Source organism: Rhinopithecus roxellana, chromosome 15 (genome assembly GCF_007565055.1).
Source record: "Rhinopithecus roxellana isolate Shanxi Qingling chromosome 15, ASM756505v1, whole genome shotgun sequence".
NCBI lineage: Eukaryota > Metazoa > Chordata > Mammalia > Primates > Cercopithecidae > Rhinopithecus > Rhinopithecus roxellana.
The window spans coordinates 68,942,943-69,015,031 of record NC_044563.1 but is presented as its reverse complement, the minus strand read 5'-3'; the positions used below and the strand labels follow the sequence as shown (position 1 = coordinate 69,015,031).

General features: G+C 39.5%; 1 long non-coding RNA gene across 1 annotated transcript; it reads left to right on the top strand.

Annotated features, from left to right (window-relative positions):
* Window positions 1–38,254: 38,254 nt before the first annotated feature.
* Window positions 38,255–67,907, top strand: LOC115893476. The gene is made up of 4 exons (XR_004053472.1): window positions 38,255–38,432; window positions 41,142–41,223; window positions 44,311–44,425; window positions 67,747–67,907. It is a non-coding gene; the product is annotated as an uncharacterized LOC115893476 (long non-coding RNA).
* Window positions 67,908–72,089: the final 4,182 nt, after the last annotated feature.

Here is a 72,089-nt window from a genome sequence, read left to right as displayed (position 1 = left end):
AGTAAAACCCCATCTCTACTAAAAATAGAAAAAATTAGCCGGGCATAGTGGCAGGTGCCTGTAATCCCAGCTACTCAGAAGTCTGAGGCAGGAGAATCACTTGAATCCGGGAGGCGGAGGTTGCAGTGAGCTGAGACTGCGCCACTGCACTCCAGCCTGGCACCCAAGGGAGACTCCGTCTCAAAAAAAAATTTTTTTTTTAAATCGAGATTAGCATGTCTATTTCTAACTTCTCTTCACTATTTCCTTCTTAGAAGTCAGAATGAAAGAAGTGCTCTAACAATGTCAATCTCGATTAAGCCTCAATCAAGTCAAAATTTGTGCTTGAAAACCTAAAGAAGAGAACTACCACCGTTTCTTTTTATTACATGACAGCAAACAATATGAGTCATGTTTCCATGGAATTGACTAGCTGTAGGGGCCGGTAGAAACTCACCCAAAAGAATTGAATTAGAATTCTAAGGCTTTGGCATGCACTGAACCTGACTGTAGATAATTCAGTTAATTTTTCCTTCAAGGTTTCCAACCATAAACCCCTAGGCATAAAGCACTATCTGATTGTCTCTAACCATTTTAAAGGTTGGTCTAGATGGGTTTATTTTATTTTGAAACTAAGCCCAAGTGCAGTTTGAGTTAATGCCAAAAACATAGCCCAAATCGTCAGTCAGTCTATTATCAGAGCTTGTCCCATCTCTAAATAATTAATTGTAGCCCATTTTACACTGTGGATAAATAAAGTGTTTCTATTGCTCTCTTGGTATTGTTTCTGAAAAGCCATTGTTGTCACCTGTTATATATGGCCATAAGCAAGCTCTCAACAGCGTAACTGAAAGGCCAGAGAAAGAAATTAACTGAGCCATCCTGCATTATAGTAAGGAAGGTGCTGATGGATAACAGCAAAATCAAACCAGTCAGGAGTGGACCAGACAAGAGGGCCTTCTCTTTCAGTTACGAATGCATCTGGCCTGTGTCCATGGCTAGATCATATATCTGACAATATCCTCCCTTTTAATGCTTTGCAGATCCAAGGTATATTATCATACCCTAAGACTGAACTCTCCAGGGAAATTATGTCAAGCTATAGCCAAGAAAGTAGGATTGTAAAAATCACCCTAGGAAACAGCTGCCTGGATTTCACCTTCACAAAACAAGGGAGAACATGGGCCAAACGGTGGCGCTGTGAGACTGAGAATAATGCCCGATGCTGCACTTGAGTCTCAAGTCTGAAAATATTATGCTCAGCACTTACCCAGGGAGAAAAAAAAATAGACGTTAGCTTTATTTTTATAATTTATCTCTGTGCACTCAGGATGGACTTAAGATTCCCATAAACTAATTTTCCTGGTTGATTATGCATAGACAACAGATTCCCAGTGTGGGCAGGAAACAAAATAATTTTTATAAAGTCTCTGCGTCAAATGTGTTCATTATTTGGATCTTTTGACCTGAATGGCAGTATTATTTTATAAGAATGGAGAAAATCAATATGGCTTCTAAAAAAGGTAAGGTTTCTGCAAACTATTGGGAAAATGACTTGGCAGGCAGTTAGGAATATTGATCTGTGCTGATAAGAACATAAAACAAATAGTCCTGCCGCTTTCGCATAGGGTGTTGGAGACTGCACGTTTTACAAAGAGAGATCTCATTGCTCAGCACTGTTTGAAATATAAGTGGGCATTCTTTGACCACAGCTAAGCTCCCAACATTTTAAAAGGTCTGCAGAGAAACTGAAAAGCAAAAAAAGCCCCATTGTGTCTATGTGACTGAACTTCTTTCTCTGTGTATTTCTACCCAGGAGTTTCATGGAGTAAACATCAAAGCTCCTGCTTGTATTTATGGCAAAGAAGATCACATTCTCCAGCACACATTATTTCCTGAGCACCGAATGTGTACATCATATTGCATCAGGGACTGAAGTGAGGCAAGTACATCCCAAGTTCATTCTCCTTGAGCCACCCCTCAAGAAATACACTGAATAAGAGACCTGTGATACCTTCCTGATCATCAACGTGCTGGAATCTCATGCTATTAAGCTAAGACAAGTTCTATAAGCCCAAATTTCTGGTCTCTTCAAATCACCATTGTAGGGTTTTTCTGGTCAAAGTTCATTAAAATATATAACCTCAAATGATTGCTTACATAATTTCACTCTGGGTTTTGTGTCTGTAATGATGCCATGTACTTTACAAATCTTTTCAAATCTTTAAAACATGTATTGTCTTTGCACGTCTTTATAACAACCCACTGGGTTTGTCCCTAATTTACGAATAAAGAAATAGGCCGGGCACGGTGGCTCACACCTCTAGTCCCAGCACTTTGGGAGGCTGAGGTGGGTGGATCATGAGGTCAGGAGATGGAGACCATCCCGGATAACATGGTGAAACCCTGTCTCTACTAAAAATACAAAAAATTAGCCAGGTGTTGTGGCAGTCACCTGTAGTCCCAGCTACTTAGGAGGCTGAGGCAGGAGAATCACTTGAACCCGGGAGGCAGAGGTAGCAGTGAGCTGAGATCGCACCACTGCCACTATACTCTAGCCTAGGTGACAAAGTAAGACTCTGTTAAAAAAAAAAAAAAGCAGGTTAGAAAAATTTAGTGATTTGTTCAAAATTAATAAAAGGCAAAGCCATGGATTTTAATTCAATTATATATGATCCTAGAGTCTATGTTGTGCTAAACAGTTTTCAAGACCTGAAAAATCATGTCGTCGAGTCTAAACACCAAAAGAGATTGCATCAGCTCCCTAACATGCCCACTAAATATTCACTCAGTCTCCCAAACACAAGAAACAAACTCCTTTCTGAGGCGGGTCATTGCATTTTTGAGCAATTTTAGTTATTTTAAAACTCTGATGATCACAGTTTCAAAGAATGGCAAAACCTTGGTGTAGAAATGACAGAGATAATTGAAAAAATTCAGGAAATTCAGAAGCTGCAGCTCACAAATTCTTTTGCCCACTTTAATTTGAATGTGTTAGCTCCTGTGAACAATCCGTGAATCTGCTGACATTGCAACAGATGGCGCTTTGGAAAAGATTCCTTTCTGAACTGCCTGGCCCTCTTATGGAAATCCTGTGGAGGGTGATCTCTGGTGACCAGGCTTAGCAGGCAGAGGACTGTGCATCCTACCTTGTGCAGAAGGTGTCCCCCAGCCGTTTTTGCAAATACCTGATATGTCACAGTGGTGGCTCAGTCACAAAACCTAGAGTGGCTCATGGCTTCATAATCATATAAGTCTACTAACCTCCAAGAGAGACTTCAAGTCTCATTGCCAAAAGTACCTAATTGGTACCTCTACTGAGCCCAGCAGGTCCTATGATAAAATTCAGTGCATTACATACTGATCTAATTCTTGTATCTTCCTTTCCCTGCCCCTTTTTCCATCTTCTTGTGCCTTCAAAATCAGGAATAGGAGACTGTATCCCATACAGCATTGCCATGTAAACTACTGGATGCACAGACACATTTGAATTGCAGATCAACAACTCATTTTTTAGTATAAGCACCGGACATGCTCATACTGAAAAATACTTGTTGTTTACATGCAATTCAAATGTAACCGGGCATTCTATGTTTTTATTTGCTAAATCTGGTGGCCCTAACCCATACAACAGCAAATCTATATTTTATTAAAGTATAAATGAGTACACTATTGTATATCACAGCTGTATTCAACTATTTTTGAATAGAAAAAGTCAAACTATGTTCCAAGCATCTTTTGAAAGCTTTTTATAAGGCAAGGGATCCCTTTGTAATTAGTAAAAACGAAAGCACCCCTGGATGTGTATGAACTCAAGTTTCCATACCTCAGATCTGTTCGAAGTGAAGCACTCTCAAATTGCCTCAGTTAGTGATCATGGTGGTCCTTACAGGAAGCACCTTTGTTTCATTCCCTAACATTTGTTTCCCTCACCAAGGCATTACCATTAACTGTGAATGGCTCAAGTTCATGCTCCCCCAATGCTGCCTCTTTATTGACTTGTCCTGCTCTGTGTGGACAAGGAGGCTCCAGAGATCCTAAAGCTGTACTTTGGACATAGCTTAGTGGCAAGCACAGGGAAAAGTGTACAGAGGAAGACAATAGGCTGGAATCAGAGGCTTCCAAAAATAAAATGTTATTTCTTTAAGAATTCCCAACTTTATCTTAGGGACAAAGTTGCTGGATTTAGCAAATAAAAATACAAAGCACTCAGTGAAATTTGAATTTCAGATAAACAACAAGTAATGTTTTAATATAAATATCCCATGTATTGCATGAGATACCCTTATACTTAAACATTACTCACGGTTTATCTGAAGTTCAAATTTAACTGGCACCTTGTGTTTTATCTGGAAAGCCTACCTGGTAACATGGGGAGATGCTTGCTGTCCTCAGCACTGAGATGTAAAATATGTAGGAAGCCTGGAACAAAACAGGAAAAAATAATAGCAACAAATAAACAGTAACAACAGCAGCAGCAGCACTCAACAAACACCAGCCTGGATGGATTTCCTTTAAGGCCCAAGAAACGGTTTCCAAGTGCTCCTCTCAATCTGAGCTCTTCCTTTGTGTTGCCCCCTGCTATGGTTTCAGTGTGTCCCCTCCAAAACTCAGGTGTTGCCTATGTGATGGTTTCAAGAGGTGGGGCCTTAAAGAGGTAATTAGGTCAATGTCTCCTACTCAGTTTCTTCATCTGAAAAATGGAATTGATGAAGTCAGTAAAGCCTCCCAGCATTCATCCCAGGATGTTCATGAGGAGCTGTACAAGGGTCTTGTGTATGTAAATGACTATGCTACACTTATGTTTCAGGTCTGGTTTCCTCTAACCTCTAATAATAGAAACAATAAACTGTTTGATATTTCTTGGCATCATTACTAAATCAAAAGTAAGTTCTCCTTGTGTTCTATATTTTACAAAATAATGAGGGAAAGGAAGAACAGGGTTACTGAGCTCTTTGTTGGAATTTTCAGGGAGTTTTAGGGTAGAAATTAAAATCAATTAAAGCAGCAGTTCACTGACTGAATGATCGTCAGACTCACCTGCGGACCAGGTAGAACTCGAACACCCAGATCCAACACACATTCGCTGAATTAGGATGTTTTAGGGTATAACTTGGAATTGTGTCCTTTGTAAAAGTTCCATAGGTCGTTCTGATGATCAGCCAGGCTTGGGAATGACTGATCAAGATGGAGGATAAATATGGATTCCCTGGTCGACGTTGACGTCTTAATTAGTAGATACGTGTAACAATTGCTCCCTTTTCACCATTTCCGTATGCCTTCCTCTCCCATAAAGAAATGGCCACGACTCACCACCCACAACTCCAGATCTGTTTAGTTCCTTCATTCTTACCATGTTATAATCTGGCCAGCCAGAGGATTTAGGAATTGATTAATTTAGGAATCTAAATTGATGATTTAGAGAGATATCTAGGAGGTAAAAGTCAGTAGGATTTGATAGTAGATTGAAAGTGAAGAGGGAGACGAAAATGGTAAAAAGTCAATTGTTTTAGTGGATACGTGTGACAGTTGCTCCCTTTTCACCATTTCCCCATGCCTTCCTCTCCCAGAAAGAAATGGCCACAATTAAGAAATAAGAAACACGTTTGCAGATGCAGGCATAGTCTCCATTCATCCACTCATTCAACCATCCAATTATATCCTTCAGCACGAACAGAGAAAAACCTCTTCAGCACACTGGTGCTTTCCACACCTCTTCTCAGGGGTCAGTCTGGTAATGAGTTTGGAACTTCAAAACATGCCATGCAGCCAGCCAAACTGCTCCTCTCTAGTAGTCATGAGGACCTCCACGCTCCTGAACCCAACAGACATCTTTCAATTCTCATGGTACCTGACAACTGCATTGCATTTGATAGGGCTCTTTCCATTCTGCTGGTTTATTTTCATTTCTCCAGATATAGTTCTTTTTCCCTACCAGGTCCTCCACCAATTTGACTTCTTCAGTTGGAATTCCTCAAGCCTCAGTTTTGAGTCCCCTTTTCCTCTTACTCTGTGCTTTCTCTCAAAACAATTGACTCCACCCTCTTGTTTTAAATTCCATCTCTCTGAGAAGGATCCATGTGTTCACATACTCTGTTGCTCAAGAAAGAAAACAGGTTATTCTTCTTACCATTTTCGCCTCCCTCTTCACTTTCAATCTACTACCAAATCCTACTGATTTTTCTTCCTAGATAGCTCTCGAAACCATCAATTTCATTTTGCTTCTACCAGCATCATCCAAACCCAAGCCACAGCCAGTTCTCACCTGGCTCCCAATGGCTATCTTTGCTTCCATTCATGAAACTCCCATCTTGTCCCTGTTTTCCAAGGAGCAATTAAAACAAATGTTTAAAGATTTAAATCATGTTTTCTCTTCTACTTAAAATGCCTAATTTAGTGGCTTCCTTGCATACTTAAAGATATAACGCTCTTAATAGAAATCCCAAAGCCTCCATTTACCCAGCACTTAATTGACATTTCCAGAATCACCCTATACCACCTCCTTCCTCTCGTCAGGCTGTAGACACACCGGCCTTCCTAAAATTACTGACATTCACCAAGATCTTTTCTTTAATCTGCTATGGACTCTGTCTGAAATGCCTTTCCTCCTCTCTGGAGACCATCTCTACCCCTTCTTCAGGTCTCATATTTAACAGTTCTTCCTCAGGAAAACCTTCTCTGACAGTACTTCTCTGCCTGTACCATACTTTTCTCTTAACAGATACCACTCCCAGACTCATATATATATATATATGAATCTATATATATGAATATATGTGAATCTATATATATGAATATATATGAATCTATATATGAATGTATATATGAATGTATATATATGAATCTATCTACCTATCTATCTATATAGTTTTTTTGTTTTTTTTTTTGAGTGAGTCTGCCTCTGTTGGCCAGGCTGGAGTGCAGTAGCATGATCTCAGCTCACTGCAATCTCTTCCTTCTGGGTTCAAGTGATTCTTCTGCCTCAGCCTCTCGAGCAGCTGGGATTACAGATATGCACCACCACTCCTGGCAAGGCTGGTCTTGAACTCCTGACCTCAAGTGATCCATCAGCTTCGGCCTCCTACGGTGCTGGGATTACAGTCATGAGTCACTGTGCTCAGCCCCACACTCATATTTTTATATGTGTAGCTCTCTATTTAATATGTGCCTCCCTCACTTACTGTGTACTCCATAAAAGCATGGAACATATTTGTTGGCTTACTACTGTGAAATTAACAGAAAACTGGTACTTACTAAATGCTCAATGAATATTTGTTATATAAATGAACTGATATATGAATGAAAGGAGGAAAAAGAGCCACTCCCCATCTTTTACTCCTCACAGTATTGCATGTTTGGTTTGCATTTGGAGATTTTGCTTTCTTTCCACCTGGGGTGGTTCTCCCAGGTTCAATTATACCTGCGCTTCCCCTGCTTCTTTTGCAGTTCCGACCAAGCCAGTAGGTTCCTCTGAATGTTAATCAAGCCATCTGGAAAATAGGGCATGAAATTGTATGTCCCTGACTAGCAGCAGATGCAGCGGCTGAGCTGAGCTGTGTTTCCTTTTCAGTAACTAATTGCACACATGCTACAATACAGAGAAAAACATTATAAATCAATTAGGCTATTACAGCAACATTGTGCTCTGTAACTAGAGAACTAGGCCTTGTGTTGCATAGTGGGAGACAGGAGCACCTGATTCTCCTTGCAATGGCCTTGGATAATTACTTACATCTTTACATTTAATTGTCTCACCTCCAATGCAGGTTTCCAGGAAGATTAGTTTACTGATCTTTCTTAAGGGATTTGATTTCCTGGGTTGGCAGGTGTAATATTGCTGGAGGAAGACAGTGGCTTAAAAGTATTATTGAAATGAAACACTCATGTAAGTGTTTGATGGTCATGCTGTCTTCAGTAGTCAAGGTCAGAGCTTAGTTGGTGCTTTAGGCCAGAGTTACAGGAACAAGGGGGAAGTGAAACCATGAAGTAGCTGTGGAGTTGGCAATGTCCCCCGATGCCCAAGGCTTAGGAGACATTTATGTGGGCATAATAGAAATCAGATGAGCTGGAGTCTGGGGAGCTGGAGAGAGGGAGAGTGGAGAGAGGGGATTGTAAAAGGTACTTAGTATTCTCTATTTCTCCTCTTTGCTGTCTTTGTTTTAACTTTCATGGGAAGTGAACTTACAGAGAAAGTATTCGAATGTGCTTCTGGAGATAATATTTTCACATTTTTTACAGTCCACAGAGGAGGGGAGAGGCAAGAGAAAGAGGCCAAAGTTTTACTAAAGATAAAAGAAATTTTGTAAAACAGGTAAATATGGATTTTAGAAGAAGCCTCTAATGCAATTGTTGGATATTCAACGAGTTTGTAGGAAATTTGCAAAGCTCATCTGGATAATTTGGATGAGAATGTTGCCATCGGGACTAACGTTATTTGAAAGGGAATGCAGACATGTTGTGATCAACTTTTCTCTAATTATGCCACATGTTAATTTTGTCTTATCACACAGTTGTCCTCAATCCTGGCTGCACATTAAGTGATGTGGGAAGCTTCTAAAATGGAGCAATGTTCCTAGGATCTTTGGAGGTGGAACCTAGGCATTGGCATTCTTTAAAAGTTCTCCAGATCATTCTCTTATGCAGTAGTGTTAAGAGCAGAGAACTATAACCAAGCTCTTGAAATCAGGAACTTCAATATGTACATAAATTATCCCATTGAGCCCCTCGGTGTTGATACGTATTATCTCAGTTTAATATTCACAATTTGTCTCCATGAGGTCATACAGCTGCTTGAGGTTGCTCAGAGAGTAAGAAGCAGAATGAGAACTAGAACACAAGCTCACTTTGGCCTGAAGACTCATGTGCTCAGCATCTTCCCTTGTCTGTCTCCACCCCTAACCTGGTGCCCAGCACGTAGAAGACCGTCAGTAAGTACCAGGTTGCTGACTAAGTAACTGAGGAAATGACTCACAATTGGACCATTCCCGTGCTCAAATTCCACAAGAATCTTGTTATCGCCTGCACATTGCTTAGGCAAACATAATTCTAGACAAAAATGGAACCCCAAAAATCTCAGTCAACATCCCTCACTCAAAGCCTAGCACCTGGCTTCCTTCTAACAGTGCCCTCTGTTGAGTGTTCACCTGGGGTTTCCAGGACTGCAGCTGCTGTCTCTTCATAAATCCAGGCCTGGGTCACAGGGTGGGGAGGAAACAATGAGTGTTTTGGTTGTCTGGTGATATCCGGTGCCACTTTGTGCCGCTTGTTGCAAATTCAGTCCCATTTCCTGTGAACTGTCTCTTTGGGCTTGACTCCCCAGCACCATACAGGGGCTTCAGGGACGCTTGCAAAACAATCTGTGCTCTGACCTTGGTGTCCCTGGACCCATAAATCACCTAAGGCAGGGAGACGGCTCACACTTCAAGTAGTGGCCTGGGGACAAGATGCATCAGGGAGCAGAAAATAGAAAAGGATGGGGGTGAGAAGCCGGGGCAGGAGAGGAAGGTTATAAGGAGGAACAATGAGAGATGGACAGAGCTTTTTATTCTCTACAGAATGAGCTGTTTCCTAGACGTCACAAGATTATCATGTGGTGGAGATTGCAAGAGGCCAGTTTGGAGGTGAGGAGGGATTGCCGGGTACATATTTTATCACTGTGATGTGACTCAAGGGCGTCATTCCCTGTAAACAACTTTTGAGTAGGAGGGTTTTCTCTGGATAAGAAATTAACCAGTTAGCAGTCAAGAAATGGCAAAAGCTCAAGTAACAATTCTTTATACTTAACAAAATACTGTTAAGCTCATTCATTCATTCAGCAGAAGTGTGTCCAGATACATCTCTGTACAAGGCATTGGGCTGATGGTTAGATACATAGCAGCCTCCAAGAATAACATCATACTCGACCTGAGGAACTGCAGTCCAGTGGGAAACAGAGACATTGAACAAAAAGTACAGTGTGAAAAATATAGTAGGAGGAAAGAAACAAGAGCATGCATTATGTCATTTATTATTATTATTATATATATATATATATATTTTTTTTTTTTTTTTTGAGACGGAGTCTCGCTCTGTCGCCCAGGCTGGAGTGCAGTGGCCGGATCTCAGCTCACTGCAAGCTCCGCCTCCCGGGTTCACGCCATTCTCCTGCCTCAGCCTCCCGAGTAGCTGGGACTACAGGCACCCGCCACCTCGCCCGGCTAGTTTTTTGTATCTTTTAGTAGAGACGGGGTTTCACCGTGTTAGCCAGGATGGTCTCGATCTCCTGACCTCGTGATCCACCCGTCTCGGCCTCCCAAAGTGCTGGGATTACAGGCTTGAGCCACCGCGCCCGGCCCATTTATTATTTTTTTTGTTTGAGACAGAGTCTTGCTGTCAGCCAGGCTGCAGTACAGTGGTATGATCTCATCTCACTGCAACCTCCAACTCCCAGGCTCAAGCAGTTCTCCTGCCTCAGCCTCCAGAGTAGCTAGGATTACAGGCACCCACTACCACACCTGGCGAATTTTTGTATTTTTAGTAGAGATGGGATTTCACCATGTTGGCCAGGCTGGTCTCAAACTCCTGACCTCAGCTAATCCGCCCGCCTCAGCCTCCCAAAGTGCTGGGATTACAGGCATGAGCCACCACACTCGGCCTATTTTTTAAACACAACATTTTGATGATTAACCTCATTACAAACTTAATTTATGAATGCCACTTCATATTGAGGATCTGAGAGGTTAGGTGGTCAGGACTTTAATATGCATATTCCGCCTTTAGTTCCTCCTCTTCTGTTACTCTGTAATCAATACCATGAAACCTCCCCAGGTTAGCTGCTTTCCACCCTTCTGGCCTGAAGCCTGAGACTGCTTCCACCATACTGAATACCATTCTGTGGTGCTTCAGTGTTAACCCCTGTCATAAGCAACAGGCTTTGCAACAGTGTCCCCTGCTGGCTTCTCAGTCCAATGCCTAAGGTGACCCAAGCCCAATCAACAACACAATTATGCAGTGAAAACAGCTACCCACAGGGAAAACCACGAAAGTGGGTCAGGTCCAAACCATGTTTGTACCATGTGGCTTGCAGAAACCCAGATCTTGTTTGCTTGCTTGCCGATGCTAAATTTGGGGATATGCATGCCTTTTAAAATAAGAAAGTAGTTATTCTTAGATACTCTTAGAGTGTTTTGAAGCTAGAGCCATTGTAATTTTGCACACTTACTTCATAGAGGAATTGTACCTATAGTTTAAAAGTTGTTGTTTGGTAATTGTCATGTAATGATTATCTCCTTGTTCTCCTCGCCACTCTGATTGTATATAAATTGATTTCCCTGTTTCAGGAGGGGTTTTCTGATGCATATACTGTAGACAGTCTTCTCTATTTACACTTCGGTTTTAAAAAAACTAAGCTGTTTTGTTTTGTTTTGTTTTGTTTTGAGATGGAGTCTCGCTCTGTCGCCCAGGCTGGAGTGCAGTGGCGTGATCTCGGCTCACTGCAAGCTTTGCCTCCCGGGTTCATGCCATTCTCCTGCCTCAGCCTCCTGAGTAGCTGGGACTACAGGCGCCCGCCACCATGCCCAGCTATTTTTTGTTTTGTTTTGTTTTGTTTTTTTGTTTTTGTATTTTTAGTAGAGACAGGGTTTCACCATGTTAGCCAGGATGGTCTTGATCTCCTGACCTCGTGATACACCTGCCTCGGCCTCCCAAAGTGCTGGGATTACAGGTGTGAGCCACCGCACCCGGCCAAACTAAGCTTTTATTTATTTATTTATTTATTTATTTATTTATTTATTTATTTATTTTTATTTATTTTTTTTGAGACGGAGTCTCACTCTGTCACCTGGACTGGAGTGCAGTGGCCGGATCTCAGCTCACTGCAAGCTCTGCCTCCCAGGTTTACGCCATTCTCCTGCCTCAGCCTCCGGAGTAGCTGGGACTACAGGCGCCCGCCACCTCGCCCGGCTAGTTTTTTTGTATTTTTAGTAGAGACGGGCTTTCACTGTGTTAGCCAGGATGGTCTCGATCTCCTGACCTCGTGATCCGCCCGTCTCAGCCTCCCAAAGTGCTGGGATTACAGGCTTGAGCCACCGCACCCGGCCCCTATTTATTTATTTTTTAAATGAAAGTCATAATCTGTTTCTTTTCAAAGTCCTAGATGCAATGGATTAAAGTTGGACAAAATGGGATTAAACTTGGACAAACACGACCTAGTATGGATTGTGAGGATGGCTTTCAAACTTCTTAAAGCAATAAAGTATTTTTTCCAGAAGAAATCTTACACGAGAACCCTAGCACACTGAGTCAAGCATATGTAGGTGGAAGATACCTGGTTGAGACCAAGTAGAGATAAACCTGTAGATTCAACTGTGACACCACAGTGAATTCTAAGAATCCACTGATTGTGATCTGTAAGCTTCTACTCCACATGAGGTCAGGGCATACAGTTTGAAACTGGAAGGCAGAAGAGTGACAGGGAAGGATCATGGACTCTGAAATTAGAGCTATCTGTGTTTTAATACTAGTTCCAATAGGCACGTGGTCTTGGATAAATGGTTTAAATTATCTGAGTCTCAATTTCTTTCCCTGCAAAAAGGGATGATTAGTACATATGTAATAGGGTTCTTATAGAAAATTTTATAACTTGTTAAAAACACATGTACTGAGTGTTTGGTGCCCAGTATGCACCAAATAAATGCTAGCTCCTTGTCTTTCATCTCTATGACCCTTCCTAAATCTCCCAGCCCCATATTGCTTCATGCAGTGTCTGTGTATTTGAGAAAATTTATGTGCACGTTTACAGATGGGATTCTACTCTTCTATTGACAGACTGTCTTTTCAGTTGTGCCTTACTTTCATTGTATTGGTTTTTCAACTGAAAGTAAACACAAAGGTTTTAATCATATCCAGGTCTTATCTTTTTGGTCAAATATCGAATGCCCTCAATAACAGTTGTAAATGATTCTTTTGTAATTTGATCATTCATTTGTATAAAATAGTAAAACACAACTGCACCCTGTAAAAATAGACTTTGTTTGCTCTTTTCTTCCAGTGCAGCAAATGGCAGACACTTTAAGAACACACATTTCACTTCAGCAAACAAATCATGTATATTTTGGACGCAACTGTCAAGTATAGAACTGATGCCATCCAACTTACCAACCTATCACATAAGGATGCCCAGTAGCAGACATTAGGGTGGGGCAAAACTGAAAGAAGGATGGACTTCATGAAACCCTTGATGGCATACGAAATGGAAACCATTCAAGTTCAACCGAAGAAAAGGATATCCCACAAGATCTAGGGGTACAAAGCAGATGAAGTTTAGGAATGAATTTAAACTACTGACTTACTTGTTGTCAGTAGTCTATTTCTATTCCTCAATTTTACTTCGTTTTGTACAATTGTGTGCATTCCCTCTCTCTCTCTTTCTCCTTCCCAGCCATGCCCCCCCACCCCACCCTCTTCTTGTTGCTAGTTTTCTCTAATTCTTCAGACCAAAGGGTTGATCTCTTCCAAATGTACATACTACAGATCCACACTCTTAGAAAAACAACTGACTCTCTCTAATGCTTAATTTGTCCATCTAAAAGATATCACTTGGCCCAATTTGACCAAGCACCGTCTACTGGACCAAATAATGGTGGCCAGAGGAGCATGGTCATAATGGGGAATGGGAGTCACGCGGGGATCATATGGGGACTAAGAATGGGCAAGAACATCTTCCAGAGTGGCAAGAAAAACAATCTAATGGATATATATTCCCAGTGTCCTCCAATACTCCTCTATCCTAAATTGCTTCCTCTGCTCTTGGGCCTTTGAATGTGCTGGCCAGAGTAGTGGTAACAAGTTCAGAGTTGTGAGGAAAGGGCCATAAGTTTATATTTTAAGGGCAGAGAGTGGCATTTCTGAAGTGGAAACACATGGAAGATGACTAGTGATTGTGAAGGATAAACTTGGGAAATGAACAATGACCTGAAGAGTACTAACAAATGCAGAGATGGGTGACCAGAAAGAAAGGATAGATAGTAGGAAAATCTTAGAGTACAACTGGCAAAAGTTGGTAGCCAGTTTAGTTTATGGAATCGAGGACAGAGAAAATGCAATGATTAACTTCAGTGTTCTGGTTCTGATGACCAAGGAAGGTCATCATTGTGATTGATATTTTCTCTTATTTCATAACTGCTGCACTATGCTCTGTGTGATTCCTCTTCTTCCGTTCAACTTGCCTTGCATTTTCCTGAGCCTACTCCTTGGCTAAATAGATTCCTTCTTTCTCAGTAGCCCTTACTACCAAATTAAATCATGGTGCCAGGGCTCATTGTGCTTTGTTTCTGGAATCCTCAGACCTGCCAAGCATGCTCCTGCCTCGGTGGTTTGCATTGATTCTTTGCTCCATATTGAAATGTTATTTGCATGGTCACCTTTGGCCCTGATATGGTTTGGCTGTGTCCCCACCCAGATCTCAAATTGTAGCTCTCATAATTCCCATATGTCATGGGAGGGACCCAGTGGAAAGTAACTGAATCATGAGAGCAGGTGTTTCCCCCATACTGTTCTCCTGATAGTGGTATAAGCCTCACAAGATCTGATGGTTTTTATAAAGGGGAATTTCCCTGTGCATGCTCTCTCTCTCATCTGTTGCCATGTAAGATGCGCCTTTGCTCCTCTTTGCCTCCCACCATGATTGTGAGGCCTCTCCAGCCATGTGGTACTGTGAGTCCATTAAGCCTCTTTCCTTTATAAATTACCTGGTCTTGGGTATGTCTTTATTAGCAGCGTGAGAACAGACTAATACAGGCTCCTACCCACGTTTCCTCAAGCCTCTCTCAGAGACCCCTTGCCTTAACAGCCTATGTTATTCCCAGTAGCTATCTATCCCTCTATCTGGCTTTAGCTTATTCATGACCTGACATTTTACCATGAGGAAATAAATATAAATATCAACAATAGAAGTATAAATGAATGATCTCCCTTTTCTTGACCATCCCTACAGGACAGAATGCAAGTTCCATGACAGCAGGGCTATGTGTTGCTCACTGCAGTACTTTTACCTCCTAGAATTCTCCTATGCCAATGGCAGATGCTCAATTAATATTTGTAGGATGAATGAGTGAAAAAAGTTTTGACTAGAGTCAGTAGTGTTAATCTTGGTTCAAAATAAAACATGAGGTAAAAATAAACCAATAAGAAAACAAAAGTTTAACAGACGATGGCTTTTCCCGCTTTTATGTGATGTTGCTTAGGCTTTGCCATTTTATTGAACAGACAAACTTCTTTATGACATAACATTCCTCTCACTCTCTCCTCCTGATAGCATAAAATAATGTAAAAGTCAGGAGATCAAAATCAAGTAGACCCAGTTTCAGTTCAATATAATATTATAAAATTAACCATAAAAACCCTAGAAAAAACCTAGGCAATACCATTCAGGACATAGGCATGGGCAAAGATTTCATGACTAAAACACCAAAAGCAATTGCAATAAAAGCCAAAATTGACTAATGGGATCCAATTAAACTAAAGAGCCTCTGCACAGCAAAATAAACTATCATCAATTTATCAATCTATCCACCTGACAAAGGGCTAATATCCAGAATCTAAAAGGAACTTAAACAAATTTACAAGAAAAAAATGACCCCATCAAAAAGTGGGCAAAGGGTATGAACAGATGCTTTTCCAAAGAAGACATTCATGTGGCCAACAAACATGAGAAAAAGCTTCTCATCACTGGTCATTAGAGAAATCAAATCAAAACCACAATGAGATACCGTCTCATGCCAGTTAGAATGGCGATCATTGAAAAGTCAGAAAATGACAGATGCTGGAGCGAATATAGAGAAATAGGAACAGTTTTACACTGTTTATTGCAGTGTAAATTAGTTCAACCATTATGGAAGGCAGTGTGGTGATTCCTCAAGGATCTAAAACTAGAAATATCATTTGACCCAGCCATCCCATTACTGGGTATATACCCAAACGATTATAAATCATTCTACTATAAAGATACATGCACACGTATGTTTATTGCAGCACTATTCACAATAGCAAAGACTGGGAGTCAACCCAAATGCCCATCAATGATAGACTGGATAAAGAAAATGGGGCACATACACACCATGGAATACTATGCAGCCATAAAAAAGGATGAGTTCATGTCCTCTGCAGGGACATGAATGAAGCTGGAAACCATCATTCTCAGCAAACTAACACAGGAACAGAAAACTAAAGACCACGTGTTCTCACTCATAAGTAGGAGAAGAACAATGAGAACACAGGGACAAGGGAGGGGAACATCACACACTGGGGCCTGTTGAGGGCTGGGGGACAAGGGGAGGGGTAGCATTAGGAGAAATACCTAATGTAGATGAGGGGTTGATGGGTGCAACAAACCACCATGGCACATGTATACCTATGTAACAAACCTGCACATTCTGCACATGTATCCCAGAACTTAAAGTATAATACATTTTAAAAAAGAAAAAAAAATCGTTGTCTTCTCTGTGCCCCAGTTTTCTTTTACTTTAAAATGGCCTGCCATAATTTAACGTGTTATGGAATAAATCGTGTCCCTCAAAAAGACGTCGAAATCCTAAGCCCCTTATCTGTGAATGTGACCTTATTTGAAATAGGACTTTTGCAGATGATTAAGTTGATATGGAGTCCTTTCAAGGGGAGCCAATAATATTGGATTACAGCTCACTAGAATGACCCCGTATCAACCGGGAGATACAGAGACTGGTATGTATAGAGTAAAAATGAAGTGAAGACACAGAGAGAAGATGCGCATCTACAAGCCAAGGAACACATGAAGCTACTAGAAGCTAGGAGAGAGGTATGGAGCGGATTCTGCCTCGCAGCCCTCAGAAGGAACTGGCAACCAACCCTGCTGATACCTTGATGTCAGATTTCCAGCCTCTAGAACAGGGAAGCCAAAATTCTATTGCTTAAGCCACCTAGTATGTAAACCACAAGGTATTTATGGAACTTTGCTACAACAGTCCTAACAAACTAATACAATGTGAAATACACACACACACACACACACACACACACACACACACACCTACAGCAGCAGCAGCAGCAGCAGCAGCAGCAGCTCTGTGCCCAACATAGATATCTATCTCTGTCACTTATGCTTATCTGCCTATCTTTTCTCTCATCTCTTTCCTTCCAGAAGCTGCAATGAGGAGAGGAGCCTGGTTTATTTCAAGGGACACAGAGTTAGGGTTATTCAGAAGATCACTTCCTTGTTCTCCAGGCCAATAGGGGAGTAGCAGGGAACACAATTTTGTGAATGAGGAGGAAGCTAGCCATGAAGCCTTTGGAACATCTGTTGGAGTCCCCCACTTATTCAAGGCCAGATGCTAATGGTGTACACATTTGCACATGGAGGGAAGTTTCACTGACACTAATGAGCCATTCATTGTCCTGCACTCCAGGACTCCTCCCAACAGGCCTGTTTTCAGATGTTCTACGTTAAGTGAAATGCAGCACCCAGTTTCCATAGGAACTGAAGGCAAAGGCTCCCAGAAGGCCACATACTGTAGCATAGACTGGTGCTCTGGGAGACTGCAGGCATTGATTCATCTGAGAGCAAATGAGCATTTTTTCACATCTGCTATTGCCAGACACCATGCTAGGTGCTAGAGACACAACCCAAAGAATAAATTCAGAGGCTGAGGCAGACAAGCAAAAATGATCATGTAAAAATGCTGTTACACAGTAAAGGGGCAGGCCACTGAGTTCACAGGATATAAGCTTTGGGTCAGGGGAAAACAAACAAACACACATTCTAGAGAAGGTAACCTGTAACCTCTGAGGTGTCAAGGGCATACAGACAAGTCAGGCAGGATGGCAGGAAGAGGACAAGGAGGCAGCTCTTCCTGACAGAGGGAGGACTGGCTGTGTCTCTAGGAATGTGGATGAAAGAAATCTAAGTTGGAATGCCTGGCTTCAAAACTCAGCTGCCCTGTTGACTCTGCTCTGTGATGTGAGGCTTTCATAAATCCCTGAGTTCCACCAGCCAGGATGTCCTGAAGTGTTCTAAAACCTCACCCTTCCCGCAGAAGCGTGGGCTACAGCTTCATCCAGAATTCATAAGGCTGCTTCAATGTCCAGCTCTGGAGAAAGCAAGCGCTTCTTATGTAACGTGAGGCAAATCTCCAGCAGCAGCCACCTCACATCCCAGCCCTGAACGTCATGTCACACATTCCTGACTCCTCACACTACCCTAAAAAATGTGTGTTATCTAGGATTGATGTTCCCTGCCTTTGAACTCAGGCTAGGCTTTTATATGTTATTAAGGACAAGGGTAAAACCCGAGTCCCACTGTGAAAGTCATTCCAGTTGTCTGCATGGTCCATTTTCCCAGCAGGGTCACTTTGGCACACATAGAAAGCGAAGGCCTGGGAACAGACTTGCAAGGAAATATGGAAAACATATTTGGCTGAGATATTTTGCTTGACTTCTACAATTTCCATTGTCTCTGCCCATGTTTCCAAATGACAAATGTATCTCCAATTGAGACACTGCAAAGTACCTAGTATATAGTAGTTATTAATTATATATGATATAAATTATATATACATATATGTATGTATTTATGCATGTTTTATATAATTATGTATACATATATAGTATGCATATATGTATATATACATATATAAACACACATATAAATACACATGCATATATATACATATATGTATGTATGTATACATATATAAAATATGCATATATTAATATATTCATATACATTAATATAAAATATGGATATATGTATATATAGACATTATATAGATATATATTAAATAGAGGCAGAACTGACTTTTTTCTGCTTTAAACTTTACTGTAGCTACCAGAATGCTTTTGCACATAGTAGGATCTTCTTAAGCATCTGCTGGTTGATTGACTAGCTAACTGTCTAGCTGGTGGGCAAGAAGAAGTAACTTGTCTTCCTATCACAAGGCCAAAAGTCTATAACAAAATGTTAAAGTAAATTCACCCAAATTTCTATTCCAAACAACAACAAAAATATCTGGAACATAAATGAAATTAAAGAGATAAGAAAGAAAGAAAACAGTAAGTACCTTTTTAGGCTAGAAATCTCTTTATTAAAAAAAAAAAAAAAGTGTTTTCTTATTTATTTATGTGGCTCCACACCTAGAGACCAGAAGGTGTTTGTATGACTGGCTGGGGATATCAATAAAACAGACCAAAGTAGAACTTGATCCTGTGCCTCTCTGACAACATAGGTGCTATTCACAGCTTTTACTTCCCTGTTGAAAAGGGGACTTCTCAATGAGGGGAGAAAGGGCACTTCTCAATAAGGGGAGTGGGCCAAGGGCAGTCAAGGTTCAGGACAATGTTTCAGCTCTACATGAGGCTTAGAGCAAAATATCATAATGCATGTTTGGGTCTACACAAGATGTTTCTCAAGAAATGGTTTTGTTTAAAGTTTGTTTCCTACAATTCTCTCACACACGTGCATGCACACACACACACACACACACACACACACACACACACGCACACAGAGCTCGTAGACTCTTCGTTATGGGGAATGTCAGGAAACCACACCCTGAAAGATTTTCTCTGTCTTACAATATCAAGGGATCATGACCATATTAAAGTCCCTTCCAGTACAGGGTTTGTCCATGTGAGCTTCTGAGAACAGGCGAGCTGTGGTTTTCTCAGTAGCACAGAGCAGGTGAGAACACAGCCTCGGAACCCCTCCCTCCCACCACCCGCCCTCATCAAAGGGCATATGCAGTGCTCACGACTAGTCCTGGATGAGAGGGCTTCAGGCACTCAGGAGAACCAGTATCTAGGCCACAGAGAGGCAGGGGGACTGTGGCCACCTAAAGATGTGATGGCACCGTAAAGACCCACTTGAATCTTTGCTCACTTCAACTCCATCCAGTCACTGAAGCCTGGGCAAAGTGAAACACCCATCTCCTGATTCAGTCTCTTGGCTCTTGGTGAGCCAATGCTCACCTCTTGGCTTGGAGTAAGAGTGAGGGGTGTCATTAGGACTCCCTTATGTCCCACTTTCCCCATATTTCAGTTCCTGGCCCTGGACCCCACTCTCCACTTGACTCCATCCCAGATAGCTGATGCTGCTTCTTCCAGATGCCCAGGTCTCCCCTATCAGGCAGCCAATGCCGTCACCTAATTTTGCACAGAGTAAATTTATTTTACCTTTATACTTTTACAAAATGTTTTAAAAAACGTGGACCCTGTTTCTCAGTTCAAATGTGATAATTGATTATGTCGTGTTGAAAGATCAGTTATCTGTGATTTCCTGAAATAGACATATTAACGTTTGAAATTTCTGAAATGATAACACATTTGAAATAGCTTTCGAAAAAGATTACCATTCAGTTGCACATCCCCGAGCTCCTGGGGCAGACAATTCTACCATTTTTCATTTTCTTCCTTTTGCTATGAGGGGGCACCATGTGACCTAGATTTGACCAATGGAACAGGGGTGAAGCTTATATATAAGAGTTTCTGGCCTGGCTCCCAGAATCTCATGATCTTCTCTCTGCTTGTTCATGGTTTAGCAGATTGAAGAGAATCTGGATAATTACAACTCCCTGGAGTCCACTGAGTCAGCAGACGGGGGACTTCTGAGTCCCCACTTCAACAAATGTGATACGATGGACAAAGTATCACTTCTCCACCATTATGGACTGAGGTTGCACACACATATGCACAAGAAGTAGATCTTGCTCCATTAAGCTTCTGAAATGTTGGATGATTTGCTACAGCAGTGGGCCTTTATTGAAGAATCCTAGCCTATTTCTAGAAATCCTTGCCCTGACTCTGATCCCCTGCACAAGCCTCACAAGTTCTCTTGTCCCTAAGGCTATTTCTTTGTGGCTTTGTGGTCTTCACCTTCCCCAGCCTCACTGAGCTGTTGTCTGAGCCCCAGTTTTGACAAGAAGTAGCTATCTGCAATATCGTTATATAAATAGCCTGGGCTGAAAGAAAGGCTGTGGGAAAATAGAAAATCCTCCTTCCATAACCATCGCTTCCCTCCCCTTACACCCCCGGTTTTAAGTGCCCGTATTTTCTTTTCTTTTTTTTTTTTTTGAGACAGAGTCTCGCTCTGTCGCCCGGGCTGGAGTGCAGTGGCCGGATCTCAGCTCACTGCAAGCTCCGCCTCCCGGGTTTACGCCATTCTCCTGCCTCAGCCTCCCGAGTAGCTGGGACTACAGGTGCCCGCCACCTCGCCCGGCTAGTTTTTTGTATTTTTTTTTTTTAGTAGAGACGGGGTTTCACCGTGTTAGTCAGGATGGTCTCGATCTCCTGACCTCGTGATCTGCCTGTCTCGGCCTCCCAAAGTGCTGGGATTACAGGCTTGAGCCACCGCGCCCGGCCATGACCGTATTTTCTATTCTGAAAGCTCTGTACATTTCTCCATAGAAACCTGATGATTTGTGGAATTATTGTTTAATTTTCTTCTCTTTCATAAAAATTTGAGTGAGTTCATGCAGCTAGGTAAATATGTATTAAGAGTTATCTGCTGAGTGTTCAGGTACTATATTTTAAATGTATTTTAAACATTATGGACTTTATAAGAACAGACACAATTTTACTTGAAGAGGGTAAAGAAATGGAGGCAAAAGAAGAAGGCAGAAGAAAGCTCACCTGCAAAACACACACAGTATGACCTGATGAACATGTGAGAAGTCGTCCACAAATTTGACTGTAATGCATTTACTTCTTGAAAATAATGTCATTCAAAATCAAAATATTTGGGGGTATTTTTGATGCTTTGTCCCTTTCAGGTATTGGAGGTCTGCTTAAATGTGTCTTTCCATTCTGAATGGACATTGAAAAGCTTTCAAAAGCACAGATGCCTGGGCCACCAGCAACTCCTTAAGTCAGAATCTCTAAGGCAAGACAATTTAAAAGCCCTTAGTGATTTTTATGTATACCCAGGGTTGACAATCACTGTTTTTCTAAGCATCTCCAAATACTATATGAATTGGCGTGAAAATCTCAAATACATTGATGTTATGTGAATTAAAAATTATTTCAAAACTAAATATATTCAAGTCAAATATGATACACACACACACACTCTCATGTGTGTCGAATCAACTGTCACAAAAATCCCATGAAACTTCAACTAGAAATTACGCAAAGGAGATAAGGATGATAGCCACCCCTCAGATTGTGAAAATTAATGAGATAATGGGTATAAAGTAAATATCAAACTATCCAATAAATGTCTATTGTTATTGTTGAAATAATAATTAGCAATTAAATATTAATTGGCCTTCTTTGACCCCTGACCTCCTGCAGATCATTTTCAAAACGGCAGCCAAACTGATCCTTTCAAAATGGAAGCCAGATAATGTCATTCTGCTCAAAACGATCCAATGCCTTTTCATCTCACACGGAATTAAAATCAGCGTTCTTATCAGGGCCTACAAAGAGCAACAGGATATACACACTCCTTTCTGATACACTCTCGACTGCAGCCTCCATAGTTCACTTTGCTCAGAGGGACAAATTCTTGTGTTTCCTTGGACAGGCTGGACATTCCCCACCTCAGAGGCTTTGCACTTGGTTTTTCCTCAGCCTTCAAGGCTCATCCCACAGATATTTGCCTTCTCCTTTATCTTCTCTAAGTCTTGGTCTAAACACTATCTCCAGAGAGAAGGCTTCCATCACCACTCCAGCCCCACCTAGGTCTCTTCTTTCCTCTATTTTTCTCCTCCACACATAAAATGGCTTGATAAAAATGTATTTGTTTATTTCTTTAGTTACTTTTTCACCTCCATTTCTCACTGTATCTTTTCTGTACAGTACTTGTAACTGTCCGATAAACTATGCATCCTATATATTCATTTTATTTAAAGTGAGTTCCATGAGAACAGAATGCTTATCTTCTCATTTACAACTGTACCTCCAGTAATAAAAAATTGCCAAGCACATAGTAGGTCTTCAGTAAATATTGAAGTAAGAATTAGCTGTTCATCACAGAAACAAATACGACTATCTCTGTGGCTGGTCTGATGGATAATTAGGCGTTTGTTCTGCAACCTGAGGTGTAATCTTCAAGTTGTGATCCCGTGAAACGCGTCGTGGAGCTCCTTACTAATCACAAACCGTGACTCCAACAGTTAAAGCCTGTGAGAACATGGGCACGTTAATTCACTCTCTAATCCTATTTTCTCATTTTGAAATGGAGATAAATCTACCTTATGAGGATATGAGAGTTAAATGGGGTTGACATTTAATTTCTAGAACTCCTCGTCTGTGAAAGGGCACGCATGAAATCTAAGTTTGTGGTTTCTGTTGTTCTTTTAAGCCAGGGGATGTGGCTCATCGCATGGAAGATGAGAACTGTGCCTTTGTATCTGGAAATTTGATGATTTTATGGAGTTATCTTTCTCCATTCGTATCCCTTGGTAGTGAAGTATGAATGATGACTTGACAGGAATATGTGAGAAGCTCCTAGCAATGAGGGGATTGGTCTAGATCATGTTTAGGGAGGGTTCCTTCCTACCCTGACAGGCTATGGCTCTTTCATTCACACCCTAGGGTCTCTATCTATCAGAACATTGGCAGACACCTCAGTTGGTAGAAGGGTTTGAAACTACAAAAGAAAAGTAAATGTAAAAGGCAATTTTTCCTTTTATCATATCCCTGTCCCGAAGGATTCTTGATTTATGAGTAGGGTTTACAAACCTCCAAAATGCACAACTTAATAACTCTTTTGTGTTCTCTTGGCAACAGGTTGCATAAAGAGGGTTAGATGACCAGCCATCATCCAGTCCTTGGTGGCTATAAAATGCAAGGTATAAAAATAAAGCACAATGGAATAGTGTAAATAATAGGATGACATTTAGTAAAAAAGGAACTTGGGGAATAATAACTGGAAAAAATTTCCTTATGTTTTAGATCAGTTGGATGATGAAATAGTCTCTAGGGAAATGGTGGGAGCCTTCAAGACTAAGATATTTTGAAATCTGATTGTACTGAGTCCCAGAGGTCAACACTACAGGATCATTTGTTTTGTTTTGTTTTGTTTTGAACGAGACGGCAGCAACATAAGTTAATGGGTATTTTTCACCCTAATGCCAATGTATTGAATCAGAACTTGAGACTGTGTTCCTTACTCAAGTAACATATTCATTTTTTAACCAAATGGCAATAGTCCCAGGGGTGGTTCATGTAGCCACATATGGTGGTTATTTCTGGAAACTTTCACCATAAGCATATTGACACAGTTCCTTTCTTCCTCTCCCTACTCCCTTCCTTCCTTCCTTCCTTCCTTCCTTCCTTCCTGCCTTCCTGCCTTCCTGCCTTCCTGCCTTCCTGCCTTCCTGCCTTCCTGCCTTCCTTCCTTTTCTTTTCCTCTTCTTCCCTCTGTCTCTTCTCTTCTTGTCCATCTATTTTGTTGTTTATTTCCAGAAGCATATGAAAGGTTGAACAAACATCTTTTCCCTCATCCATCATCAACTCTTAAAGCATGTCAGGTCTTATAGTCTCAGCCACAAGCGACTATATCCAAGTGCTTGGAAATGTCCTGTGTGATAAAGAAACACACAAAAGGCGTGGGAAGATATAATTAAACAGCTAACAGAAAGCGGCTGCAAATCAACGAATTTATCACAGGAGTCTTCGCACTCAGATTTATCATCTTTAAATATCAGAGATGTCTTAAACAACACTTGAAGTCAATGGTGGTAGAAATTCAATGAAGATACGCAGAAAGTCTTCCCCAGTTCAGAATTCTCCAAAATATCGCTCAACATATTTCAAATCTATGATGTAATTTCTTTACTTTCCACTTGGCTTTGCTGTACACCAATTCAAAAAGCCATCTCTTCCTGCTTCTATTATATTGCCTTGCCCTGAAACGCATTTGGAAGCAACTGAACCACAACGGTTTCCCCGTAAAGGAGTGAGCAGAGGCAAAGTAATCTTATGTAACAGTTACATAGGAAACAGCTGGGGAAATGAGAGATCAGTGCAGCCAAGGCCAGCCACAGGAAAGAAATACCCATCAATCATCATGTTCAGAAAATGACAATATTTAATTCTACCAGGAAAAAAAAAAAAAACTGAGGTGGTGGGGGAGCAGAGAATGGGTGAATGTCTGCCCAGGCTGTTAGAGAAACATAGACTGTGGATTTATTTTGAATTTAGGTAAAGAATCCCCGCATCCTCAGCAGGAATTTTGTTCTGGGAAATTTGCACTTCTGTTTACATGCCTGCCCTGGGTCTCAGTGTGGGAGCAGGCAAATGGTTAGTGCCTGGCTTAAAGTTTACAGTGGAAAGCACTTCATCAACAAAGTGTATACATTCATTCAGCCACCCAAAAATGCAACTTATATATTTCTCTGGATTTTTAATTTCTCGTAGGTATCAGATAAATATATATATTTACATTTATATATTTATATATTTAGAATAAATATATTGTATGTAAAACAATATATATATATATTCTTTTTCTTGCCCTCTCCTATTTCTTAGCTACTTTAATTAACTTAGTAGCTTTCCCACATGATACAAGACATGATTCACATTCTACTGGATGTGAGCCTACAAGAAATTGGAATAGAGAAATGTCCTTACTGTCTAAACCTGAAACCACAGGGAGAGAGAAGGTAGAAAACTTTTCACGTAAGACAGATAATTTTCTTAACAACTACAGATTAATATATTTTTTGCTATAAATTTTATAGGAAACACAGTAGCCCAATTGCAAGAGCAAATTTTTCACAATATATGTGTAGCTTTCTACCTTCAGATTTAGAGAATATTTAATGAAATCAGAGATTTGTTTTATTTATTTGAATATCTTTATTGTCTGCAGTTTTATTACTTTTGGGAAAAAAGAAGAAAAATCCAGCCTCTTCTGGTTTGCAATCTAAGCTCCATTTTCTCAGGCTATTTTAAAGAGACTTCCACTATGAAATCCATTCTCTAACATCTGCAAGACTTGTCTTTTTCTGGAAGAAGAGTGGTTATAGTAATTGAGTAATAGGGAGTGAGATATGTCTCAGCATTCTGCACATTTTATTAATCACCAAGTGGTAAATAGTAAGCCTCTGCCCTCTATTTATAGTATAATTGGATGTATTTCATGACACTGGCTACACATCTGGTCAAACTGCAAAGCACATTTGCAGTCACCTTCTCTTTTTGAACGCCTAATGTATCGCAGACTACAGAAAGATGTCTGCAGATAATAATAGAAACACAAGGTAACGAAAACCTTCATGAAGGGCAATTCCATGGATTGCCAGAGCATGTGTCAATCTATGAGAAACTTGGATGGATTCAGCTACCTTCTTGACTTAAATAACACAGCAAAAGGTTTTAATGGTAATGTAAATTAAAAATGCAATATTAAGTAAGGCCTTAGGGATCTTGGTGAGCAGAACTATTGAGATGGTGTTTGCAACGGATTCTAATTCTTTGCACAATCATACATTCACACACATCGGTATATAAACTCCTGAGTTCCCACATGTGGATTCACAATTTGTAAAATACTCTGTTTTTCATTAGGCTGGGAAGAAATGTGTTCCACATTTCTTTAGGATTTGAATTCTTTATAGGGAGAGGGTGGAAAAAGGAATCTATCTGAATATTGGACTTCAAAAACAAGAACCAAATAAAGAGCTTTGCACTCCAGAGTATAATCCCAAATTACTTTGCCCAGTGATTTTAAGAAGTGAGATTAAATGTAATAATGCCTGCTTTCCTCAGGATTTGAGTTTTCTGGACAGCATTTACCAAATGGGACTGGTGGAGGGTGTAATAGTGCTAATAGCAATGGTACCATTCTTAACCTTCCTATTAGATCTTCAGTTAGATACTGGCAACCCCAAGGTGTTTGTGTTTACTAACCAATGCTAGTGGTTCCAGGAAGCATTTCACAGGATTAATGAATTACAGGCCTGATAAACCTGTTTTCCCCAATTTCATGACTTTCTAGGTCAGGAATTCTCAAACATTAATGTACCAAAGAGTCTCCTAAATAGCTTGTGAAAGGTACAGATCCAAGCCATGCCCAAAGATGGAGGCTACATCTCAGTCTGAGATTCTGCGAGTTTATCAAACACCCTACGGATAATCCAGATGCAAATGATCTCTAAAGCTCACTTTTAATAAATGCTGTTCTAGAGATATTTCCCTACTTCATCTTCTCTCCAAAATCATAAGGCTATTGGAGGGAGGGGGTTCAGTAATTGTGCTTATTCTTGATTGTTGGACAGTAAGTCACTTCAGTAGTACTCCCTATAGCACCATCATATTTAGGGACCTTAAAAAATAAGTTAGCCTTCAGTGAAACTCAATCAGTACTTAATCAATTACTCTACCCAAGGATGATTAGCATTCTTTTTGTTCTAAGACGTAAATTAGATGAAGAGTGAGAGTCGTCAGTGAAATGGATGCCTTACTACCATAAAGTCATTTGGCATTATGTATTATAATACATAAGTGTATTGTGATAAATCAATCCTATTATATTATTATGTGACTATCATGTTAAATTACTATTAATATATCAAATACTTTTATATTCTCATGATAAAATTATATTCCTGCATGGTTGTGTCAAATAGCTGTCAGATGAAAATTGTGAGTTAATCTATCTACTATCACTAATCAATGATTTTACTATCAATAATTTGTGCTACTGGGAGATTTTATTGGAAACTATAACAAAAATAAGAGGTAGTATCTACATGTTAAAAACTGATTTGATCGAATTATGCTTTTTTAGCTCTGATTACCTGAAAGTTACAAATACATTTAGTTTTTGCCCTAATTATCCAATAATTGTCTTATTTCAATATTTTATTCTGTAATTTAATATTCTGTTCCATCTATGTTCATGACTGTCACTCTCCATAGCACATTTTTTTTTCAATGAGTAAAATTACTAACAGAAAGAGGGGACTTAATTTAACAGGAAAAAAATTATGCAATAAAAGATTTATGGTCCTGCAGATGTTTCCAGCTGAAATACCAGCTGGCATTGTAGTTGTTTGTGTGGAGTGGAATCCCATAAGCCAATGAAAGGAGACAATCAGTTTTAGCTGACTCAAATTTTTTTATTTCCATTTTTCTAACACAGATGAATATGATGCAAATTGTTTGAAAATAAGAGCCTTACAGCTAAGTACATTACCATACTCTGTTGCAAAAAAAAAAAAAAAAAAAAAAAAAAAAAACCTGGTGACGTGACAACTGTCTAGAAATACTGCCTTCTAAAGGTTGTTAAAATGTGGCGGGAACCCTGTTAGTTATTTTGACTTTTGCTGCTATTGCTGGTGCCACAAATGATGGGAATGCCTCAGTTGTTATAATGTGCTTTCCTTAAAGAGTTCAAAGGTCCTTACCAATAAAAGCCATTGGGGGGCAGGTGCAGTGGCTCACACCTGTAATCTCAGCACTTTGGGAGGTCAAGGGAGGTGGATCACCTGAGGTCAGGAGTTCGAGACCAGCCTGAGAAATATGGTGAAACCCCGTCTCTACTAAAAATACAAAAAAAAAAAAAAAAAGTTAGCCAGGCAGGGAGGCACATGCCTGTAGTCCCAGCTATTTGGGAGGCTGAGACAGGAGAATTGCCTGAACCCAGGAGGCGGAGGTTGCAGTGAGCCGAGATAGCGCCACTGCACACCTGCCTGAGCAACAGAGCAAGACTCCATCTCAGACATAAATAAATAAATGCCATTGGGGAAAGCGTATACCACATCTTTTCTCATGTCCAGGCATCGTGGTTAACATGACATGGCAGACTTCCATGATATCAATCTAAAAATGACTGGAATATGGTATCCTACACTAGATGAGTGATGTAATGTTAGCAACTCTAATAGCTCATATATACTCAGTGTTTATTATATGTCAGGCACTTTATGTTATCTAATTTTCACAAAGTTCTATGATCTATTGTTATATTAAACTCATTTTACAGATAAGGACACTGGGGACACTTAAATTTTAAATAACTTACCAGAGGTTGTATAGTCAAGACCGTACCAGAGATTCACACTCAGGTCTGATCCTGAAACCTCTGTGCTCTTAACCACTTTGCAATATTAAGTCCTTTGTTCCTTACATTTTATTAGGTTATGTTCAAGAGATATTGCAAATAATCAGAAAGCTGGAAGAGCAGAATGGCAGGTCCTTACATTGCTCAGAGTCAGTATTAACATTCACTAGGCCAGTAGACATTGCTGAGCATTTACTAAGTGCCAACTAGGAGCTCAGGATATTGATATAAGTGTTCAGAAAATAATGTGACAAAGCTTAAACAAGGAATGCCCTATTATTTAGTCATTAAGAGAACAGAAGTAGTCAGACAGGCAAGTTGCTAGGAAAACTCTGCTAAACCATACTAATTTTGCTTGAAACTAGAAGACACAATTTGGTGAAGAATTGGTCTCTATGTGAAATGCACTGATCTGTGCCAAGAATCTGATCTCTATCACATAGCTTCAAATGATCCCACTGAAGAGAAACTCATGATGGACATCGGGGAAATTTCTCAGTGAAGACTTCTGTGTTCTTACCTTTTAAAAGTGAGTTGAATGGAATGGGGATGATGACATTTTGCAGGGTGATTTTTTTGCTCTCTCGCTATCGATACCCATTCTCATATCATTCTCTTTTAAATTAAGTAGATAAAATTTAGGCCATTTTGCTGCACACTTGGATGCATGCAGTGAGCCGTGACTCCATCAAAATGGAATCAGCCAAACACAGCAACAACAGTGCATGAGGGTGGAAGGTTGGGATGGATCGACATGCTTAGGAAAGCCTAGGAGAACTGCCTGAGCCACTGTCATTTCTGCAACACCTCCTGAATCACTGGAGGACTTGGGACATTCAGTGAGATCAAAACCTGCCTTTTAGCCTTTGGGCAATGTCATGCTCGCAGGCTTGAAAAGTAGCCAGAGATCTCCCTGTCAACAGCTGACAAGGGACTCAATCTTCCTTACAGCTGCTGTTGATCCATTGCATACAGTTTACGACAACATCTATGAGCAGGGGGAGGCTTTGTAATACAGCTCCCATTGTCCAGAACTGCTCCTGAAACCCAGCGCATGCAGAGCTGGGACTCATCTCACCATATTGTCTACTCATGAAATTATTAACGACAACCTCCTGTGGTTGGTGTTTGGCAGGGAGATCCTGTTTCACATGTGGCTGGCATATATTTGGCCAACAAACCCACAGCTCACCCCACAGAAAGACATGTGATCTTAATTATCCACTGGCTGAAAGTACAATATGTCTCAGAGCCTCCTCTCTACCCCATGGTTGATTGATCCATGGACAAGGGTCTTGTTAAAAAAGAAAAAACATAGGTGTCAAGGCTGGGCAAGATTCCAAACTAAGATCATCAATAGCAAGGTTTTCTGTGAGAATACAGCTCTAACCAATGCAAGATAGTTCAATAAGCTCGTGAAAACGTTACGTTAGATTTGGAAGATTGACGAATGGAAGGCCCCAGTGTTCATGATGGCATTTGGTCGCTCAAACTCTCTCAGCATTTCTTTCAATGTCTCATTAAAGTCTCTATTCAGGGACCACCTTGAAAATGCAACGAAGAAACAAACAGCAAGCATTTATATTTGTTTCCAGCTATGTTAGAAACCACTAGGCACAGCAGGCAAAGTACTCGTTTTTCAGCTGTTTTCAGATCTGTGGTCTCATTCCTCCTTGCTCCTAACAGCACCACGAGGGACTGCCACAGTTCTGTGGATTGTGTTTTATCTCACAGGATGAATCAAACATCTCAGGCACCCGTCACACTATCGTGAGGTTTTGAAAAGTGACACATTACTTTCCTAATTCAATTCATATGAAAAGTTGCAGAGATAAAGTTTACCTAGTAGTCATATTAAATGAATGGAAAGCAGATAGTCCTGTGTACAAAACAGCATACTGCTGCTGGTAAGAGTCAGCAGAAAGTTCTGACCCTCACCCACCACACACCTATCCCCAAGCTCCTACATATCGCCAAATCTCAGCAACTTAATATAGTTAAATTCCCTATAATATAGTAATTAAATTCCTCATATTGTATTTTTCTTTCTTTCTTCTTTAGTGCAAGTACCTAACCATGTTCTTTACACCATATAGTTAGGACAACCTGGAATAAAGCTTGAAGGCCCCACTGAATTAAGCAAACGTAAAGCAAATTGATGCTCAATGTCCTGGAAGAACAATGCACAAAGGCCTTCCACCTAGTTAGTTTGCATATTACCTTGGATGAAGACAGAAATCCTATAGCAATTTGCACTGTGAATTTTAGCAAAGTATTAACTGTTAGTAGAAGATTAGCTACCAAGAAAGAAAGAAGGAAAATTCTGAAGAATATTCTAAGGCTGAGGTAGAGCCCCCCAGAAAGGAACAAACTAGGAAGGAGAATCCCATCTCTGAGGCTGTTGTTGAGGGTGTGACGAGAGCCTGCTGGATGGGGGGAACATTTGCTGGGCTCTTCCAGGCCGGAGGTGATGCCAGTTGCCAGGCCAAGGGTAGTGGGTAGAAAACAACAAGCAGGAAATAATCTACTGGGTTGGCAGCTGGCTGGTGCTTGTGGGCAGGGAATCACTGGCCTGGGTCTGGCAACCTGAACGTGCCCCACACAGCTGGCCATGGAGAAGGCTGAGAACAGACATTCCTGCAACACTCTCCAGTGGGGAAGTAGAAACATTGACACAACCCAGCTCCAGTATCACAAGCTGTCAAAGAAGGTGGATTTGACGACTGTTGAGAAACAATAATCTGACAACAGTCATTGTTGGAGTTTTTTGTTTGTTTACTTGCCTGTTCTTTGCTTATTTTGGGCGAGTTGGAAAATACTCCCTGGACCCTCCATACACACTGCTTAGATCTAGAGGATAAAATAAACCAGCTAGCAAAAAGAGGCTGAGGTTTTTTGGACAGGAAAGCATAGTATTATTTCTCATCATTACAGGCAGACCGGTCACAATAGACCAGGTCACACCTGAGGGGCTGTGACCAAAGCCCAGGGGCAGGCAGAACATTGAAATTTGGGGATTAAATTCACGTTGATAAAGGTGGGTGTCGAGACTTCGCATCAGGCCTGGTCTAGACATCCATGTGTTTGAGGGGGCTTTCAAGTTTCTTCAGTGTGTGACTGATACTGGAAACATTTCCAGTCCCTGCATCAACATCAATAAATTCATCTTGAAGAATAAAGGCTGAGCATGGTGACTGTGAGCTACAGAGAGCTATAACCCTGAGCGCAAGTTTGAGCCCCATGAATGCCCTGCGATATATGTGAGTCAGTAAGTGCACCCTGGGGAAGGTGCCATATCTTCAATGCATACACTATGCATTGAGTGTAGAGGACGGAGCTGGCTTGACCATTCTGTCTACATCTGCCACTAGAAGCAGGTACCTACCTTCATCCCAACAGGCATGCACCCCGACTCCACCTTAGCGAAAAGTAAGCCTCTAGGGTTCTTGAGACAGGAGAAGGCTTAAGAGAGAAGTAGTGGAATTTTTTAAATAAATACAACACATTTTTATATTTTTAATAAGAAATAAATTTACAGAGAGAAAAATTAAAGTATTTCAAAAGAACATATTATAGTAGGTCTTAATTCAACCCCTTCTCCAATCCACCCAGTTTCACTCTCAAGGAACTATTGTATTATTAGAGTTTTGGTAGTGCTTCCAAAGATACGGTATGCATTATAACCACACACACACACACACACACACACATATATTCTATATATAATATATATATTATATACATATATATAAAATCTTATCCTGTTTCCACACAAATAGCATTCTACACACTGTTCTGTGCTTTGAGCTTTGTGGTTTTTTTTTTTAATTTTTGAGTTACACTTTAACCAACAAAGTATAAGCCATAGTGTCCTGTCTCCTCACACCTTATTAAACTTTTGCTAGTCTAATAGATGAAAGATTGAATCCTTCAGTTTGAATTTTTACTTAATTTATTCAAAGTAACACTTCATATTTTTGGTTAGGTTGAATATCCATTTGTATTTTTTTTTCTACTGTGACTTATCTATTTAAATTGCCTCCCATTTTCCCATTATGTTGCTTCTTGATTAAGAGATGTTATTTTTCTCTGAGTTAGGAGATCAAAATTTGTTTCTCTCATTTTTTCACTTGATTGGCAATTTTATTTACTTATTTATTTTGGTGATTTTTGTCATGCAGTGATTTTTAAAATGTATTTAAATGTGTTAGTCTTTTTAGTTTTAATTCCCTAAAGAGGCCTTTGGAACCACAATATTACAATGCATTTCCATGGTTCATCTAATAATTTAGTATCTTACATTTAAATATTTAATCCAGTTATGTATTTATTTTGGCTATAATTCATGAGGTAATGTTCTAACTTTATTTTTTTCCCATATGAATACACAAGTCTTTGTATATAGTTGTACGAAAAAATTTCTCCTCCAGGCCAGGTGCGGTGGCTCACACTTGTAATCCCAGTACTCTGGGAGGCCGAGGCGGGCAGATCACCTGAGGTCAGGAGTTCGAGATCAGCCTGATCAACATGTTGAAACACCATCTCTACTAAAAATACAAAAATTAGCCAGGTATGGTGGTGGGTGCCTGTAATCCCAGCTACTGGGGAGGCTGAGGCAGGAGAATCACTTGAACCCCGGAGTCAGAGGTTGCAGCGAGCCAAGATCATGCCACTGCACTCCAGCCTGGGTGACAGAGCGAGACTATGTCTAAAAGGAAAAAAAAAAATCTCTTCCAAATCAAGTTTAATGATACTTGTCTCAATGTTGTCAGTCCTGAAAAAATCTGTGCTTTTTAAACCTTTGTTTAGATTTTAAAATATGCTAGACTTCATTTTGAACTTTTTCCTGAAGCTGATTATTTGAACATTTTCTTGGACTCCTAATTATGTGTATGTTGAATCTGCTTTCTCTGCCTTCTCTAGATGTCGTTTTTTATCATGCATACTAAGATCATGTTAGTTTCATTTTACCGTATTTACATCTACCATTCCTATCTTCTGCCTTATTGGAAGTGACTTTTCTCCCTTTGTGTGCCTTGTTTTTTCACACTAATTTCTGTTATGTTTACATTTTTTAAATGTTTCTTTTTAAAAAAATTTTTGATACTCACATTTCACTTCTTTCTAGTGTGTAGTCATCTGACTCTTGTGTCATTACTTTGTGTTCTTATTTTATAGATTCAATTGCTTTATTACAGTATTTGTTTTTTAAAAAAAATCACGAGAAATATTTAAGATGATTTTGATCTATAGCCACATATTTCTGTTGAACATTATAAATTCACTAGTTTCTCTATATTTTCTTTGTTTTATAATGTTATTTTATAGATGTTGCACTGGTTCTTCTTAATTACTGATCTCTGAATTAAGTAAGTTTTTGCCAAAACAGTTATTTGGGGGAGAGTTTTATGGTAATAAGTGAGGATTATTTACATACCAGGAAGAATTTGTGTCCTGACCATGGCATTGTGAGTGAGTTTTAATCCCCAGCCAGTAAAATGTCCAGGCATAGGGCTGATTACAATAAGAGCCTTCTCATTTACTTCCGTCCTGAAGAAGATGCCAACTTCAACATTTTCAAATGAAAAGTCTCCTGGTGGTTTCTTGAGGAATTGATTGGAAATAAATAAAATAAATAGAGTTGTAGTATATCTTGTGTGCGTGTATAAGTCAGACTATAACTGATTCATAGGGTTTTGAAACAGGAATTGTATATTAAAATTGGCTAAAATATTTGTAACCAGCACAGTCACATTATCTCCGTAGACTGTGAAATAAAGATGTTATACTAGACCATTTAAGTGTTTCTTCTTTCCCTTACAGCATCCTAATTCACATAGCATTCTGTCGTACAATAGGAATAGTCAAGTCTCAATTATCTAAGATACTCTTTAAAAAAAAGTGTGCTACTTTCCTCTTGGGATATATTCTTCCATTAACAGTCAATAAACCCACAGATTAATGGAGAGACAAGAGAGATGCTGACAAAAATAATAAAAGGTAGGCCCTTTATATTTTTAGTTCACAACGAAATATTTTTCACAATAGCCAAAATCCATATCAAATAACTTTGATATCTAGGATTATTTTGTTTCTGGATGATACTAAATTAGACTTTGATCTGTATCATCATCCTTAATCATACCATCACTGTATCTGTCATCACTTTCTCTCCTGTCCTTAATCACTTCATCACTCTATTTCCACTAGCTTTTAGTTAATAGATGAGAACCTCTAAAGTCATGATAATTGTATCTCAAATACACTACATATTGTATAAATATATATTCTATTAGTCTGTCCTCACACTGTTATAAAGAAATACCTGAGACTGGGTAATGTATATGGAAAAGAGGTTTAATTGGCTCACACTTCTTCAGGCTGTACGGGAAGCATAGCAGCTTCTGCTTCTGGGGAGGCCTCAAGAAACTTAAGAAACTTACAATCATGGCAGAAGGCAAAGCTTGAGCAGGTGACTTATATGGCTGGAGGAGGAGCAAGAGAGAGAGGAAGGAGGCGCTACACACTTTTAAACAATCAGATCTCATGAGCACTCACTCACTACCATGAAAGGAGCACCAAGAAGATGGTGCTAACCTATTCACGAGAAACCACCCCCATGATCCAATCACCTCCCACCAGACCCCACCTCCAACACTGGGTATTACAATTCAATGTGAGATTTGAGCAGGTACACAGATCCAAACCACATCATATGTATGTATTTAATTAGGCTTTCAGAAGAGAGTGGTGACACCTAAAGTAATGACCTCTGCAAAGGAAGAGAGAGTAAATTTTGAGATTGATCTTTTTGGTGGACTAGGGGAGATGGAAGGGCAGAAAGGATCATAGGGTAATCTCATTAAGCAACAGAATAACATGCAAGCAAAACAAGTCTTTAAACTTAGAACCAATTTAAATTATCCAATTCTTCACCCACACACATTAAGCTAGGTGGTGTCAGGATTGAAAATAAAACAAAACTTTGTGTAACACATAATATGTAATCCATAAAGCTCCCAGAAAACAGATTCTAGTGTCTTAGGGCATGCTTCTCCAATACAATCATTCCGACACCATCATATTTGTGAAATCAAACGCAGAGGAATAGGGTGCTAGGGTTTAGATATGGTTTTCTTGGCCCCACCAGGTCTCATGTTGAAATCTGATGCCCAGTGTTGGAGGTAGGGCCTAATTGGAGGTGTTTGTTCTTGGGGATGAATCAGTCTTGAATGGACTGATGCCATCCTTGCAGTAATGAGTGAGTTCTCTCTCTTATTTTCTGAAAGAGTTTGCTCAAGAGCTGGGTGTTAAGAAGAGCCTGGCACATTCTCCCTCTCTTTTGATTTTTCTCTTGCTGTATAATCTGCACATGCCAGCTCCCCTTGCCCTTCTGCCATGAGTGGAAGCAGCCTGAGTCCCTCACAAGAAGCAGATGCTGGCACCATGCTTCTTGTGCAACCTGCAGAACTATGAGCTAAATAAACCTCTTTTCTCTTTGAATTACCAAGCCTGAGACATTCCTTTATAGAAAAACAAATAAATAAATACAGGAGGTACAAACATAAAGGGGTAGCATGAAGGAGTTATTTTGTAGTGATAGAAAATTCTGTATTTTGATTGTGATAATGATTATATGAATCTGTATATGGGACAAAATCGCATAGAGTCACATACATACATACCTGCATGAATACATGTAAAAGTACTGAAAACTAAATAAGATCTATAGTCCAGTTAACAGCAATGTACCAATGTCAATTTCCTTGTTCAATGTTGTACTATCATTATAATAAGATGTCATACTTGGGAGCAGCTGGGTGAATGGTGCAGGGGTTCCTAGGTACTCTCTTGCACACCACTCTGAGTCTATAATTACTTTGAAAGTTTTTTTAAGCTAAGGAAAAGTTTCTCTTATTCAATTATCACATCAACGTAACTTTCAACTGTTGACCTACATTACCACAGGGGTTAGCAGATTGGGAGAAGAGGGCTCCTCAGTCCTGGTGTCAACATGTTGTTTCTTGGCACCCCCACTGTTAACCTTGAGCAGACCTCCAGACCTACTCCAGTTGTGTAAAACCAAGTATCCTGTTCAAGATCTTTTCCTAGTCATCATCCTTCCCTAGTTAGATTGCCACTTGAAAGACGTTGGAAGCCACCATGAGATTGAGGAACTGTATACTACTGGTAGTTCAGGGACCCAGATTGAACAAGACAGAGAGGTCAGCTGGAGAATTATAAGGTCTTCTTAATCTTATCAAATGTTTTTCAAGGATGGCAAATTAAATTCTGTCACTAACTTGGTTTTATTTGTTTGTCAAATATTTATTCAGTGACTTCCCAGAAAGTCCTGAAACTTGTGTAAATGATTCCTGGTTGCCCAGTGCCGACAGGATAAATTCCAAATCATTGAGTCGCTCACATAAAGTCTTTCACAATATTTGCCCAGTCTGCCTCTCTAGACCCATTTTTTTTTCTTACTCCTTTCACCGTCATTCTTCTTCAGGTTACCCCTACCCCAGAGGATATGATGCATTCTATATCCATCCATGTACATTTACTTGCAGTTTCACAAATATTGCACCACCCAATGTTCCTGCTAATCACTGAGTTTGGAATCTTTCCTCTGCCATTCCTGGAATATCCCTTGTCCCAACACACACACACACACACACACACACACACACATTTAAGCACAGAAAACACATACAAATCTTTTAAGACCCAGTTCAAAAGTGCTTGCTTTGACATATTCCCTAACAAACCTTTGTGAGTTAGAATAGCCACTTCTTTTCAGCTCCTCCCATTAGGAGGTGGAGAGAGTTTTCCCCATTCTTGATTCTGGAATGGCCCATTTAATTGTTCTCACCAGTTGAATGCAGTAGCAGTGGCACTGTGTGACTGCCCAGTTTCCCTCAAGAGGCCTTGCAGTTTTTGTTCTCACTCTCTTGGAAACCTGCTGCCCCTATATTAAAAACCTGGGTCAATATGCTGGAAAAGCCACATGGAGGAGAGCCAAGACACTCAGCTGCAAATTCCATGTTACTGCCAAGTATGTGAAGGAAACTTTCTTGGAACCTCTGGCTGCAGCCAAAACACCATGAGTAATCCCAAGAGATGCCAACAGAAGAACTGTGTGGCTGAGCCCAGATCCCAGAACAAAATCATGAATAATACCTTTTGTTTGAAGGTTCTTTGTTTTGGAATGATTTGTTACACAGCACTAGACAACTGATATAGCCTCACCCCAACTCCAACCTCAAATAACTGGTCATTCTGAATTCTGAAAGAGCACAGCACTCTGTGTCTACTTCTATTATAAGATTCATATTTGACCATAATTATTTATTTCAGTATGTCTCTCCAGTACCAGACTTTGAGTTCCCTGGAACTAAAAACATTGCTTGGACCTCACACTGTACCTGCATACCTAGTAAGCACTAAAATAATAATTGGTAAAGCAATGAAAAACTAAAGGACTGGCCTTCCTCAGGTTGATCCTGTCTGAGTGTGTTCGTCAAACCCCAGGCAGAAGGAACTTTCACTTTGTATACTGGAAAGAATAGTGAACCTCATGCCTCAGTGGTGTGGCTCACCTGAGGTTAAGTTTAGCAGCAGTAATAAACTGGAACTTTTTAGAATGCTAAGATTCAAAGGCCTCAGATGAACAGTATTTTACTAGCTCTGCCAATCTAAAAGCCTAGGGAACTCTTTGCTTGCAAATAACAGCATGTAATTCCAAGCAAAATCCTGTAAGACTTGGCTTCTAGTCAAAATTATAAAAATAAAAACATTTGTTTTTTACAATTCCTCTCTAGAGTTTTGTTCAGCATTATCCAGATGAAGTTGAATTATTCACTGTAACCTATAGTTATTTGCATATAACTGGTGATATGGCTGAAAAAAGCAGGATCTTATCAATTATCTTCAAATCATGATTTTTCCAGTTTAGAACCATATTTTGCATATATTTTAGCTGGACTAGTCCAACTATTGAATCATTAAGTAATCCATTTCTAAGCATGGATATTAAATTACTTTTTTACATTTAGTTAAGGTTGCATTATTGCATTTAGTACTATTTTCATCATATGTGTTACTGTTAACATCATGTTATCTTTAAAATAATCACTAGCATGAAGTTGGAAGGCAAAGAAAGATTGAGTAAGAGACTTGGAAGAAGAAATTTTCAATTCTTGTTTTGCTTTGTCAGTGACTTGCTCTTAGTCCCTTTTCATCTTAAATATTTGTCCCTAGTTTCTTTACTGGCAATGCCTTTTAATGAGAAAAGAAATGTTTTAATTAACCACAACAGTATTTGTTTATGTTAATTTAAAACTTACAGCATTTGCAAAATTTTAACTATAATCAAAATCAACAGCTAGCCTAATTTTTAAAAAGAATTCAGAATGCCTTATTGATATCTATTGGAACGTTTCATATTTGTGATCCATTTTACTTTCTACTGTTGAACAGCAGATCCTTCTGGTTCAAGAAAGGCTACAAATCCTTATTATGTTGCTGTATTTTTGGCAAAATACAAACCGAACTCCATATTAGTGAGCCTGTATTTATTTGCAAGAAAATTTAATCCATATGATTTTTGAGTCATTGTCACTTACAGTAATACAAGCAAATCATGCTGCATAAGTGCTACTTGATTTCCAAGACTCCTTTTGAGCCATCTTTTGAGGTGGTCTTTTTTATTTAGGACAAGAAGGTTTATTTTTACTCGTTGAAAAAAAGGCTCAAGTTTGAGTAAAAATATGGGCATTCATCACAACAGAGGATGAAAAACAGACTTCTTCAGACAAGTAACAGCATAAGTGTTGAGGAGTGTTCTAGACAGATAGAGTGACTCAGCTGTGAGGTGTACACTTTCTGGGCAAAGATTAACCCTCCTGCCAGCATAGGCCAACAGTAATAAGCAAGTCAACTTTTCTTTTCCACATTGTCCAATGTAGATAACTGGTGACTGAATTAAAAATACAAATCGAATTATTGTAAAGTGAATGTTTGTTGATTTTGTAACGTTTATGTAGGTGGGAGAGCCAGGGTTTGAATCAGTCTTGTGTTCTCTGTTGAACTGGGTGCTGAATGGAATCCACCTAAACTGGCTAGTCCTCAAACTTCATACCAGAGCAATGAATCACCTTTAAAGCTAACTCAGGGAGCATATTGGCTCCAAAGACCATTAACCCTGGGAACTCCCCAACTGAAAGGTGGGACTGTTGAGATTTAGAACTGCTGGCTTGGAGTTGTGAGTCATGTTTGAATGCCAACAACCTGGCATAAATCACGGAAGCACTTGAATTTCACATTCATTGCTTACAACAGTGTGGAAATTGCTCAACATTTATGGCAGACATGCATTCCACAGATATAAAAATAAAACTTTATTAGAAATCTTGATCTTAAATTTAGACATTGAGAATTAAATTCCAGGAGAGTCAATCTTTCTCAAACCATAAATAAGAAATAGAGTGGTTCCACTGTTTAACTTAACATTTCTTTTTCATAATCTATATGGCCAAAAATCTTAATCAAAAGACATGACATTTCGAGACAAAAAACATAGATTTAAGACCCTACGCTGCTGATCTCTAGTTAACTGATGTTGGAAAAACACAAAACTCTCTACTTTAGCTTAGTTTTTTCAGCCTAATGTGCATCATAGGGTTAACATCAAGATCCAATGAGGTACTATGTCTAGAAACCTTTTAGAGTCATTCATTTATTCTTTGGATTATATGTGCAAAATTGAGAAAAAGGCACAAGCACAAAACTTCATGTGACTAAAACCCAGGAATCTCTGAATATTTTTAACCTCTGTAGGAAAATGTTGTAAGATCTATAACACTGCATTTCAATCTGTTTCCAGGCATTAAGAACAACTATTTATTTGCCTCATAACCCAAATTCATGCTCCCCAATAAAAACTGAGTATCTAACATTAGGGTATAAAATGCCAGCTGAAAGAGTATTGACGACCATATACAATGAAGAGTCATACTTCCAAGAAGAAAGCCAATGTCCCACTTCAGCATCAAATCTAAGACACTGCATTTCGCTTTCTCTGTACCAATATCATAATTTGTTTGTTAATCTCTTGGTTTTATTTCAAAAACAAAACTATATTTAGAGAGGAAACAAATTTTACCAGCTGCTGTTGGATGCAAAAGATCTTTTTCGTTCTTGGATGCTTTATATTTGGACAGAGAAAGGTACATATTTAAACCATATGTGAATTCAATGTAATGCATTCGCTTTGATTGTGCCAGAGTTCCTAGAGGGCTCCAGAAATCAAAGGATGTGGCTGGTCACCCTAATTTTGGAGACATGAATGCCTTTGTTCATAGTAGGAATCCAGAACAGAACGTAGCAACTTCTGATCCTCATGATTTCATTTACTCCATCCATAATCATCTGTCCTAATTCCAGATGCTAGTTTCGTTTACCGTACGGTAGCAAAATCAGTCAGTTTTCATTTTCTCAGGAAGAGAGGAGACTACTGTCAGGAGGAAGAGGAAGGCAGAGTAGAATGATAAAACCATGTGTGTGAAACATGGCTGCTTAGCCCAGTACTAGCAATAGCAATCATTTTGCTATCTCTCTTCTATGTCTATTAAGTGAGAGTTTGGCTTGGTTGATTTCTAAGATCTTTTTTATGTCTGACAGTGAGTAATCTTATCAAATTCTTGAATTAGGCCACCACATAAAGATGAATTAGTGCAAAAATGCTATCATAAATGAAGGTATGGCACAAAAGAAATATAAAGGAGGGAAAGAGAGCTATACCATTTTGATGCAATCATGATCATGATTTTGACTTCAGTATACTCTGGAATCTACCAATCAAATTACAATATCTTCTCCCTAAGGCAGGCAATTCAGTAGTGGACATAAGAGAACTAGTGTATCCGTCAGGATCCTCCATAGATAAAGAACAAAGAGAATATGTAAATTCACCTTTGTTTGTTTGATTGATTGTTTGAGATAGTTGCCTCATCCCACAGTTGTGAGGACTGTCAAGTCTGAAACACATATGTAAGGCTCTCAGTGTGGAAACTCAGGTAGGATTTGATGCCACAGATTTGATGCTTGGGCCTTGAGACAGAATTCCTCCCTCAGGATAGCCCTTAGGCTATTCTTCAACATATCAAAGGTTCAACTTACTGTGCTGTTCAGCTTTCAATGGATTAGATGACATTCATCCACATTATCAAGGGTAATACCCTTTACTTAAAGACAACTGCCAAAAGAAGACATTCATACAGCCAACAGACACATGAAAAAATGCTCATCATCACTGGCCATCAGAGAAATGCAAATCAAAACCACAATGAGATACCATCTCACACCAGTTAGAATGGCGATCATTAAGAAATCAGGAAACAACAGGTGCTGGAGAGGATGTGGAGAAATAGGAACACTTTTACACTGTTGGTGGGACTGTAAACTGGTTCAACCATTGTGGAAAACAGTGTGGTGATTCCTCAAGGATCTAGAACTAGATGTACCATATGACCCAGCCATCCCACTACTGGGTATATACCCAAAGGATTATAAGGCATGCTGCTATAAAGACACATGCACACGTATGTTTATTGTGGCACTATTCACAATAGCAAAGACTTGGAATCAACCCAAATGTCCATCTGTGACAGACTGGATTAAGAAAATGTGGCACATATATACCATGGAATACTATGCAGCCATAAAAAAGGATGAGTTTGCGTCCTTTGTAGGGACATGGATGCAGCTGGAAACCATCATTCTTAGCAAACTATCACAAGAAGAGAAAACCAAACACCGCATGTTCTCACTCATAGGTGGGAACTGAACAATGAGATCACTTGGACTCGGGAAGGGGAATATCGCACACCGGGGCCCATCATGGGGAGGGGGGAGGGGGGAGGGATTGCATTGGGAGTTATACCTGATATAAAAGATGAATTGATGGGTGCTGACGAGTTGATGGGTGCAGCACACCAACATGGCACAAGTATACATATGTAACAAACCTGCACGTTATGCACATGTACCCTAGAACTTAAAAGTATAATAATAATAATAATAAAGACAACTGCATCAGCAAAATACCTTCACAGTAACACCTAGACTAGTGTTTGATTAAATAACCTGCTTTTCAGTTGAGTTAACTCAGAAAACTAACCATAACAACTAGTCTAGTGATAAGTTAAAAACTATTCCCTTTTCAATAAAACATTAGGGATTCCGCAAAATAGAGTTAATGCTCTGAAATCTGTCGGAGTTTGTAGCAGATTTTACATTTCTGCCAGTCAGTGTCGTTTTCTTCAAGTATCTAGTTTTCACATTATTTAGTTAAAGATGCCCAAACCACTTGGTTGATTGAGCAGATGACTTTGTTTCCAATGGCATTATATAGGAATATTTTAATAGGAACTTGTTCACAAGTCCACATTTATGCACATTTTTGAATATTTAAAAAATTACAGAATTTTTTAAATCAAGGGGCATAAACATGTAGAATCTTAGAACTGCATGGGCCTTCAAGATTATGTCGCTCTACTTTTCACTCAGTGCCACAATATCTTCTCCCTTAATGCTGAAGTTTTTAGTAGAATATTCCTGATGATGGGTAGATTACTATTTCAAAAATCAGCGGATTCTAAGTTTTAAACAGCTCATTATTGGAAAGATCTTTCACAAGATGGCCTGTGTCTATCAACCTGATAGTTCCATCCATTGACCATCTCTCTGCTCTGTGAAGACATGTATGATAATCTATCATCTCTATAAATCCAATCCTAGTTTCACATATGATCTCTAAAATATATGTAAACAGCTTCCTGCTTCCTTCACCATGCCTCAGGTGGCACTATAAATTGCTTTCACTCTCTCCCTAATCCCCACTATGCTCTAAAAATAAAAAAAAATAAAATGGAGTATTAATTCATCAGATGTTTATTGAGTTGAATCTATATGTCAGATGCTAGATGAATTTTTGGCATTGTGCCATTTATCTAAAAAACTCACACAAAGGCATTTTTAGTCAATGTAATAAAGCCTTAAAATGAATTTAAGGCCAAGATATGGGTATCTATGCTTTTAGAATAACAAAATCTTGGTTATTCCTTCGCAAGAAAAAAGGCAAAAGCCATGTTAATAAATGGATAATACGTTTTTATGCAAACTAGATACTCATCATTGGAAGGAAATTAATAGCAATGTTGGTGAACTATGTTTGAGTTTAGGAATTTAGGAGAAAATCAGAGAACTTCTGAAGATAACCATTTTCTTTTCCTCTTTTTCATCAATCCAAACAGAATCAGAATCCATCCTGCTTTCTCCTAACTGGAATTTGAGAGGCACGAGAAGGGAGCTAAACACACAGACTTTAATATCTGGTGGAAAGAGATAAGGTGTCTCAATGAAGGTTAGGTAAGGATGGGGTGTCAGGGACATCTAAATAAAAAAAGAGTTTAAAGGAGAAGCACAATGATTAAAGAGAAGAGTACTTACAATCTTCTGGGACACCTTCCCTTCCCCGTAATTTCTTAAATATCTCAGTAATATTTTATAATTACTAAAGATATTTCTACAAATGGGAACATTTCCTTATACGTGTTTGTTCAACCTAATTCAATATGGTGGTTAAAACCTGTATATGAATGTTTAGGGCAGCTGTGTCCATAATGGCCAAATACTAGAGCAACCCAGATGTCCTTCAAAAGATGAATGGTTCAGCTAACTGTGCTGCATCCACAGCACAAAACACTCACTACTCAGTGATTAAAAAAATATATATATAAAACCAAACTACCAATGCATGCAAAAATTTGTATCCAAGGAATTAGGCTGCGTGAAAGAAAAAACAAAAGCCAGCCCTGAAGGCCTACATATTATTTGGTTTCATTTATACAATATTCTTTAGGTGACATAGTTAGAGAAATGGATAATGGATTGATAATTTTTTTTTTTTTTTTTTTTTTTTTTGAGACGGAGTCTTGCTCTGTCGCCTGGGCTGGAGTGCAGTGGCCGGATCTCAGCTCACCGCAAGCTCTCCGCCTCCCGGGTTCTCGCCATTCTCCTGCCTCAGCCTCCCGAGTAGCTGGGACTACAGGCGCCCGCCACCTCGCCCGGCGTGTTAGCCAGGATGGTCTTGATCTCCTGACCTCGTGATCCACCCGTCTCGGACTCCCAAAGTGCTGGGATTACAGGCTTGAGCCACCGCGCCCGGCCTGGATTGATAATTTTTAAAGACTGAGGGAGGTGGTAGGAAACTGTGGCTGCAGAAGAGCAATACAGGATCTTTGTGATGACAGAACTCTTCTATCTCTTGGCCGTATCAATGTCAATATCCTGGTGTAATATTATAAGATGGTTTTGCGAGATGCTACCATTGAGGAAGACTAGGTAAAGGTTACATGGGATCTTTCGGTATTATGTCGTACTGCTGCATGTGAATCTATAATTATCTCAAAATAAAAAGTTTAATTTACATAATCATATGGGCATATTTAGGTCTGCGTCTGCATTATCTATTCTGCTTTGTTTCTATTAATCTATGTCTGTCTCTCCACCAATTCTACACTATCTTGATTACTGCAGTCTTAGTAAGCCTTCATATTAGGTGGAGTGCTTCCTCCCACTTTATTCTTTACTTTCAAGGTTGTTTTCACATTTCTAGGCTATATATCTTTTCATACTAATTTTCAAATACATTTGTATATGTCTACAAAATGTCTTGCTGAGATTTAGATAGGAATTATATTATGCCTATAGATCAATTTGGGGAGAATTGACAAGTATATTATTTTGAGCCTTTTCAATTCATAAACACAGTATTCCCATTTATTTAGCTCTTCTTTAAGTTTCATCATAGCATTTTATAATTTTCAGCATAAAGAGATTGTACATATTCTGTTAAATTTATACCTAAGTATTTCATTTTCTTTACAGTTATTTTGTAAAAGATTGTGTTTTGAATTATGTGTCTAATTTTGATTTTCAGTTATTTGTTGTCAGTACACAGAAATGTGACTAATTTTTGTGTGCTGATCTTGTATTCTGAAAACTTGAGGACTTTTTGGGAGGCAGGTACCTTGAAATTTTCTATGTAAATAATTATGTCATCTGAAAATAGGGACAATTTTCTTACTTTAGAAACTTCCAACCTTTTTGTTGTTTGTTTCGTTTGCTTTATTGTAATGGCTGAAACCTCTAGTCCTATGTTAATTAAGATTAGTGGATAGATATCCTTACCTTGTTCCTAATCTTGAGGAAAAAATTTGGTGAGAAAGTCATCTACACTTAGGTTTGATGTTAGATAAAGGGTTTTTGAAGATGCTCGTTAGTAAGTTGAAGAAGTTCCCTTCTATTCCTATTTTTCTGAGTTTTTTTTTCAACCATCCATGGATGTTGAATTTTGTCCAATGCTTTGCTCTATATTGATTTATATGATCTTGTGATTTTTCTTCTTTAACATGTTGATATGGCAGATTATACTGATCAATTTTGAATGTTAGATCGGCCTCACATAGTTGGAATAAAGCCTGCTTAGTCATGGTGTATAATTCATTTTATACATTGCTGTAGTTGATTTGCTAATATTTTGTGGAGGAATTTTGCTATGAGGAATAATTGTCTATAGTTTTCTTTGTTTTTTAAAATTTGTATTTTCTTTTCAGTTTTTGGTATCAGAGTAATTCTAGTCTCAAAAAATGAGATGAAAAATATTATCTAAAATTGGTGTCAATACTTAAAAGTTTGGTAGCACTCTCCTGTGAAACCACCTGGACTTGGACATTTCTTCCTCAGGACATCTTAATTACAAATTGAATTTCCTGAATGGTTATATAAATATTCAGACTGGCAAATCATCTTAGCTGAGTTTGGGTGGCTGGTGGTTTTCAAGGAATTGGTCTCTTTTTTCTGTGTTGTTGAATTTATGAGCTTTCAAAGGGTTAAGACATATGAATAGTCTGCTATGGTATAGTCAGCTTCCAAGATGAGCCTCAATGATTCTTGCTTCTTGCTATTCACACTCTTGTGTAGTCACCTTGCACATTATACTGGAGTTGGCCTGTGTGAAATATAGGCTGTGTCAGAAATGGCAGTTATGTCTCTTCCAACACTGGGCTATAAAAGACGTTGCAGCTTCTGATATAGTCTCTGTCTCTGACTATGGCTCTGAGGAAAGCCACCTGCCACACTGTGTGGAGCTCTATGGAGAGACCATGTGGTGGAGACGTCAGCTCTGTGAGTGCACCGTCTTGGATACGGATTCTCCAGCTCAGTCAAGGTTTCAGGTGCCTGCAGCTCTGGCCAACACCTTGCTCACAATTTCATGAGGGACCATGAGTCAGGCCATTCAGCTAATGATTTTCCTTTTTCTCCAGTTTTAGTTATTTGATCATTCTTTTATTCATTCATTTACCCATTCCTCCATTAAATAAACATTGAATAGACCTCTACCATATGCCATACATTGTATTGGGTCTGGGAGTAAAAAGAATGTTAAACAGAATATTAAATAGAATTTTCCTTTTGTCTCAACCCCAAATTAAGGGGCAATAGATAATTGTCCTTTTCTCCTAAAGATAATATCTTGGAATTACAACATATACCTTCTAGGGCTTAATACAAAATAGTAGGATTAGTCCTGTACCCCTCAAGCCAGGCAGCTTCTGGAGAAGCAACCAGTTTCTACAAAGCAAAGGCCAGAAATCTAAAAGGAATTCATAAATGAGAGTTGTTAGAGTAGGAAGAGCATGAGAAAAATGCTCTGGCCTTTCTCCTCTCCTTCCCATTGGGAGGGTTTCCTCACCACCCCCAACCCTACTGGAGGGATTTTTCAAGAGGGTCTCCACAGAGATGGAGTTGAAGTGTCTCAAGAAGATTGGCAACTTATTCACCAGCCTAATGAAGTGGAGCTGCAGAATCACTTATGCTTAAATCAGTACTGCTGCTGAGCTGAGAAATTTCACCCAGGTATGACAAGCATGCACTGGGGTTTAAAGGTTATAGGCTAGAATGAAAACCAATAACTGCTTCTTTTATGGTGCATTCCTAAGGCAGGAGACTGTCTGGAGTAGCTGCCATTGTAAAGAAGCAGAGAGTGCAGCAGTAGCCAGCACAGCTTCTATGCACCTGTCTCCAAACCTTCATCCCTTTCCCTTCCTTCTCCCTGGGAAGTCGTAAGCAGCAGAGAGAGGAAGCAAAGGAATCATGGAAAATTAAACACTCCCTCCCTACACACACACACAGACGCACACACGATCCCTGAACAATGAGTTAACTCTGAATTTGGATAGAGCAGAGAAATAGTATTGCTTATGAGATTTGAGGTTTCAATGGATTTAGCAATCCCAGAATGTGACCACAAATCCATGAAATATGCTTGAGTTGTGATAAGAAGTGGGAAAGGAAGATACAAAAGAACATGCCTGAAAATAGTTATTAGAGAATAATAATTTTTGTTCCTGTCAGAATTCAGGTCTTCAATGAACAAGTTAATCAATGATGAATTAAAAGTAGAGACACTGTCTAGCGTCTGGAATCTTTTCATGTTGGTCTTTCAGTCCCTGGAATTCACAATAAGGAGAAAATCACTTACAAGATATTTTCTTAGCTGTTGACTTGATCTAGGAATATACCAGAATACAGAGAGGGAACAATATCCAAAATGGTATGAAAAGAAAATAATTTTGGTGAGGGGGAAAAAGGGCCAAGAAAAAAACAAAAAGGAAAGGGAAATTGAAAACCAGAAAACAAGCCTCTACTGAGGATCACAGGAACTGACCGCCTCTGTCTCTTCCTTAATCCACTTCTGCCAAATGAATAGAATTCTCTCTGTGTCTCAGCAGCTCATGTGCACCTTGAGTTTACATCCGTGTATCTGTAATGGTGGGCACAGTGTAGGGTGAGAAGAGGAAGAGTAGAAGGGGATTATTTAAAAAGCAAGTTTTACAACCAGAAAGTATTGGAAGAGGCAAATCATGGCAACTCTGGATGGTTTTCCTAAAACCCCAGAGAGAATTGAGTCTAAATAAGCTAAAATTTTCTCTAGATAAGAAGTAATTTTCCTCTTGAAGTCCCAACGGTCCCTTGCATCATAAATGAAGCCAGGAAAAAAAAAAAAGTTATGTTGAATAGAACTTGGTAAACTTATCAGATGCCAAGTTACAATGATGTGACATTCCACCTCTAGCAATAAGAAAGCTGTAACTTGGGACCTATGAACACGGAAGTGTTATAATAATTGTTCAATCACACCCTATTGGTCTAAGAAAAATAACTTGCCTTTATAAATTACTCACTAGCAGGAAGTATCTCAGCACTGAATGAATTTCGCTGTATTTTCACTAGTCTTCAAATAAAATCTCCTCATCATAAGACACTGAAATGGACAGGACTGTTCACGAAGTGGAATTTAGGCTGGGAACAGTGGTTCACACCTGTAATCCCAGCACTTTGGGAGGCCAAGGCAGGAGAATCATTTGAGTCCAGGAATAAGAGACCAGCCCAGGCAACATGGTAATGCCCCATCTCTACAAAAAATGCAAACATTAGCCAGCGTAGTGGTGCAAACCTGTAGTCCCAGCTACTCGGGAGGCTGAGGTGGGAGGATAACTTGAGCCCAGGAGCTTAAGGCTGCAAAGAGCTATATAATTGCACTCCAGTCTCGGCGACAGAATTAGTCCCTGCCTAAAAAATGAAAAGGTGGAATTCAGAAAGTCAGCATATATTTCCTCTGCTTTTAAAACATCTCTGCAAAGATATCTTGCATAATTATGCCCACCTCTTACCTCTGTGGATCGAGAGCCACCTTATGTTTGCAAAAACTTAAAATTTCCAGAACATTTTAGAAGAGGTCTGATTAGTTATTTCTGGAACAAGATGGACTTGCTATACCAAAGACACACAGAGTAAAGAAGCTTGGGTCTAAGTGAAGGCTGGTCCTTTTATGTTACGTGTAACATTTTTTGTTTGTTTGTTTTTTGTTTTTTTCTTTTTTTTGAGACAGAGTCTCGCTCTGTAGGCCAGGCTGGAGTGCAGTGGCACGAACTTGGCTCACTGCAACCTCTGCCTCTGGGACTCAAGCAAATCTCCTGCCTCAGCCTCCCGAGTAGCTGGGATTACAGGCATGCACCACCACACCTGACTTATTTATTTATTTATTTTGTATTTTCAGTAGAGATGGGGTTTCACCATGTTGGCCAGGCTGGTCTTGAACTCCTGACCTCAGGCAATCCACCCATCTCGGCCTCCCAAAGTGCTGGGATTACAAGCGTGAGCCACCACACCCGGCCCTGATGTGTAACTTTTAACAAGTCATTTAACCCCTCTGACCTTCAATGCATTCATCTGTAAAGTGCAGACAATAATGTCTTCCCTATATATTATAAATACTTAGGAAGATTAACCAGTTAATATGTGTATTAAAATTATCATCACTGGCCATGCTGCTTTGGTTTCCTGTTTCTGATTTCCTACTAACTGCACCAGATTAATCATAAAATTCCACTTTCTTCATGCAATCAAAGAATGCTGACTTTGGGCAGGACAATATTATTCTGTATCCAAAACATGCCACAGCATAGCCTCAGTCTACCCTTTTCAACCTTCAACCTCATTTCCCAACACACCACAACCTGTGTGCTGTGGACTGAGGCTGAACTATCCTGCAAAATATCTTTCCCTCCATGTCTTTGTTTACCCCAGAGATAAATAAAGTATACATTCTGACGTTGCACGTTTGGGTTTTCTCCATACCCTTGAATGTTTCCCTTGGAATTTACAAGGTAGTGTCCAGGTTTTTGGCTTGAGATGTAACATGATTCATCTTTTTCCTCTCTCCTGTATTGTGTCCTTGAGGAAAGAGATAATGTATTCTGATGGGTTGTTTTCTGTTTTGGGTTTTTACTTTTTGTATTTTTCACAACATAAAGAACAATAGTTTGCACATAGCAGATGCTCAATAAATGCTTTTTAAATAATGAATGTATGATTTTAATTTCATGTAAATGTGAGGCTTGTTCTCTGGACTCCACTTTTCAGAAGAGTGAGTGGAGACAGAGGTCGCCTCTCCTTATCTGCCTCGGAAGCTTATTGAAAAAAGAAATGTGCGGCCCAGAAGAAACAAGGGTGCTGAGAGGCTCTAGGGAGAGCACCTTGGTCCAAAATGAAAAATGCAGAGGTTTATCCTTCAGGCTTGAGTAATAAATCCCTCAAACATTGAATTATTTTTCACTAGAAACAAGAAGACATTCTTTGAGTATTTAAAAATTCTTTAGATAGCAGCAGGTCATGGGAAGCCACGCAAAGGCTGCTCAGTACAGGAATCTGGTTCTGGGTGTCCCCCTGGGAAACCAATCTCCTGAGCTCAAGGAGATCCTCATCTCTGATTTTTTTCAAATAACCGCAAAGGAGACCTAAGTCGGAAGACTTAACCTCTCCTATGCTCAAGTAAGCCCTTAGCTGTAAGTGGAATTCAGAGTATTTCCACTTCAGAATATAACACACATTTTGGAGGAAATGGGGGATTGACTTAGCCTGGAAAGATAAGGCAGCAAGGGGATCTCAAAGGAGAATGGAGTTTTTAGCCTCTCCACACAGTGCATTACTAGGGAAATCTCCAAACATGTAACACATGCACTGTGGCTGCAGCAGGGAGCCCTGGCTTCTGCTTCAGCCCTGCTGAATTCCCCTCAGCACAAAGATAAATTACTTTCTTTTTTAAAAATTTTAAGTTATGGGGTGCATGTGCAGGATGTGTAGGTTTGTTACGTAGGTAAGTGGGTGCCATGGTGATTTGCTGCACCTGTCACCCCCTCACGTAGGTATTAAGCCCAGCATGCATAAGCTGTATTTCCTGATGCTTTTTCCCCTCCCTCTGACAGGCCCCAGTGTGTGTTGTTCCCTTCCTGTGTCTATGTGTTCACATTGTTCAGCTCCCATTTATAAGTGAGAACAAGTGATGTTTGGTTTTCTGCTCCTATGTTAGTTTGCTGAGGATAATGGCTTCCAGCTCCATCCGTGTCCTGCAAAGAAGGACATGATCTCGTTCCTTTTTACAACTACATAGTATTCCATGGTGTATATGTACCACGTACCACATCTTCTTTTGCTTTTCTTTCTTTTTTTTGTTTTTGGAGACAGAGTCTCGCTCTATTGCCAGGCTGGAGTGTGCAGTGGCACAATCTCAGCTCATTGTAACCTCTGTCTCCCAGGTTCAAGTGATTCTCCTGCCTCAGCCTTTGGAATAGCTGGGATTACAGGTGCACACCACCACACCCAGCTAATTTTTTATATTTTTAGTACAGACCTGGTTTCACCATGTTGGCCTGGATCTCCTGACCTTGCGATCCACCCACCTCAGCCTCCCAAAGTGCTAGGATTACAGGCATGAGCCACCGGGCCCGGTCACCACATTTTCTTTATCCAGTCTATCACTGATGGGCATTTGGGTTGATTCCATAGTTTTGCTATTGTGAATAATGTTGCAATGAACATACATGTGCATGTATCTTTATAATAGAATGATTTCTATTTTGGGGGGTATATACCCAGTAATGGAATTGCAGAGTCAAATAGTATTTCTGGTTCAGCGTCTTTCAGGAATCACCACACCGTCTTCCACAACGGTTAAACTAATTTACATTCCCACAAATAGACTTAAGATTACGCTACAAGGCTACAGTGACCAAAACAGCATGGTACTGATAGAAAAACAGACACATAGACCAACGGAACAGAATAGAGAACTCAGAACTAAGACAGCACATCTACAACCATCTAATCTTTGACAAACCTGACCAAAACAAGCAATGGGGAAATAATTCCTTATTTAATAAATGGTGCTGGGAGAACTGGATAGCCATGTGCAGAAAATTGGAACTGGACCCCTTCTTTACACCATATACAAAAATTAAATTAAAATGGATTAAAGTCTTAAATTTACAATCCAAAACTATAAAAGTCCTAGAACAAAATCTAGTAACACAATTCAGGAAATAGGCACAGGAAAGGACTTCATGGCAAAAAACATCAAAAGCAATTGCAACAAAAGCAAAAATTAACAAATGGAATCTAACTAAACTAAAGAGCTTCTGCACGCAGAAGAAACTACCATCAGAGCGGACAGACAATTTATAGAATGGGAGAAAATCTTTGCAGTCTATCCATCTGACAAAGGTCTAACATCCAGAATCTACAAGGAAATTAAACATGTTTATGAGAAAAAAAAAAATTAAAAAAGTGGGCAAAGGACATGGTACTTCTCAATAGAAGACATTTATGTAGTCAACAAACATATGCAAAAAAGCTCAACATCACTGATCATTAGAGAAATGTAAATCAAAACCAAAGTAAGATGCTATCTCATGCCAGTCAGTGTGGCAATTATTAAAAAGTCAGGACTTTTTTACAAGCTGAGACATCACTTGTCACTGGTTAGTAGGTCTGTCGCAGCCACCACAAGACATGGCTATTCTCAGAGCCAGTCCTCACTTCAGATTTCATATCATTCCTACCTGTTTCCTACCTTGGCTCCATGTGTAACGGATTGCTTACCTCAGGAACATATATTTTCCCCCTCCTCTGTATTTGTGTAGAGAAATATGGAACATGTATTTCTAAAGAAGAAAAAATGATGTTTTTTCAAGTACAAGGCCATTTTAATGCAGATTTAGAAAAGTAAAAGTAAAACTTACTCATGTGAACAGTTTGAACCTGCCACTACAGATAAAAAATTAAGTCAAGAATCATAACTAGCTGGTAAAGTAAACATGTACACAATTGACACATTATAAAAAAAAAAAAAAATCAAGCAGCAGCTAGGAGCAGTGGCTCATGCCTGTAATCCCAGCACTTTGGGAGGCCAAGGCAGGTGGATCAACTGAGGTCAGGAGTTCCAGACCAGCCTGGACAACATGGTGAAACCCCATCTCTACTAAAAATACAGAATTAGTCGAGTGTGGTGGTGCATGCCTGTAATCCCAGCTACTTGAGAGACTGAGGCAGGAGAGTCACTTGAACCTGGGAGATGGAGGTTACAGTGAACCGAGATCATGCTGCTGTACTCCAGCCTGGGTGACAGAGCAAGACTCTGTCTCAAAAAAGAAAAAAAAAAAATCAACACACAAAGAAATTAACAATAGCTAAAACTCCACACAGTAGAATTGTTGAAAGTGAAACATTGAGCAAAGAATCACCTTATGATTAAACAGACAAAAAATAAACTTGATAGAAATCCTTTTAGATAGACTGAAAATAAGTAAAATTATACACAGTAAATATTGATGACAATATTATTTGTTAAAATATCAAAATATCCTCAGAAATTTAGATCTAACATTTTTAGACACGAAATTTGGACTTTGTAGCAGTTATGGCCACAAAAGATAGTTTACAATTGCATATGGGTAAAAATTGATTTAAATTCAAATGAGACATTTTTTGTAAAATTTACACTAAAAAGGATTGGTGCAGATGAAAACAAGTTTAGTGAAATAAATTTTTTTAAAAAAATTGAGGTGATTTAACTCTGGATACTAAATTGATAAAGGAAAAATAACCTTAATGTCATTTTCTCCAGAAAATTTTTTTCAGTTAAAAAATTATCAGCACTAGTACATGTAAATACAGTGTTAAAATATACTCAGTCTAAGAACAGGCAGATGTTAATAACTGAGGTGCAAAAAGGGCCAGATGCACTTCCCATGTGGAGTGAGCACAGAGCCAACTTCTTGTACAAAACCAGGAGTCGAAAAACCCTTCGTACACTCTATGTTACCTTCCCTGATGCTTCTACTATGTCCCCCCTCAATGTTTGTCACCTCAGCCTCTGCTGGGGTGATCCCACTATCATGGATCCTCTCTCCAAGAGAATATCCTTCAATGCCAAGCTTGCATTCTGGTAGATTGGTCTTAAATTCTGACACACACACACACACTCACTTTCAGCCTCACACATAAAGGTGTGGAGGTTGAAGAGGGTAACAGAGTAGTCTTCTGAGATGCAGTGAAGATAATTTATTTCTAGTCATGGAGTCTCATTTGAGTTTTACAACCCTACAACTGCAGTAGGCTCCAGCACAGAGAGTGATGAGACAGCCATCCACCCATCTCCCTCTATGAAGAGGAGAAACTGAGACTGGGGAAAGCCGGGTGACTCGTGGTGACTGGCATGACAAGTTGAGGGAGCAAGGGTAATGGAAACATTCATTGTCCGTTGCTAGTATTTCTATGGAAAAACAAATCAACATGGTTAATTACTCTTAGTCAGCCCTGCATGCAAGTTAAAGGCAAGAAATATTTTTCTTTCCTGCCTTTCCATTCCACTCCTCAGAGCTCGCTGACACTTCTGGCCCTAAGTGAGCACATTGCCCTGGCATCAGCATCCTGCCCAGGCCGCCCCTTCCAGCCAGGCACCACATGCTGGCTAACCCTCACCACATCCTGTTTCTCAGAACTATTTCTCACCTAATTCCCATGAGGTTGCTAAAAGTGCCTGACTTTCTGATTTATGAATCACTAATATGTTTATATGTGTTAGAAAATTTCAGTGTGCTACCTCTCCAAATGTTTTTGCATTTCAACACAAGACTCCTAAGAATAGTTGTCTACTTCAATTTTAAATTAATTTTAATTATTTAATAAAAAGTTATTGTGCTGGTATTAATGGCATGCTAATTATATTTGTAGGAGACATGAGGCAGGGAGTAATTGCTAAATTTGGATGCTAGACTGTAACAAAATAATTCTGGCAAAAGAAAAATATGTGTGTACATATGGGTATGTGTGTACATATATATGCATATATGTGTGTGTGTGTGTATATATACATATGTATGTATACAGAGAGAGAGAGAGACAGTCATGCCTCATATCATACCAATTAGGCAACCAACAAACAAAATATTCAATTTCAGATGGATTACAGATTACAGATCTAAATGTTAAGAGTAAAACAATAAACGTTCTGGAAGAGCACCTTTGTAACTTCAAAATAGACATTTTTAAACAGGACACAAAGGCATCAAACACAAAGGTAAAAATCATAAACTACAGAAAAATTAAGAAATTCTGTTTCTCAAAAGACACAACTGAGTGAAAATGTAATCCACAGAGCAGGAGAACGTATTTACACTAAATATATTTTAAAAGGATTTAGATCTAGAATAGATGAAGTCCTAAAACAAACTGAAAAGACAAAGGCAAATACCTACTTGAAAAAATGCATGAGAGACTTGAGTAGATACTTCACAAAAGATAACATCAAGATTGCCAATAATCATGTGAAAAAAACATTCAACTGGATTAATCATTGGTAATTACTAATTAAAACCACAGTGTGATACCACAACACACAAGCTACAATAACTACAATGAAAAATTCTAAATGTGGCAGAGGTGGGGCAACTGGAAGACTGATACACTGTGCGTGGGAGATTTAATTGAGTCAACCACATTGGAAAACAGTGTAGCAGTGTCTACTGAAACTAAATATGTAAGTGAACTATTGCTTAGTAATATCACTTTTAGTTATATACCCAAGAGAAGTGCAAACGTATGTTCACCAAAATACATTTACTAGAACTCTCATAGTAGCATTATTCATAGTAGCCAAAGTTGGAAATTACCCAAATGCTCACCATCAGCACAATGGATAAGCATGGTATATTTTACACCATGAATACTATGCAACGATGAGAACTAATGATCTATAAATCTATGTACCAAGATGCACAATTGTCAAAAACACAATATTAAACAAAAGAAGACAATATATATTTGTGATTCTAGACATATCCCAAAAGAGCAAAACAAATGTGTTACAAGTCATAGTAGAGGTTTCTCATGGGGAGATGGGTAATATCTGGAAAGGAATACAAAGAAGGGCTCTGGGGTGGTGTAAATAGTCTGTTCTTTTAGCTGGGTGCTGGATGCACAGGTGTAGCTGGTAAAAAATTAGCAAATATATTCCTGGAATATGCTCATTTATATTTATGCATTTTACAGTGCATTAAAAATGTTTACAAATATTAAAGTAAATTTAGGCAGAAAATTATACCAAGTCCTTACCTGCATGTAAAAACTAATTGCAGACAGGAGAGATGTTGGCTTGAGAGCAACACATGGAAAAAGGCCTGAGGTTTTAATTGACTACAATCTCAATCCAAATCATGAGTAGAGTGTGGATGCCAAAATTAATTTAAAAAAAAAAAGGTTCACTAGTATAAGAATTAAGTGTATTCAGTATGTAAAATGTTCTCAGCGACTATACAATACAGGCCTTTCATTTTACTTGTGAGAGAATCAGAGACCACAGAGGACTTGGTCCAATAAAATTTGGATTTTAAGAAAAAGAGTTAGAACTGAACATCCTGCTTTCTGACTTCATCACCCAGAGCACATTCCTTTAGATCTGTGCTTCTCAAGCCTTCCTGAGCATAAGAATCAACTGTGGAACCCTTAAAAAAAAAAAAAACTATATCGGCCGGGCACAATGGCTCACGCCTGCAATCCCAGCACTTTGGGAGGCCGAGGCGGGTGGATCACCTGAGGTCAGGAGTTTGAGACCAGCCTGGCCAACATGGTGAAACCCCATCTCTACTAAAAATACAAAAATTAGCCAGGTGTGGTGGTGCACACATGTAATCCCAGCTACTTGGGAGGCTGAGACAAGAGAATCGCTTAAACCCAGGAGGCAGAGGTTGCAGTGAGTCGAGATCGTGCCACTGCACTCCAGTCTGGGCAACAGAGTGAGACTCTGTCTCAAAAAAAAAAAAAAAAAAAAAATGATCAGGAACATTTTAAAAAAGTTAGACACACTTTAAAATCCACCAGATAGGCAAAAATATCAATATTTAGCCAAGAATGACAGCAAATCAGAACTCTCGTTTAATACTGATGAGAGTGTGCTAATAGAACCATCACAAAGAGCAGTGGCATCACCCCAAAACATTTATACTCTGTAGCCCAGCCATCTAAGGTGAGAATGCTTCCCTGTGTGTGTGTTTGGCCTATATAAAATCTATGAACTCTTACAGAGTAAAGATAACTATATATCAGGATGTCCCATACAACAATGTTATAGCAAAAAGGGGAAGTAATGCAAAGGTCAGGTGGAATAAAGACACATAGTTAGATATAAGGATAAATCACACGTGTTCATATAATAAAATATACTACAGTTAAAAAGAATAACCTATGTATGTATTGTCATGAATCTGCCTTGAAAATATAATATTGAATGAAAAAGCAAGTTAGAAAACTTTCCATGTACTGTGTTTAATTTAAATAATGCAAATGAATGATACAGCTTTGCAAACATGTATAAACATATATTTTTTATATATATGCATATGTTATAGTTAAAGGGTACATATATAGAACTGGATGCACATCAAACACTTAATCGCTAGCTCTGGAAGGGAAGGGAATACAAATTAGGAAGGACATCACAGGGGTCTTAATTTTATCTATTATTTTCTTTGCCTCCAAAAAAGTGTAAAGAAAATTGGAAAAGTATTAACAGTTGCTCCATTTTGGTAATGGATGAGTGAGTATTTATTAATTAACTGTTTTTTTCTTTTATTAAGGGAAAATATCTAAATTCAGGAGCTTAGTGAGGACTACAAGGTTTCCAAACCTAGAGAATTTAAAAAGGAGCTTAAAGAAGTAGTATACAGCCGGGTGCGGTGACTTATGCTTATAATCCCAGCCTTTTGGGAGGCCAACGCGACTGCACACCTGAGGTCAGGAGTTCGAGACCAGCCTAGCCAACATAGTGAAACCCCATCTCTACTGAAAATACAAAAATTAGCTGGGAGTGGTGGCAGGTGCCTGTAATCCCAGCTATGTGGGAGGCCAAACCCAGGAGGCAGAGGTTATAGTGACCTGAGATCGTGTCACTGCACTCCAGGCCTGGGCGACAAGAGCGAGAATCTGTCTCAAACAACAACAACAACAACAATAAACAACAAGAAGTAGCATATTCATAAGCAGAACAGCTACTGCGGTAAGGGCACCCAAGCACATCATATTTGGAACAAGTGAGAGAACAAGGAGAAGGAAGAAAGGAGTCCATCAGCACAAATTCTCTGAGATGCTAGAACAACTGTCACTGACTTGCATTCTTTTTTTTTTTTTTTTTTTTTTTGAGACGGAGTCTGGCTCTGTCACCCGGGCTGGAGTGCAGTGGCCGGATCTCAGCTCACTGAAAGCTCCACCTCCCGGGTTTACGCCATTCTCCTGCCTCAGCCTTCGGAGTAGCTGGGACTACAGGCGCCCGCCACCTCGCCCGGCTAGTTTTTGTATTTTTTTTTTAGTAGAGACGGGGTTTCACCATGTTAGTCAGGATGGTCTCGATCTCCTGACCTCGTGATCCTGCCCGTCTAGGCCTCCCAAAGTGCTGGTATTACGGGCTTGAGCAACCGCACCCGGCCGACTTGCATTCTTTTGCTCCAAGGTCCCTAATGAAAATCCATATATGGACATTAGAAGATTAACCTCAAATTAAGAAAGAATTCTCTAGCAATTATAATTTTGAAAAATTACTTGGCAATCTCAGGAGGCAGTAAGATGCTATCACTGAAGTTCGTCAAATCTAATGTGAATACAACCTGGTGTGAATACAGCTTTTGGACTTGAGTAATGCTTGGTTGGCATAGTTTGAGGTTTGGCTATGGGGAGAATGGCAAGCATGATAACACCGTTGACTCCAATAACAAGGCATTTTGCTGAGCATTTCAAAAACTCCCTTACTTAATTCTTAAAATAACACTAGAGGTTGGTAATACTTCATTATCCTCATTTTACAAATGAAGGTGAGCATCCCATGCTTGGTAGAGATTTGAATTCAGATTGTTCTGAGTCTGAGGTCTGAACACGTCATTAAGTTCCTTACGACCATTAGAATGTCAAGAGCTATGAAACCAAAGAACTAGATTTCTAGTTGTGAAATTTAAGGTTCACCAAGGATACATGTCTTGAAGATGTTAGGGACAATTCAGAGTCCCTGAAGACAAACCACTTAAAAGTGAACTTCAAAGGGCACTATTTGGTCTCGTAAAGTCTAGTTTTAATGCTATGAATGTTACTGATTCTACAGTATCATATAAAGTTGCATAAAAATAAACAAATAAAATCTGACAAAATGATAGAGGGATTTGTACAAAAGAAGTAATGAGTACAAAGCCCAGTTCCGGAGACATTCGGTGTCTGTGGGTGTGGATGTTTCACCATTTAGTGATCCCATGACTCTACACAGTCCACATTTTCAATGTACCCCTTACTCTACTCCTGTCATATGCTCAATCCTTATCACTTGAAAAATCTGTGAAATATTCTATATTCTCATAGCCTCAACCAAACCCTTCCCACACAGCTAACTGCCTGGCATTCATTTTATCTATATCTGAATAAGAGAGAGGTAGATGAGTCAAATATGCCAGAATTGTAACCTATAGTGTGAAGGAAGTGTAGGTGTTTGCAACACCAAGTTTCGCTTACTCCCCTAGGCGGGGGGATGACATGGAATTTGTCCACTTAGCCTCGTGCCTATGTTGGTTAAGAAGGGTACTTCCCCAAGGATACTATGTCCAGGTAGGGGAAACAAATTACAAGAAAATTAAGCCCAGACCAAAAAGTACCTCTCATTGAACCCTCATGGCCATGCAGATTCCTCAAAGAGAACCTGAAGGACTCAATGAGTTCTGGTTCAGAGTTTGGGGTCAAGGGTCAGACCCACAACTAAAGGTGTTTTGTGAAGTAAGAGAAAAAATGGTGGGAAGGGGTGGGTGGCACAGTGGTGATGTGGGTGCTGCCATGTCTCAGCCACATCCAGTGAAAAGCTCATCACTAGTGTTCTGGGACAGCCTGAAGGAGGACAAATGGGAGCAAACACAACCTCTCCAGCTCAAGAAGCTCCCTTAGCACTGCTTCTCTTGCCTTCCTTCCTTTTATCTCTCTCACCTCCACGGTGATTAGGATGCTCACTATGTTAGAGGTCATTCAAATGACTTTGCTAATGAAGACTTAATTTCCCCCAATGTGTGCATGGAAATATAATCAGGGTAGCTATTGGATCCCAAAGTTTTGGTCTCCAAGGAGTAAATCTCCAGACAGCCACCGAAAGAAGCCAGTTGGTCAGAGCCCAGAGAGGTAGCTGTGCAGAATGTTCAGGGCACTCTGGACCTTTGGGCTTCTCTGTCCAGGACAACTCTCAGGCCATCATGGTTGAAATGGCTCTTCAGCAGGGATTTCTACTAAGCCCAGAGAGCAATCAGGACTGGGTGCTGAGGAGATTTTATGCATCTGAGCAAGAGCAAATGAGAGAGAAAAACGTTCTTGGCAGGAGCTTAAATTTCTGATTCTGGAAAAGGATTCTACTCAAATTTCTGAAAATTACATAATTTTAAGTACAAAGTCCAGGCTGGGCATGGTGGCTCATGCCTGTAATCCCAGTATTTTGGGAGGCTGAGGTGTGTGGATCACCTGAGGTCAGGAGTTTGAGACCAGCCTGGCCAACATGGTGAAATCCCATCTCTACTAAAAAATACAAAAAACTAGCCGGGCGAGGTGGCGGGCGCCTGTAGTCCCAGCTACTCGGGAGGCTGAGGCAGGAGAATGGCGTAAACCCAGGAGGCGGAGCTTGCAGTGAGCTGAGATTGCGCCACTGCACTCCAGCCTGGGCGACAGAGCAAGACTCCGTCTCAAAAAAATAAAAAAAAAATACAAAAATTAGCCAGGCGTGGTGGCATGCACCTGTAATCCCACCTACTTGGGAGGCTGAGGCAGGAAAATTGCTTGAACCCAGGAGGCGGAGGTTGCAGTGAGTTGAGATCACACCACTGTGCTCCAGCCTGGGTGACAGAGTGACGCTCTGTCTCAAAAAATAAAAAAAGTAAAGTAAAATAAAAGTACAAAGCTCTATGTCATTATTCATTCCAGAGAAAACTTCCCTTTGAACAAAAAAAAAGTACGAAGTCCTATGTAATTTTTGGTTACAACCCATCTATGAATTGAGGGCCTCGGTAAGCTCCATCTGAAACCAGCATCATGATATTTGCATACATAAGGAGAGTTCTGAGACCGGGTGCATACTTGTGGTTAAAGTCCCATTAGAATAGCTCCTGTATAGAATACATTGTACACACAGGCTGTAAACTCAGACAGTGATGGGAGAATATCAAGGCTAGGAGCCACACGCAAAGACACTTGCAGGCATGTGTCTGGAGCAAGTAAACCTCTGAGCTTCAATTTCTTGTCTGTAACAATGAAAGAGTCGTAATTACTCTAACCATCTTAGAAAGGTGACTAATTGTGGCAATCAAATAAGATAATTTCATTGTTCTCCCCAGACTGCTACAACTAAATGCCATAGACTGGGTGACTTAGACAAAGATATTTATCCATTTTTCACAGTTCTGGAGGCTGAAAGTCCAAATCAAGGTGCCAGCGACATGGTTTCTGGTGAGGGCTCTCTTCCTAGATTGCAGACGACCATTGTCTTGCTGCAGTCTCACATGGCAGAGAGACGGAGCTCCTTCTTGTCTCTTCCTCTTCTTATAAGGGTGCTAATCCCATCATGGGTCTCCTCTTGGGACCTTACCTAAACTGAATTCATGTCTGAAGGGCCTAACCCCCCAATACCATGATGATGAAAATTAGGACTTCAGCATATGAATTTGAGGGGGTCACATTCAGTTCATATCAGTAATAAAATGAAAGTTTTTTTAAAGTTATTTAGAACTCTGTAAATCTACTTGGTATCATTACCACCATTACTAATATGAGCTTCATATAATATGTTAGAGCCTGATACAATATCCTGTAATTTTTTTTTTCCTTAAGGATGATGGCATTTTAAGGAAACTTATAAACATGCCCTAATCCCTGTCCCCATCCCTACTTTCCACATGAGAAAACAGAGAAAGCTGGGAAATCTGGGTATAAATTCTACCTTCATATTTTAATAAGTATTATCCTAGAACAAGTTATTTCACCTAAGACTTTGTTTCTTCATTTTAAAAGAGAGACAATGCTGATAACACCTACTTTGTCAGAGCTGTGAAGTTTAAATCACACAATGTATGTTACATGCATACATTAGTCCATATTAACACAGAGTAATAGCTGGATATTGTTAGTGTTAAATGTCACTGAATGTTAAATGCTTCTGTTATGTTTTGTTATTATTAATGTTATTGTTAATCACAGAGTTGGACTACATACCACGTCTCCTGACATCTGGTGTTCTTCAGAAAAAGACAGCATTCTAATCTAGCAAAGCCAATTAAGACTAAGAACAATTTTTTTCTTAATGACAAATCTTACTAGGTCTTTTGCAGCTGTGTTTTTTCCATCTAAACAGTAAAGTTGAGTGCAGGAGAAAGCTAGTTTCTGGAAGCACCCATTAGAAGGACAGTAAGTAGAACAGGACTCAGGTTACAAAGCTCAGTAGGTTTTAGTTGAGCCTTGTTGCTAAGATACCTGTATTTTCCCGAAAACCAAAGGCAATATAAAGTCTGGTTTGAAGCCATAGAGAAAACCACCACCAAAAAATCAAAGTATGAGTGCCCAGTCAGAACCGGTAGGGTTACCACTGAGTGCTCAATGACCAAGTTCTCTGCTAGAGGGAGACTGAATGTTTGCCTCATTCCCAGGCTTCCTCAGCCTAAGTAGAAAAAGTTAAAGGATTAGCCCTGATGAATGACTGATGCTCTCAGCAGGCATGGGCTCCAAGCCAGAAATCAGCCCTATGTACAGACAGCAGCCGTGTCTGGGGTTGCTGGACATGGCTGATAACAGGACCGGAAACCCATCAGAGACACCCACCCCCTTACCTCTGGGCCTCATCAAAATTACCTGCCAAAGAGACTCTGCTCCAGACCAGCACCTTGTCAGCCTGTTTTGTAATAGAAAACAGCTGTCCCTGTTGAGAGGGAGAGGTGGAAAGAGTGAAAAGAATGGAGAAAATGTACCATTCATAACTTTTCTGGTTGTGCAGAACTGAAAGTTGCAATCACAGGGCATATAAAAATGGGAAATTCTAGGAACCCTGTGGGAATGAGAGTATCCTCCTCTGAAGGGGCTGATAGGAAATCACAGCTACTGAATTTAAATCAAAGATGACTGTTGATCCTTAATAATGGATTTTGAGTAGAAGCTGAACACTGCTTAGCAACATCCCAGGGATAGCAGAGGCAAAGTGGTAGAGAGTTTTAATCAGGCAATTCAGGTAGGGAGTAAAATACTCATTGCTGCTTCTTCCTGTTTGTTGCTGTAATCTAGTGCCTAGAACAATGCCTATTGTGTGGCATTGTGCTCCATAAATACTTGTTGAATGAATAATTAATAAAATTTATGACCTGCATTTTCTAAGGCTGAGCAGAAAGACTTTTTTGGTTCATTTGATCACAATTTGACTCAATGTTCTGTCACTTACTAGCTCTGCTGTCTTACGAAAGTTCCTCAATATATCCAAACCTTAGCTCATTTTTCTATAAAATTGGGCTTGAACAGTTACCTTATATAACTCTAAAGATCACTATATTAAATAGAATGTGTCCTTAAATATCTTTCATGAAAGGTAAGCTCAGTAAATGATAAAAGTGATCATGAACTGTGTGATCATTCGATCCCACAGTAGCTATTAATGTATATAAATGATGCCCAGATTTACCAGGACAGGATAAAAGTAATACCACAAATAATAAGAAATGTTAATATCAGACTGTTACCTTGTTAATAGTAGCCAGAGGGGGCCGGGCACAGTGGCTCAAGCCTGTAATCCCAGCACTTTGGGAGGCCGAGACGGGCAGATCACGAGGTCAGGAGATCGAGACCATCCTGGCTAACACAGTGAAACCCCGTCTCTACTAAAAAAATACAAAAAACTAGCCTGGCGAGGTGGTGGGCACCTATAGTCCCAGCTACTCGGGAGGCTGAGGTAGGAGAATGGCGTGAACCCGGGAGGTGGAGCTTGCAGTGAGCGGAGATCCGGCCACTGCACTCCAGCCTGGGTGACAGAGCGAGACTCCATCTCAAAAAAAAAAAAAAAAAAAAAAAAAAATAGTAGCCAGAGGGAAGGGTCCTTGCATGTTTCAGCGACATCCTAGTTATTTACATCCAGAAGAGGTTTCACCAGGCACATTATATAAAGAGCTCACCAAGAAACAGTGGGTTGAAGAGACCTTGCACGGCCAGCTAACACCAGGGACAAAGATCTTGTGAAAGACGAGAAGCCAGTTGTGACAGAGGCACCATCAGCATCACTGGTCCTTGCATTTATAAAGAGGCAATTTAGATTTTCAATTAGATCAAGTTTTCTGACTAATGAAATAATCTCTCTGTACAAGCATACACGCACACATGCAGGTACCCAATATATACAGAAAAAAAGAGTTAATTCAAGAATAGGAATGGGATTTAAGATCACTCAAATCGAGATCTTCAAAATTCGAGTATACGTATTTCACTCATAACAGGAACAGGAAGCTGTGAATAAGGAGCAGTCATAAAACAAGAAAGATGTCTTTGAAACCAAGATTATAATTGCCATCTACATGCAGTTGCTTGCTCTCTCTATATCTCTTTCTCTCTCTCTCTCTCTGAAACTTCCATATGTCTTCTATTAACAGGACACTTAATTCCTGGTGACGTATGTATCAAATTAGAATTCTAGCCCTTCTATATAGTTGCAGGTTGTCTACCATCTCTCCCTGAATGTTTCCAAGTCCCTCACCTGCAGTTCCCTGTGGCTTGTTCAGTAAGAATATGCCACTCAGCTTTTCTAATGGGTCTTCTGGTGGCCCTGAGTGATGAGATCACTAAGGAAATACTTTAGTGTTGAGAGACTCATCTTGGGCCTAAACAAAGCCCACCTTCTGATGTCAGAAGGGGCATGCAGAAGTGAATCAGCACTCTGTCCTATCAGGCTTTCTCGTCATGAAGAACAAGAGGTCAATAGCACTGTCCTTGCCGTGCACACTCATATTCCTCTGAAGCCCCTTTGATATAATAACTCAGCTAGTTCTGTCTGCCTCTCAGAGCATGGAATCTGTCCTACCAATGGGGAGATTGTGTGTTTTGAAAAAGCTCCTGTGGGTGGTTCTGATATGGAACACCCCACCCTTCCAGCACTGGATTGAGAACGAGGAGTCAAAAGGCACACTGAATGGTGGATGTGACACTTCCTAGATCTCTTACTTCACAGAACTTATGGAAAAGCAAGTTTGGAAATGAATGAGCCCAGGATGAAAATTTAAGTCTCTGTAAAACATCTTTCATCTACGAAGAAACAGCTTTTTCCTTTACCAAAGTTATTTCATATACATATGTCTTCATTATGGTCATCTGGGTATTTACAAGGAATACCACGTCCCTTGCATTTCAGGTGTGTTGTAGATTAAAGATTATATTATTTTCCTTTTATCCTTATCATCTCCTATACAATAATTGAAAAGGAAGTAATACTGCAAACTCTCAAGTCTGTTGTGAGGATCAATTTACTTATATTACATAAGATATCTAAAACAATAAAAGGTGCTTAATATATAAAAGCTATTATCATAGTTAACTTTTCTTTTAGTCTTATGACTACATTGTGTAGTAAATATTGTATAATCTGCATTGTGTCGTCATACAAAAATGCCATCTTCACAATACATTTCTAATAACCTGGAAAGCATTCTGTCATTTTCTTAATATTGGCGTGATTCTTGGGTTTGTTTAAAAGGGATTAGAAGAGATTCATTCTCCCCGTCTGTACTAAAAATACAAAAAAGTAGCCGGGCGTGGCGGCGGGCGCCTGTAGTCCCAGCTACTCCGGAGGCTGAGGCAGGAGAACCCCGTGAACCCGGGAGGTGGAGCTTGCAGCGATCCGAGGTCTCTCCAGCCTGGACCACGTAGCGAGACTCCGCCCCCGCCCGCCCCCAAAACACTAAGGCGATTCATTCTGTGTTTGGTCTCTTTTCTCCCCTGTTTGAACTTGTCACAGCCCTTTCTCTATAGTGAATCTGATTGCTAGGAAAGAGTCCGTTGTGAAATATGTCTCAGTGTTGCATTTATTTGCAAGATATTCAGCTTTACTCCACGCTTTGGCATTGTTCTCTCTAATGAGATCAATGTATGGCCACACTGAGTCACTGGTTCCTTCCCTTCTTCCAAAGAAAACAACGGCCATTCCAAGGAATTCTTTTCTTTGTTAGTTTTTAGCCTCCTATTTCATTTCTATTATAAATAGCATCAATTATCTGATGTGTAGCTGACAGAGAAGTTGGCCTCCCACGAATCATTTAATTCAGCTGATTCGGCAAAACATTTGGCGAAGAGTGTGCATGCGTGTGTGTGCGCACAGACTCCAACGCCTGAGTTTTAATATAAGCTAGATAAAGGCCATTTGTCTCCGGATTAATGATAAACAAGATTAAGAACACAGTTTCTAAGTTTTGTTTCATTTGGGCCTTCTTGAGCTGCACTTAGCAGATGCTAAGTTATAATGACCTTTGGAAAGTTCACAAGTTTCCAGGGGTCCAGGATAGTAATTATCTCTTAATTGTAAAAACAAGTGCTGCTGAAGAACATAAGGTCAAAGGAAAATCAGGAATCAGGACTTTGTACAGAAAAAAAAAGTGAATACAATAATGTTTATTCATTTATGAGTCACTCATTCATGATTTTCTTTTTATAATATCGTCAACAGAAATAAAATGCCTTATGTTTAAATTTTCGCTGTGCTTGTATTTCAGCATCATCAAGAGCTACTACTCCTGACGTTTTCATTTTACTTTCCTCGGATCTGCCTAAACTCAGTGTCTCTCCTAGAAAACCAGTCAACTCATGAAAAACTGTTTGTAAGGAAACATTCTCGACACAAATAAAAATAAAGGTTTGAGATGATAAATATGCTCATTACCCTGATCTGATCACTATACATGATACGTACGAAAACATCACTATGTACCTTGTGAATGTGTATAATTATTATACGTCAGTTAAAAAAGTGAAAATGTGTTGTGCTTAATTATAATACAATTTAAACAGATTGATGAGAATTCAGATGTTTTCACTGATGTGAATATTAGTTAATGGAAAAAAGACTCATAAAAACTGTTCCATACTTTTTTTACCCCAAAGAGTTAATCCATGCTGTTATAGCTACTACCCTGTGAGACATACAAATGCTTTTCCAACTCATTGATTTCAAACCAAAGGGCAAAATATACATGAGTAATGATTATCTGCAAAACTCTCCTCAATGTGAATATCAGTATTTACGTGTTAATGTCAGTTACAAAGATCCCTAAGCAGAGATTTGGGATGCTTTATATTCATGAATCAAGCTTTAATTCAGGAGTTCAAGATACCGCAAACTGGCCAAGTGTGGTGGCTCATGCCTGTAATCCCAGCACTGTGGAAGGCCAAGGCAGGTGGATCACTTGAGCCCTGGAGTTAGCCTGGGCAACATGGTGAAACCCCCCCATCTCTACAAAAAACTACAAAAATTAGCCAGGCGTGATGGCCTATGCCTGTAGTCCTAGCTACTCAGGAGGCTGGGAGGATGGCTTGAGTCCAGAAGGTAGAAGTTATAGCAAGCCGTGAACATGCCCCTGCACTCCAGCACATGTAACAGAGCTAGACCCTGTCCCCTTTCCCGCTCCCAAAAAAAGAAAAAGAAAAAAATCACAGAACTACATTACTCCATATATGTTTGTGTACAATTTACTTTTAATGTAACAACTTCTAGTTTCCCAATAAATTGAAATCCTACACCGAAAAAATAAATCCAGCAACTCACAATTATGTGTTTTAGCTGGCCAAGCATGTTTGTCATTTTAAAATAAAATACAGTGTTGAAAAAAAAGTTGTAGTATCCTGGCAATTGTGTTTTAGTATTGTAATGTGTTGGTATCAGAAGAGATTGGGTAGATTTCAGCACATTAAGTTACATTTTATTATAGTTCATGACATTTAAGAAAAAATTAACTGAAAATGCCATTTTTCTTGTTATCAGCATGGCAAGGCCTCAGTATAATAAGTACCATGAATTCTCTTATTGAGCACTTACTGTGTGCCAGTCAATTAACACTGTTGCCACGTAGTCTTTTAACATCCCTATGGTGTAGACAGATTGCTTTTATTTACATTTACAGATGAAAGTGCGTTTTGGAGAGGTAAGGTAACTGTACTCAAGTTTAAAAAGAAGACAAAAGGTAGTAAGTACAGTAAGTAGAGGTGCTGAGAATTAAACCCAGCAGCATATGACGCCTTAGACTATGATAACCTCTCTGCTAGTCTCACTTGCACAAGCTGGCAAAAAAATAAACCAATACAAGGAGCAAAACTAAAACCAAGAGATCTCATGCACACAAGATGTGCACATAGAAACCTATGCTTAAGGAATCATCATACACTAAAAGGCCATACGTTTCCAGGTATTTTTCCCAAAGAGTTGACGGAAATGTATCCTTTGAAGGGTATAATGTGCCACCAATCTTTACCATTCTCCTCCCTCCCATTGTTCTAGTGTCTTGTGTTTTGAGGCGAGTATGCTGAACCAGACCTCTGAGTAGCGGAGTCTGTAGGTAAAACACACATTCATATCATAGATCCTAGGGAGGCTGTGCACCAATGTATCCATTCTTTTACATGCTAGATCAAAGGCTGTAAACATTGATGAAGATGAATGTGATCATCTTAGCAATGCTGACATCTACGAATGTGGATGAAGATCAAATTTGCTTAGAGTTGTCTTTCTTTAGCTCTTTCTCTTTTAAAACCTATGCTTGGAGTTTTAAAAGAGTTCAAAGCAAAAGTTAAACAATTTTATATGAGTTCTCATCCAAGATAAGACCAGTAGCATCACCAACACAATCAAAATGACCCCAAGCAATGTTCCCTTTGAGAATTCTTTTACCACAAACTTTTAACCCTCATGTATTTCAGAAGAAAACATTTTGTTTATACTTAGTTCAGCAAACGTGACTGAGTAAAACTGATGGTTCTTTAAGTTGTTTCAGTAGATTTGATTTTAAATAAAGATGCTATAAATTAAGAAGCCTTTTAAAAATTCAGCTTTCTAAAGATGTCACATTTTACTGGGTATGTTAAAAATCAAAGGAAATGTTCTAAATAATATTTCAACTTGCAAAAGATGTTCAACTAAAAACCTGATGGAAAATAGCTAAGCATGGACAGCTTTACAGCAGAGGGGAGATGAGGCAGGGCTTGTCAGGACTAAATGAGCTATGAACGTCATTCAAATGTGGGTTCCAATCATGGCTGCACAATTGCCTTCTATGGGACCTCTGCTCATTATCAACTCAGAGGTCAACTTTTAAGAATGTATAGAAGATTAAATTGAGATAAGATATGTAAAATGCCTGGCACATCGATCACATGGATGTATAAATTAAATGTACTACTATGACCAACTAGAGTTCTAGACCAATAGAAAGTGTGATACTGAAACATACAAATCGGAGGGTAGCGCATAACAGTTCAGCTGCTGCTTTCGACAGTTTTTAGCATGCTGCTCAGGAGGTCGTCCTTGCAGCAGAATCATCACACATAAAAACCAACAATTCCAATTGGGAGAAAATTGACCCTGCTCTCACCCCTCCAACAGAAGGGTGATGGTTGTACCCTGGAAGGTGTCTGGTCACAGATGGAGAAATTTCTCTTAAAGTCTAGCTCATTTTTATCACATTAGATCCTAGAATGGAAATGGATATTCTTGTGGATAAGAGCATTGATTCTAGGTGTGCACTGCCAAAATTCAAATCATGGCTCCCTTCCTCAGATCCAGCTATATAATTTATAGGGCCCAATTCCAAATGAAAATGCAGGGTCTCTTGTCCAAAAATCAGGGGTAAAGTGTCATTACGAGAAAAAATTAAAATTGTAAATTATTAGCACAAATGTTACCATTCATCTTTACATTGTGCATACCAGTTTAAATGCAAATCTAAGACCATTTAACTTGTGTGCAGAATTACTTAAATTACACAATCTGTCTTCCACAATTCAGATATTCATGTGTTTTGTTTCTTTTCAGAACAGTGGAAACTGCACTTAACTAACTCAACTGTACTTGTCGATATGTGCACATTCTACCAACGCTTTCTATCTTTGGCTTAGTGATAAGTAAGGAAGGACGAAAAGAAAAAGGAATTACGGCTCGTCCTATCTTTCCCTTTCCTTCTATGCCATCATTACAAGCATAAGTAGTGGGCTACTACAGGGAAATAACATGAGTAAGCAGGGGTGTGAAAAAATGTCTGAGCATTCCTTAGAGACATGCCACTGCCTTCTTTTTGTGTTCAGCGCAAGTTCTGGTTTGAACAGAAAGTGCGGCCTCAGGGGGCTGCAGTGCCCGTGCTTAGTCACAGATCCACCGTGCTTACTTTGTACTTGCTTTGAGTCTCTCTGCACTCCCATGCATTGGGGATCCACTGGAGTTCTGTGTTCAAGGAACATCATCAACACTACATGTGGTTGGAGCAATAAAAAACAGCGGACATCCATATTGCACGTACTTCCTCTGCTCACACGCACATTCCTGTCACATTGAGCTTCAATTACAAAACACAAATTCAAAGATAAAATTATTACAACTTCCAAGACAGTAACAGCGGAGCATTAGACCAAACATGCAATCCTTCTGAGAATGGGGCCTCGTGTGATTGGACAGGCTAAACACCCATAAAGTCGGCCCTGCGCTTACTAATCGTGGGAGCTCAGGTATATTTGTAAACGTCTCTGTATCTCAGTTTCTTCTGTAATTTAGGAAAAGGAAAATGATCTTACCTATCCTATCTTATAAATTTGTTGTGAAAGCAAGTTTACTAATGTATAAAGTGCTTGAAATAGTGCCTGGCACAATACAATTAATAGCTATTATTGTTATTGTATGATCATCATCATAAAGAATTGTTTTAGTGGGGTAGGTTCTGAAAGTTGTGTCCTTAAAACAGTATTCAAGAATAATCCTTGAATTTTATATATCTATACCATCCTTGTCCTCAAACTATCACAAGGTTTAAAAATTATTTTATAGTTTCTCTACATGAGCATGATTGACATTTCTGGC